The following is a 70,866-nucleotide window of genomic DNA, read 5'->3' on the forward strand; positions in this document are numbered from 1 at the left end:
CGAGCTGAGTGGATACAAGAAGTATCCGGTGCTTCATGTGGTTTTTAACATGCAGCTGGAGGCTGGTTATCCGTGCTAGCTACATGGATGTAGGAGTAAATGTGTGGCTAGGGGTACGTGAACTGGGCAGATCTTTGCCCAGCTCTCTGCTTCCTGATCTTTACCAGGCTTCTGATCTTTATAGATACAGGCGCCTGCTTCTCAGTCACTTTGTTCCTGTATCTGGGGCTTCACGACTCCTTTGTGCTCCTTGTATTCTTGGTCTGGGCTGAGGCCCACCTGGCCTCCCGTATAAATTGGAGTATGAGTTAGAGCAACCTCAAGGCTGCTCCGAGTTGCTCTGATTCCCCGGGGAAGTGGAGGATAGCTACAGCACACTGCACGGTAGCTGTGCCCCTGATCCACCCTCTGTTGTGGGGGCTGGGAGCAGGACCCTCATCAGCTCCACTCTAATTGGGGAGGGCCACTCCATGGGGAGATTCTCAAGGGGCCAGTTCTGGCCCCTTTTGGCATGAAGATGCGTTAGCACAGCTGTGAATCCAGCTCCTGGAGATAAAGCTAACGAGCAAGAGTCCCCTTTAAAATGAAAAGCAAGTCATTCCCTGTGGTTTTGTTATGGATTCCATCTGCTGCCTTTAATGCCTAAAAATAAAACGGAGAGGCGGAACTTTACAGCTGCATTCAAAGAACTGAGCGGCCACCGCGTGCGCGGGCCCGGCTCTCCTCGCCGTCAATCGGGACGTTACCCGCTGCAGAATGCAGGGCTTAAAATGGTGCAGGCATTTGCATCTGGTTCGATGCTTGATTTCAAAGCCTCATGATTCACCACCTTGGCAGGCAGCCCCGGATTCTGACGATCTATTTTGGGGGAATAACATTTCACAGGAATTTTTTGTTTTGTGTTGTTTTGCAGTGTCACCTGATTATTCTTTTTTTTTTTAAGGGACTTTAACACTGAAAGTAACTTGATCAGCGCATTGAGGGAATGAATCAACCCAGAGCCTGGTAACGGTGTAGAACATTGCGTGCGTAACCATCCTCCATGCAGCCCAGGTCCTGATTAGATCTTACAGGGGGGCGTCCCTTTCGTTTTCAAAACTCTTGAGCTGCTTCACAAAGGCTGGGCCGGGCCAGATCCCCAGCTGGTGTAAATAGGCATCGCTCCGTTGGAGTCACTGGGGCCAGATCCCCAGCTTGTGTCAGTCAGCCCCACTCCATTGGCTTGAGCGGGGCAACACTGATCTACATCAGCTGGGCCTCTGGCCACATCTGTGCTCGTGCAGACATACAGGGCTGAAGGGGTGTGTGTTCCCGGCTCAGCACTTCAACCCAATCATGCAATTCTTCTCCTACCTCCTCTACTTTGGGGACAGTGTCGTCTCAAGATTAGAGCAAGGGACTTGGTCGGCCGGACTCCTGGGTTCTAATCAAACCTCTGCTCCTGCCTGCCGTGTGACCTTGGGCAAGTTACTTCTCGGAGTAGCTCAGGTTTCTCCGGTGTAGACCGGGGGCAATGAAAGCCAGCCGACAGTGAGGTGGTGAGTCTGAATGAATTGTCTGTAAAGGGCTTTGAGATGCTTGGCTGGAAGGTGCTGTGTGAACAAAATTAAGTTGCTTGCTTGCCTCGGTGTTAGCGGCTGGTGGGTACTCTCCTTCCTTTGCCATTCCATGACCAGTAGGAGACGGGATCCCACCAGCAGCAGAGTGCTTTCGCCATAAGAGTCATACCATGTCTGCCCTGCAGTTCACACCTGTAAAGTGTGTGTGTGTGTGGGGGGGGGGGGGTTTTCCAGAGAGAGCGTAAAAGGGGGCTCTTGGCACTAGACTCGGCCTCAGGAGATCTGGCTTCAGTTCCGGGCTCTGCCACAGACTCCCTGTGACCTTGGCCAAGTCACTTCCCCTCTCTGTGCCTCTGTTCCCCGTCTGTACAATGGGGAGAACACTCCTTCCCTGCCTCGTATGGGGGCTGGGAGGATAGTCCTCAATCCAGATGCAATGCGGTGCTATAGTAATTTATATTGGTGTAGTGTCGAGAAACCCCTACTGAGACCAGGGCCACAGTGGGCCAGGTGCTGCACAGACACAGGCCCTGCCTCGAAGGGATGGTAACAAAAGATGGGTGGGGAAACTGAGGCACGGAGCAAGGACGTGACTTGCCGAAGGTCATCCAGCAGCTCAGTGGCAGAGCTGGGAACAGAACCCAGGCCTGCTGGGGCGGGGATGCCTGTTTCTTTAATTATGAGGGGCTGGGTTAAGTGGAAGCAGAATGCAGGTCTCCTGAGGCCTGGTCCAGGGCCCTCCCCACTGGACCACACTGCCTCTAGATACCGCAGGAGCCAGAAAAAAACCCGACAATGAATCAAAAACAATGCAAGTGGCTTTAGCCTGTTATCCTTTGGGGGTTTGTTTTTCTTGAAGGGATTGAAATAAAGCCCCAACCCGTAAACCACTTTGAGACGTATTTAAACCAATGTGTTCCCAAGGTTTAGCCTCTCGCTCGCGTGCGCTCGTCCGGATTAAGTTTCCCTGTGATTTGTGACGGGTCAGGCTGTCTGACTGGGTCCTTAATGCAGATAGTCTCCGTTTGGCTCTAACAAGCACCCACGTTCCCACATCCCTGCTTCTCCTGCTAACACACCCCCTGCAACCTGCTCTTCCAACTACGCCCTCTCCCAGCTGCTAAGTGACTCCATGCTCCCAACAGGAGCAAACCTTTACACTGGCAGCAGGGGCGCGTTTCGGGGTTTGGATAATCCCAGCCTCTTTGGACCGTCTGATCACAGACGGGGTGAAACTGCCAACTCCTCGAAGCAGCACCCGGCCCAGTGGGGCCTGATCTCAGCTGGGAGCACGAGGCACTACAGCAAACACCGCTCAACAGTAACGCCACAACGTGCTTGATAACCGTGAATTCCGTCTGTACCGCCCTGCCCACGACCAGCTCTCCCGGCGCTTTGCAGGCAGTAAGAGCGGGACTTTTCAAAGTGCTCCGCCTTGCCCCAACTCAGCTCCTGTCCAAACCGACGGGAGTTTTACCCTGGACCTCTACGGGGCCGAGTCGGGCCATTACCAAGCACTTCAGAAAATCCAACTCTCTGCAACCTGCCAGAGGGGCAGCTTTTATCCCCTGCTGTGCAGTTGGGCAGGTTGAGAGACAGAGGGAGGAAGTCATGGGCCAAGGGCGTGCGCTAGTCAGGGGCAGGAGTAGAACCAGGGCCGGCTCCAGGGTTTTGGCCGCCCCAAGCAGCCAAAAACAAAAAACCCGCGATCGCGATCTGCAGCGGCAATTCGGCAGGAGGTCCTTCGCTCCAAGGCGGAGTGAGGGACCGTCCGCCGAATTGCCGCCGAATACCTGGACATGCCGCCCCTCTCCGGAGCGGCCGCCCCAAGCACCTGCTTGACAAGCTGGTGCCTGGAGCCGGCCCTGAGTAGAACCCAGGAGTCCTGAACTCACGCGCTCAGGGGGAGCTGCCGTCTCCCCAGAAGATTATCATACTAACACGCCACCCCAGCCTTCGCATCGCAAGCTCGTGTCACAGAGATTGCTTGGGGGGCGGGCGGGCCAACCACGTGCGTTTCACAGGAGCTGGCCTCTGGCGGGTAGGTTCTCCAAGGAGGGGGTCACTGATTTGCAGACTCTGCTCCGTGTAATTCTTATACCGTCATCGTGATATCTGGGCACGCAGTAATGAGGGTGCGCGCCCTACGCTTTTTGTTTGGCAGGGTTTGGGGAAAGGCTGAAGGCTGTGTTGGGGTGGGGGGGTGGAAAGGGTTTTGATTTATGGCCGGGTTTGTTAATTACTCATCTGCATGTGATCACTTCATGAGCCTGGCTTAATGGTCCTGAATTCTGGAGGCACTCGGGTGCCGGCTGATGTCTCACTGGCTTCACTGGCACTTCAGCACATGTTTAAAGTTAAGTCTGGGGCTTTTTAACATTGCCTAAGAGATTTAGGCACTCAGCTGCCCTTGAAATCTAAACTCCCTTAAGCTCCCCTGCCAATCCCATCCGTACCCACTAGGGATAAATTTAAGCACGTGCTTAAACCCTTTGCCAAATTGGGGCCTTCTGTCTAACGGGACTTGCAGTTGAATTAATTGTCAGGGCTCCCAAGGAGTCTGGACACGATTTAAATCTAAACCAATGATCTCTCAATTGAACGCATAGACTTGTGAATGCCGGGAAGTAAAGAGACCCTTGCATTGTGTCCAAGTCCGGCCGAGTGGCTGGCAAGGGAGCTGAGAAGCAGTGACTTCTCAGCAGTGAGAAGCCAGAGGGCCCGCCTCGCAGGAACCCCGCCAACCCCTAGCGTGAAATGTCAAGGAAGCATTAGCCGGAGGTTACAACCCTCGCCTCTTCCTGCTCCAGCAGCTGCTCGGGAAAAGCCAGAGCACGTGGCTTCCTGGCTTTTTGAGCGAGTGGATACTGGCAAGGGAGAGCAGGGGCAGAGCCGGGGAGATGAGTAAATGCTGCCCTGATCAGGCGGTGTTGTGGTTCATTGCCTGGGGGAGGAGAGAGACCTGAGCCCTCCTCTGGGAGGAGGAGGAGGTGGAGGGCCCTGCTGCTTAATTCTGAATGGCTGGGCTGAGTGAAAGCATCAGTTGGTTTTGCTCTGCGGGCTGGTCGTCAGGGCAGTCAGTCCCCAGGCCTGGCATGGTACTTGGTGTATGCAAGCAGGTGGGCAGTGCGTGCACCCTCACCCCCACTCTGCACTTCAGTGTTCCCGGGGTTAAATCCCCAAGGCCCATTATAGGAGAGGGAAGAAAGCTGCTATGATCTCCCCCTGCATAACTCCTCTCTGACACCCCCAGAAATCCTAGAGCCAAACCTGTGTCCCTGCAGGCCCCAGGGATGCACGGGTAGCGGAGGTGCTCACAGGCTGGCTTGGCAAGCCCAGACCTGGGTGCACTCCGCCGTGAAGACAAACCTTGAGCAACTGCCAGTGCCCACCCGTTCTCCCCCTTCTGCCCACTGACCCGGCTCTTCTAGGCCTCCCCCTTGGAGAGGAAGCAGCACGTCTGGCGGAAACCTGCTAGTGAGGTGGGGTATTGTCTGGGGGACTGAGCATGACCGTAGGCGCCTGGGACTCCTGGCTTCTATCCCTTGTTCTGCTGCAGACTCCCTTGGGCAGGTCCCGGCTCCTCTCTGTGCCTCAGTTTCTCCAGATGCAAGGTGGAGACATCCCGGGGTACTGAGAGTAGGCACAGAGCTCGGAGCTTGCAGAGCGCTCGTGGCCTGCATGGAAGGCTTGAAACCAGGCGCTGTCTGCCTGGAGAATGAAACACTGGCTCTGGGCTCCACTAACTTTGACTCTCTGCTTGGCAGCTTCCTCGAGGAAATTTCAGCCTCTGGGTTCCGCGGCCGGGGCGCCGAGAGCTCTCAAATTACAGTGAGAGCGAGCAGCAGGCGGTGAACGCGGGGGGCCGCCGCCGCTTCCCATCTGGAGCTCCCACAGACTGACCAGGCGGTGGCAGAGCAGTGTTGGGCGCTCCCGCGGTCCATCCTGCTGTCCTGCTGCTGGACGACACGCAAGATGGCCTCTGCCGCGCCGTGCCATGCCCGAAATCCCAGCATCCTCGGCGTTACCTTCCTGCTCGGCTCTCTAATGGGGCGCGGTGGAAGAACCGCAGGGAGGTGGCGGAATCGTAGATCCCAGGAAAACATTACCTGTGGGTGCCCGGCGCCTTTGAACACCCAGCTCCTTCTGTGTCTCTTCATAACCACAACTGGCCTGCCCAGAATCCCCAGTTTCCTGCGTGTGTTGGTCTCTCCAAGGTAAAGGCTGGATGGGCTCTCGCAGCCTCTGGCTCTATCTGTTTGTCTGCAGCCCAGCTCCTCACCGGTAACTTTCAGGGTCTGGGCCTGTATGTTTGGAAGTTCATTAAACATCCCACTCTGACCAGCTCTTATATTTTAAATGATTCCAGATATTTGTCCGCCCCCCACCCCCTTTTTATAATGTCCATGAAACTAGCTACTTTCCTGACAGGCCCCGTTCTCGAGCCCCTGCGTCCATGGGGGAGAGAGCAGCACGGGCCCCTGTACTCCTTCCCCCTTTCTGTTCCCGTGTTGTGATCGGGAAAAGTTCGTGTGACACTAATAAAAATAAAATTCAGTTTTCTGGCAAAAACGATGGGTTTGGTTTTGTGATGGTTTGGGAAGCTTAGCCTGAATTATAACCCCAGGGCAGGGGGGAGGAGGAACATGCCAGAGTCCTGATCATAGGGCTAGCAGGCAGGCTATAGCGAGTGCTAACTGTGGTCCCGACACTGGCTCTGTGATCCCAAATGAGGAGTTGCTTCTGTGCCTCAGTTTCCCTATTTGTAGAAGTGTGTGATGACTCCATTCTGGCCAGTGGATCACTAGCAGCCTGACCCTGTGAGTTTGACAGGTGGGCAGTGGGGCCTATGCTGGGACAGGACTGCCACCTTCCTGGTTACGCCTGGCTTATGCTGGAAGATGCCAAAAGCTCCATCCGTTCTTCTCCGGGCCGCATCCTGCAGCCTTAGGCTGGGCTCAGGGGAAGAAACCGAACTCTGAGTGGGTTGGGAACAGAGTTCCAAGGCTCCAACTCCAGGAGCCTTGGAACCTCCAGACACCCAGGCCAGAATCCTTAACGCTGTGAGTGCCGTGGCGGGGCTGGGGCTAGCCCGTGGGATGGGAAATTGAGGCCCTGGGTCCTACATGCCTGCAGCCAGGCCTTGCAGTCCTGCCTCCTTTCATAGGAGCGAGCCTCTGAGATCCTTCTAAGTTAAACTGAGACTTTCCAGTGACTCAGCCACTGTGTGAAGCCCACGGTAAGGGACCGTCTGCACAGGAAACGTAGCTGCTTTGTCATGACCATCCTGCCCAGCAAAAACCTGCCCTCCCTTGTCCCCTCAGGCTGTGACCTCTTTAGATCTCTTGGTCTTGAGGGGGTAGCGGGGAGGGTTGGAACGTGCTAACTTCAGGCCCCTGCTCTGGTTCCGGTACGTGGGTCCTAAAGACAGCTCCAGCTGTGAGGTTGAGATGCCAGCTCAAGCATGTTGCATTCTGGGGAGAAGCTAATGCACCGTGTTGGAACCAGAAAGGAGCCCACCGGCAGCTCGCGCCAAAGGAGATCCCATGACAATGTCCCTTGCTCTTCCGTCTGCCGTCAGTTCAGGAGCTGCCAGACCGTCCATGGCCCTGGCCTAGCCGAGGTTGTCCGCTGTAATCCAGCCGCGGTATCTGTTTTCCAACAGCTTCCCTTGGATGGTCCGATTTCTCCTCTGCAGCCAGTGGAAGGTAGAGTCCAGCTGATGCAAGCTTGGATCTGCCCCTGTCCACAGGGGAATCCTGGGGAAGTTGCTGGAAATCTCTGTGCAGAGCAGTGTGATCTAGGGCTTGGAAGAGGGGACTGGAGTTCAGGACTCCTGAGTTCTGTTCCCAGCTCTAGGAGGGGAATGAGATAGAGGCTAGAACTGGGAAGCTGGACTCCTGGGGGCTGGGGAATGGTCTAGCAGTTAGACCAGGGAAGCAGGAGTCCGGGTTCTGTTCCCAGCTGTGGGAGGGGCGTGGGTTAGGGACCGGAAGTGGGAACCTGAGTTCTATTCCCAGCTCTGTTATCGAGCTGCTGCGTGACCTCAAGCGTGTCTTTCTGTAGCTCACTGTCCCCACCTTGTAAAACAGAGAGAACGTCGCTTAGCTACTGCACAGAGTGTCTGAGGCCTGGTCTACAATGGGGGGGGGGGGTCAACCTAAGATACGCAACTTCAGCTACGCGAATAGCGTAGCTGAAGTCGGCATTCTTAGGTCGATTTACCTGGCCGTGAGGATGGCGGCGAGTCGACCACTGCCACTCCCCCGTCGACTCCACTTCTGCCTCTCGCCGCGGTGGAGTTCCGGAGTCAACGGCAGAGCGATCGGGAATCGATTTTATCGCGTCAACGCTAGACGCGATAAATCGATCCCCGATAGATCGATCACTACCCGCCGATCCGGCGGGTAGTCTAGACGTACCCTGTGGAGTTATTAACTTCTTATCATGGCACATTGAGGGTGTTAAGAGGGTTAACAGGGAAGTGGCAAAATTTGCAGACCATACAAAACGACTCAAGATAAGTCCAAAGCTGACTGCAGAGTGTTACAAAGGGATCCCACTAAACTGGGGGCCTGGGCAACAATTGGCAGATAAAATTTAGCATTGCTAAGTACAAAGTAACGCACATTTGGAAAACATAATCGCAGCTCTACATACAAAGTGATGGGATCTAAATGAGCAGTTACCGCTCAAGAGGGAGATGGTGGAGTCATTATGGATACTTCTCTGAAAACATCCACTCAGTGTGCAGCAGCAGGGGAAAAAGCAAACACTGTTAGGAACCATTAGGAAAGGGATAGATAAGAAGACAGAAAAATATCCTCATGCCACTATATAAGTCCACTGTACACCCACACCTTGAATACTGCGGGCTTTCTGGTCGTCCCATCTCAAAAAAATCTATATTAGAATTGGAAAAGGTTCAGAGAAGGGAAACAAAATGACTAGGGGTATGGGACAGCTTCCATCTGAGAGATGAAAAAGACTGGGACTGTTCAGCTTAGAAATGAGATGAGTAAGAGAGGATATGATAGAGGTTTATAAAATCAAATAGTGTGAAGAAAAAGTGTTATTTACCCTTCACATAACACAAGAACCAGGGGTCACCCAATGAAATGAATAGGCATCAGATTTAAAAATAAACCTAAGGAAGTATTTCTTCACACAATGCACAGTCAACCTGTGGAACTCCTTGCCATGGGGATGTTGTAAAGGCCTAAAGTATAACTGGGTTAAAAAAAATAAATAGGTAAGTTCCTGGAGGGCAGATCCATCAATGGCTATTAGCCAAGATGGTCAGGGATGCAACCTCCAACTTCCAAAAGCTGGGACTGGATGACAAGGGATGGATCACTTGATAATTGCCCTGTTCTGATCATTCCCTCTGAAGCATCTAGCACAGGCTACTGTCAGAAGAGAGGATATAGGGCTGGATGGGCCACTGGTCTGACCCGCTATGGCCATTCTTATGGTGTTTGAATTCATAACTGTCTGGTTTAATTCCCCAAAGCAAGGACATTCGGATCCCGGACTTTCTCCACCCGCCTAAGAACCTATTGGGCGGACGTACGTATGTTGTGAAACGGCTCCAGGACACACATGAGAGCAGCGGCACTGGAAGAGGTTCGAGCTCCCACACCATCACCCGACTAAGGATATCCTCCCTGTTCAACTTCTGGGTTACGATCGCCGCCTTTCTGCCATATCACCGTTTTAGTGGCAACGGGCACGATTTTTGTCTCCCGGCCTTGTTGAGGGTATTGCATCTAGGAAGTCTATGCTGCTTACTAAGCCATTCCGTACAGCAAGAACACCCGGTGTTATCAGCCCATGGAGCTCAAAGGCAGGGGGTACCAGTGTTGTTGGAGCCAGTAGCGAGACAGACAGCCGTAATGAAGCAAGAGGTCCTGGCTAGATTAGATTCAGCCAGGAGGCCACAACCGGAGTGGGCAGCTCCACGCCGTAGCAAAGAGCTGCATTGCCTGAAGCGACCGCAGAGGATTTGGGAGTCACTGGGGTTGCTCTAGGCAGCTTCCTTCCCCTGTATTTGGGTATGCAATCTCCTTCCCAGGGGTTGGCAACTGCAGGCTTTTGGGGGTTAAACAAGCCTGTTGGGAAATCTGCCAGACCCATCCCCCACACATATATTTGATCCAAGTTGTCCCGCCTTTCCCCGCTGAAGAGTAATAACAGCCCGTGGGATCAGAACGCCCCCCTCCCACAAGCTGAGATTAGAGTAATACATGTAAGGTGGCCTCCTTTCTGATTGAAGTGTCATGGTAAACAAACAGCTCAGTTTAATCCGAAGCAGACCTGGGCCATTCAAGCCTTGGCTCTCCGGCTGTCTCACCTGGAAACCCTCCCCCCCCCGGGAATCCGGCCCCTTCCCCTAGGCCTCAGGCAGTCAGCCCGGCGCGCCACGGCATAGCCTTCCCCTGCGGGGAAAAACAAATCGCTGTTCAAAACCAGGTGAACGGCAACGACAGAGACTGGGCTTGTGCTGGGCCGGCGCCAGCGGAGGCCCCTGCACAGCTGGGAGCGTAATTTCTCTTTCTAAGGACAGGATACTTTGCGTTTGTCTCCAGGCGGCGAGCTGTGATCGACTCCTTCCCGCCCTCTTCCTCTCCCGCTGAGCGTGCTCGCTGTTGTTCCTGGTACGGAAACTGAGGCACAGGGAGAGCCTAGAAAGGTGGCTAGCAGCTAGACTGACTTCATGATGGGGCGAGTCCTCTCTTGGTTTGGCCAACAAACCGAGCACTGAACTGGGGACCTCCACAGCTAAAAGCATCAGCTGCTCCCGCGTGAGCTGAAGAGTGAAGGCTGCCTGGCTGGCACCAGAACAGGCTCATCTCCCAGGCAGCGAGGGGGGGACCTCCCCCATACACACCAGTGGGTTACTCTGCCTGGGCCAGCTCTAGGGCCAAGCGAGCAATTCAGTCCCCATTCTCTCCTAGGGCTGTTGGGTCTCAGTCCATCTCCCAGCAGACAATCACCCATCAAAGCCAGGCTCCTAAAAGGCACCTTTGGCCAGTTCCAACCTGGTCTAGTCTACAAGCCGTTCGCTGGAGCAGAAAGACGCATGTCCCAGTCCCAGTCCCCCTCTTTTGCCAGGATTAAGCTGATGGGAATTGGGGAAAAAAAATCAATCTGGGTTGCAGCAGCTAGTAACGAAGTCGCAGAGGGACCCCCCCCCTTCTATAGAAAACAAAACAATAGACGCCACCTGCTTCTGCCTCTGGTGGGCTCTCCTCATGAACAATTCCCAGGCTGCGAAGTGCAGGGCTGCTCGAGCTGGGGGCTAGTTGCACCATGCAAACCCCATCGCTGCTCCACAGTCGATGCCGCTTGCTCCAGCGCTGAGCACTTTTTGCAGCCCGTCAACATGAACGGGCGCAGTTCTCCACGGGGCAGACGTTCGCAGCAGTGCGCAGGCGGGCGTACAGCGCTGCTGGTTGCACTTCTGCACTCGCATTGGTGTAGGACGACTGCACAACGGGCAGGCCAGGCGAAGGGTCGGGCCGTCCAGGATCACACACCCAGTGCGAAATAAATAAATAAACCCCCTCCAGCACAGCTAAATGCAAGGACGCCATAGGACGACCTCCTCGACCCCTGGCAGTCAATGGGAGTTTTGCCATTGACTTCAAAGAGGCCAGAAATGTCACCATCAGATTTTTAAAGGACCATGGTGATCCTCTAGTCTGACCTCCTACCTAGCCCAGGCCCGAGCATCACGCTCAGTGATTCCTGCATCAAGCCCCTCGCTTCTGCTTGAGCCAGCGTGTATCTTTTAGAAAGAGACACCCAGCCTTGAGCGACAGACTCTATGCAATGGAGAATCCCCCATCTCCCTGGGTGAGTTGTTCCGATCATTAATCCCCCTCACCCCTTAAAGGTTTGTCCTGCATTTCCAGCCTGAATTTGTCTAGTTTCAATTTCCAGACACCAGATCTCACTCTCCCTTTGTCTGCTGGATTGCAGAGCCCTCCGCTCTAAACGTCCTCCCAGGAAGGTACCTACAGACCGGGATCCAGTCAGTTTCAGCCTGCGGCACAGCCACCTACAAGCCTCCTCGCTTACAGGGGAAGGCAGAGGAGAACAAAGTCCGGGAGGGCCCTGTTGGGACCGCTTTTAGGAGAATTTCGTTCTCCCTGCCGGACGGAGGAGCGTGTGACTGTCTGGTGTAGGGCATCCTGAACCGAATCCCCTGCACTGAAGCACCCGCTTCCCAGGGTAGTTTCTCAGGGAAAGCTCTAGGCTGGAGAGGAACCAGTAGGGCCGTTGCTGAGAGGGGGGAAGAATGCCCGCTAGGCTGGTTCCCTTTGTCAATCCGCGGGTCTGTGGCTCGGCCGGCATTGTTCTGTGCTCAGAAAGGCAGCACAGGAGCGGAGTCGCTGCCATTCAGACTCTCACTCCTTTCCCTGGCATGGGTGATTAATCCTGCCACAGATCTGGATTTATTGGTTCGTCGCAGGCATTCGCTGCCAAACAGGAAGGGCCTTGTAATTCATCCTTCCAGGCTGCAGTTGTGATCCACAGGGACTGCGGGCTGAATAATCTCTCGAGAGCCTTTCGTCCCCAACCGCCGGATGCGCGCAGTGGACACTGCCACTGACATGATGCACCCACCTCTGGGGTGGAATGTGGCAGCTGTTTGACACAGCAGCACTTGTGGGCAGGAAGTGAAGTAAATATATATATATATGTAGCGTAGACGATGCTGGGGGGATGCACTGATGGAGAACGGACAAGATTCTGCCCGGCAGGGAGCAGCAGCATGAGGCCAATACACCACTTATGAGCCTAGTTTTGAGGACTGAGGCTTGAGACTGGCCCAGGCCCTGAGTGGCCCAGGCTGGACTAACAGGTGGGGCTGCAGCTCAGGATTGAAGTGCACTGGGGTGGGAAGGGAGAGCCCAGGGATGGGATAAGGGTGTGTGTGTGGGGGGGGGCTGTGAGTCAAGACGCAGGGGCATCAACACGACCAGGGGAGGAGCCCAGGGCTGCAGATTGGTATTGAGGGGCACCAGCAGAGCTGGGTGGGAGCCCAGGGCTGGGCTAGCAGGCAGGCTGTGGGTCAGTACAGATGTTTTCAGAGCCTGAAGGAACACGCTTGCCCAGGGTCTGGCACTAGGGCTGTTAAATCACTTTCCTAAGTGCCAGATTCTCTCACAAAATCTTTCCCAACCCTGCGCAGGGGGAGCCGGCGGAGCCAATGAGAGAAACCAGGCAGCCCAAGAGGACTTTCCAGACTAGGCCAGGCGAAGCCATGCAGGGAGGAGCAATCCCAGGAGATGGACACGGCTCCGGGGGGGTTTGTTCAGCTCTAGCTACCAGCGGGTACGATAGCGGGTAGCCGGGTACGATACTTGCAGAGTAAAGAGAGGAGTTGGGAACAGGCTCCCCGCCCACAGTACCACATCCTCTGCTGGATCCCTGATCCCCCCCTTAATACCTCTTCAAATGGTCCCCTATTCCCCCCTCCGCCACAGAGCAGCCCCCTGCCAAGCTGCGATTGGCCCGTGGGGTAAAGCAACCGGCGTCAGCTGCAAACCCTGGATTCTCCAGCAGCTGCAGCCAGACGCCGCGTCCCCTTCTAATTAACAGCAGCTGGGGGCCGGCTGGGCCACTCACAGACTTGCGACAAAGATGCTGTGAGTTCCCAGCTCTCGGAAACGCTGCCGTCCTTCGGGGTAAGGGCCGGGAGAGGAAGCCTGGCGGGAGGTGTCTCTGGGTCCCTTGTTTCCTTAATAAGGCAGCAGCCAGAGGCGTGTGGCGTGATTTATGGCCTCTCCAGCAACTGTCACTGGGCCACCTCTTTGCTGCTGGGGTGTGCACGTGAGATGAGTTGCAACCTCCCTTCCCCCAATTCATTGGCATGAATTCGCCCCCCCCCCACCCCTGCTCTGCAGTCGGCCCTCCGGCGCCTGCATCGCCACCACTTTCCTCGCCTCCTTTTCCCCCCAGTCTCAGGCCGCTGAGCGACAGCCGCCAAGGAAGACGCCCATATTGCAGACCCCCGCCCAGGGCAGCGATTTCAGTGGAGTTACTGGGTGAAGCTGGGGCTGTGCGTTATTCCGACAGGAAGGTTTCCATAGGGCCCTTCGCTGTCGCGTGGTTTGTTAGGGAGCGAAGCCCTGTGTAATGGCCCCGTCCAACGATCCTCCCGCTTTAAAGCGCGAAAGAGGCCGCAAATCAGCGGCAGAACCCGGGAATCCTGACTTCCCAGCCCCTGCTTTATCCACTAGAGCCCGTGCCCCGCGACACGCCCATAACGCTACAGCCCGCCCGTGTCCTCTCGGCAACTCGAACCACAGCTGCTGCCTTCAAAGGCCCAACCAGCCCTCGCTAATTGTCATCCCGGGGCGGTTACTAGACCCAGGCTTGCATCTGGATGCTTATAAGGCGCTGTCAAACTGTGGCATTATTAGCAAAGATGGCGCGGCCTCGGATCGGCGATACAGCTGGGAATTAACGAGTCAGATCGGGTGAACGAACTCCTCGGTCCCTGCTCATTATCTCGGCATCACCCACAAATTCTGTGCAGGGGAAGCAGAACGGGGGCCAGAGGACAGCAAGGCAGCGGCTGTGCCAGCCCCGCAGCTCCCTGCCCCAACAGGAGGCTTTGAACCACCAGCATTTTCCTTTTGCCATCTGAGCTTCCAAAGTTTCTTGGCTTTTGTTGCCTTGAAGTTCAGATTCAAGCCGTTTTCATGCAGTTCGGCCGGCTCCTGCATGCATGTGACTATGCACGGGTGTGAGAGGGTCTGCGTGAGGCTGGGCAGATAGTGCATAAACTCCTGCGACAGCAGGCGCCGGGAGGGCTGTCAAATGGACCCCCCCAAAAAGTGATTTGAATTCCACGCTGAAGCCAAGCACCCGCCCGGCACCTGCGCTGATGCCGTGCTGCAATAGGCAGCAGATCTGAGTTAAACACCTGGGCGTGGCCCCCAGGGGATGCCGTAGGGGACGGGCGTGGGATACCCACAGAGCAACACTTTCCAGAGCCCCCAACTCAACCCAGACCCTAGCAGGGCAGCCAGAGCCCCTGGTGAGTTGGGGGCAGCATTGCCACCCTGCAGAGGCCCCGTCCCTGCAATCCACCAGGCAGATGCACCCGGCCTCGTGCCCTGGAAAGAGGAACCAAGCCAAGCTTCAGCTGCTACTTAGAATCTGGTCAGCACTGGCATCTGCCTAGGGCGTTACCCGCTGAAAGTGCATCCTCGCTGGCCCTTTGCCTGACCCCGGAACAGCTACGTAGTCAACAGAGAGACCCCGTTCACTCTGCTGGGCAAGCAGGGCAGCTGCTGCTGCGTTTTCATCTGCACCATGGCTGCTGGGCCCTGGCACACAGCGTCCCAGCAAAGCCATCCAGGAGGCCGGGCCATAGGCCCAAGGGCATCCTGTGGCCCCTTCACAGCCACCCCTGGCCCCCTTCACATCATCTCCCCGTCCTGAGCCGAGTTTGCAGCACCTCCCAGTTCAGTACTTCTCTACCCCTTTCATTAGCATACTGGCTGACTCCCCCTTTCAGCTCGTTACATTCGACCTCTCCACTCACGCTGGACCTGCGGGAGGGGGAGGAAAAGGTATTGCAGCAGGGACCTTTAGCAGATGGAAGAAGCAGCATTTCATTTAGCAGAAAACAAACTCTCCAAAACTAGTCTCTAAATTACAGTCAATTGCTGAGAAACACGGGCCTGATTCTCATTTACTCCACGGCCCCTTCAGACCAGTTTCGGGTTGCCAATTTTGGCTGGACATATTCCTGGAGGTTTCACAATCTTTAATTAAAGAATAATCTTTAATTCCTGGAGACTCCGGGACCATCCTGGAGGGTTGGCAACCTGGATAGTTGGTTAAGGCCGTGGCACCTAGGCAGAGTGTGTCATTTACATGCAGTTTACGGCCCCCCTGGCATGCCAGGGTAAAAGGGCCTGGGAAGCAATGAGAATCGGACCCCCAGGCTGCTCTAGACACAGTGTTTGTGCCAGAATAACGAGAGAGATGTCTGAACCTCGAGCTGGGGCTGTGACTGCCAGCTTGTAGTGTGCACACACCCTGTGTCTTAGAGGTGTGATTATTTTTAATGGGTCTGGTTTTGCCAGTACAACCCCTCATGTGGACGCAGTTATGCGGGAGCCTGATAAGGTGCCGGAATAGCTTGTGTCCCGTCCCTAATATTCCCAGAGGGGAGAGCACTGGACTAGAACTCAGCAGACCTGGGTTTAGTTCCTGGCTCTGCCACCGGCCTGCTGGGGGACCCCGGGAAAGTCACTGTCCCTCTCTATGCCTCTGTTTCCCCATCTGTACAATGGGATTAATAATTCCTCCTTCGTCTGCCCGGTTGATTTAGATTGTAAACTCTTCGGGTCAAGGCCCGTCTTCTGATGTGTACATGCAATGCCTACCACAAGGGGCTCCTGGTCTTGGGTAAGGACTCTAGGTGGTACTGGAAAGTAGATAACCATGTCACCAGAGTAGCCAGGCCCAAAAAGACTTTGGGTGAAATTTACCCTGTGCAGATGGGGGTGTGTGTGTGAATTTCACCCCTTCGATGGGATTTCAGTGGCACAGTTGCCTTGCCCAGGAGTATATTTTCCCCTTTCCCTGTGCTTCCGGTCATGCAGCGATTATCTTCAGAAGCCAGAAAATCCATCTGCCCTAATTAAACTCATTTCATGTTGGAAGCAGCAGCCAGCGCAGTTACACGCTCGCTGTCCTGAGGCGAAATTCTGCAAAAAGGAAGAGGGGGAGAAGAAAAAATACAAACAACCCAGAGCGTTTGTTCCTCTGATTGTGCTGCGAGAAGATATTTTGGTAACTGTTTAGTATGAATCAGCGCATCATGGGGAATGAAATTGCAACATCCGAGCCCAAGTGAATGAATAGGAGGTTCGAGGACAGTAAGCCAAGAGATAATTTCTTTAGGAAGAAGACCTCCTTTCATTCTGCCTGATGTTTTCAAGGTCTTCCCCCCCGCCTCCCTTCTAAACAAGGCCAGTTTTGTGCCTCGTGTAACAAAACGCATGATTACCAATGACTTCCTACTAATCCACCATCCCTTAAAAATAAAATCCGATTGTGCTGCTAAACATGGCCTGGGAACTCCACTCCAGCTCGGAAGCCACACGTTCCTTTTCCCTTTTCATTCCTCTCTCCAAGGTTGCTCCTTGGTAAAAATCCAAAGAGCCTATCACCCTGGTATTATTAAAACTGCAGGACCCCCGCTCATGGGTCAGGCTCCCCGGGTGCTAGGTAGGGTGAGCAGATAGCAAGTGTGAAAAAGTGGGACCCTTTTTTTCATGGGGTGGGGGTATAGTTGTGTATATTAGACAAAGCCCCTAATATCGGGACGGTCCTGATACTATTAGGATGTCTGGTCACCCTAGTGCTCGGAGCTGTACCAGGGCCGGTTCTAGCATTTTTGCCGCCCCAAGCAGTGGGGGGGGGGGAAGCCACGATCGGTGGCAATTTGGCGGCAGCTCTAGTGCCGCTTCATTCTACGGTGGCAATTCGGCGGGAGGTCCTTTGCTCCCAGAGGGAGTGAGGGCCCCGCCGCCGAATTGATGCCAGACGTGCCGTCCCCCTCTTCATTGGCCGCCCCAGGCACCTGCTTGCTATGCTGGTGCCTGGAGCCGGCCCTGAGCTGTAAGAACACAGCCACCCCACCGCCTTGATCTTGTGCTGTCAATGCAAGGCGAGTGACCACCCCAGCCTGAGTTCTTGGTTCCACTCAGGGCCTTTTGTGCTGCTCCGGTGATGTGGAGCGGCCTTAATGGGCATGTCCACACAGCCCTCAGCAGCACGCCTCCGCGCCTGGGTCACCAACTCGGGCTGGTGCTACAAACAGCTGTGTAGACGTTGCGGCTTGGACTCTGTAGACAGCCTCCATCTCTGGGCTTCAGAGCCAGAGCATCTACACAGCAATTTTCTACCGATGGAAAAACCCCTTCCATTAGCGTACGCCGCGTCGACACTGCGGGGTTATGCCAGCACGGCGACGGCACCGTAGCTGTACCGATGGAGTCTCCGTAGCGTGGACATGGCCTTAGTGAGAGCGAGAATTCGGACCTCAGGGCGACAGTTGCATTTGACTTTGCGCTGGGGCAAGCGACTGCACGAGGGGCAACGCGGTGGAGAATCAGGCCCTAGCGTGGGAATGGGGCAAGTCCCAGCCTCTAATCTTGTCATCTCCCATTAGGAGAGGCTGAGGCGTCCACTGGGGGTCGTTATGCTTGGCCACATCAGGAGCAGGCTTCTGGAGATGGAGTCAGACTCCGGCCTGCACAAATAGGCAAGGACGAGGCACCGCTAAATTCCACTCAGGACCCTTAACATGTGACTTAAAACGGTGTCTAGGCCTCGTGCTGCCCCCCTGCCCGGGGGAACGGATTACTTATATATATATATATGGAGATATACCTATCTCATAGAGCTGGAAGGGACCCTGAAAGGTCATCGAGCCCAGCGCCCTGCCTTCGCTAGCAGGACCAAGTACTGATTTTGCCCCAGATCCCTAAGTGGCCCCCTCAAGGACTGAACTCACAACCCTGGGTTTAGCAGGCCAATGCTCAAACCACTGAGCTATCCCTCCCCCCACAAAACCTGCAAAACCACTGAGCTAACCCTCCCCAGCAAAACCTAGCTGAGACCGGGTTGTGCGAGGTGCTGGTGAAGGCAGTCCCTGCCCCAAAGAGCTTACCATCGACATAGACAAGACAAAGGGCACGAAGATAAAACATAGGCACCGAGAGGGGAAATTCCTGTGTCACACAGCAGAGTGAGGAACAGAACCCAGGTGTCCTAGGTCAGTGCGCTCCCCGCTGGGCCATGCTGCTTCACAGCTAGAGGAGCTTTGCGTTTCAGCTCAGCTCTTTGTATAGTCTGTACAGTACCTAGCACAGTGAGGCCAGTGTCCAGGATTGGAGCTCCTAGGCCCTCCCACGTACAGGTAATAAGAACATAAGAATGGCCCTATTGGTTCAGACCAAAGCTCCATCAAGCCGAGTATCCTGTCTTCCAACAGTGGCCAGTGACAGGTGCCCCAGAGGGAATGAACAGAACAAGTGATCATCGAGTGATCCATCCCCTGTCGCTCATTCCCAGCGTCTGGCAAACAGAGGCTAGGGACACCATCCCTGCCCATCCTGGCTAGTAGCCATTGATGGACCTATCCTCCATGAATTTATCTAGTTCTTTTTTGAACCCTGCTATGGTCTTGGCCTTCACAACACCCTCTGGCAAAGAGTACCACAGGTTGACTGTGCGTTGTGTGAAGAAATACTTCCTTTTATTTGTTTTAAACCTGCTGCCTATTAATTTCATTTGGTGACCCCTAGTTCTTGTGTTATGAGAAGTCGTAAACAACACTTCCTTATCTACTTTCTCTACACCAGTCATGATGTTATAGACCTCAATCATATTTCCCCTTAGCCACCTCTTTTCCAAGCTGAAAAGTCCCAGTCTTATTAATCTCTCCTCATACAAAAGCCTTTCCATGCCCCTAATTATTTTTGTTGCCTTTTTCCGAACCTTTTCCAATTCCAATATATCTTTTTTGAGATGGGGCGACCACATCTGCACACATTCAAGATGTGGGCGTACCATGGATTTACATAGAGGCAACATGATATTTTCTAAAACAACAAGGAGTCCGGCGGCACCTTAAAGACTAACAGATTTATTTGGGCATAAGCTTTCGTGGGTAAAAAACCCACTTCTTCAGATGCATGGTGTGAAAGTTACAGATGCAGGCATTATATGACACATGAAGAAGTACTCCCTTCTCTTCATGTGTCATTATATAATGCCTGCATCTGTAACTTTCACACCATGCATCTGAAGAAGTGGGTTTTTTACCCACGAAAGCTTATGCCCAAATAAATCTGTTAGTCTTTAAGGTGCCGCCGGACTCCTTGTTGTTTTTGTGGATACAGACTAACACAGCTACTCCCTGATACATGATATTTTCTGTCCTATTATCTATCCCTTTCTTAATTATTCCCAGCATTCTGTTCACTTTTTTGACTGCCGCTGCACATTGAGTGGATGTTTTCAGAGAACTATCCACAATGACTCCAAGATCTCTTTCTTGAGTGGAAACAGCTAATTTAGACCCCATCATTTTATATGTATAGTTGGGATTATGCTTTCCAATGTGCATTACTTTGCACTTATCAACATTCAATTTCATCTGCCATTTTGTTGCCCAGTCACCCAGTTTTGAGAGATCCTTTTGTTGCTCTTCGCAGTCTTCCTGGATCTTAACTATCTGCAAATTTTGCCACCTCACTGTTTACCCCTTTTTCCAGATCATTTATGAATATGTTGAATAGGACTGGTCCCAGAACAGACCCCTAGGGGACACCACTATTTACCTCTCTCCATTCTGAAAACTGACCATTTATACCTACCCTTTGTTTCCTATCTTTTAACCAGTTACCAATCCATGAGAGCACCTTCCCTCTCATCCCGTGGCAGCTTACTTTGCGTAAGAGCTTTTGGTGAGGGACCTTGTCAAAGGCTTTCTGAAAAATCTAAGTACACTATAGCCACTGGATCCCCTTGGTCCACATGCTTGTTGACCCCCTCAAAGAATTCTAGGAGATTGGTGAGGCATATTTCCCTTTACTAAAGCCATGTTGACTCTTCCTCAACAAATTATGTTCATCTGTGTGTCTGACAATATTGTTCTTTATTATAGTTTCAACCAATTTGCCCGGTACTGAAGTCAGGCTTACAGGCCTGTAATTGCCAGGATCACCTCTGGAGCCCTTTTTAAAAATTGGCATCACATTAGCTAACCTCCAGTCATCTGGTACAGAAGCTGATTTAAATGATAGGTTGAAGACTACAGTTAGTAGTTCTGCAATTTCATATTTGAGTTCCTTCAGAACTCAATAATAATAAATAATAATAGTTTTGGATTCCTATAGTTTAAATATTTGTGCCTCCCTCTGCCTGGCTAATGCACATGCCTTTGTTCAGCCCTCTGTGTCTTATGTCAATATTAATTTAAATGTGATTTATGGTTATGTTTCGCAGCATACAAACAGAAGTTAGATAACAGATCCTTTTGGTGGAAGGTTGCAACGTAACATAACTTTATTGCTTTGCCTTCAGAACAATAACCAAAAAAGAGACAAAACAGGCTGCTCCCCAACACAGAGCAGCCCAGCTCACCCCACCTTACTATAGTCCATCTGCACACTGAGTGCTGTGAGGCCCAGATTGCACATGTCCCTACAGAGCCTTTTAGCCTGCAAGCAGGACTAGGAACGCCCCCACCTCCCCCCAAAGCGATTGTGTTGCAATTGCAACACAGTCCTCACTACACCACAATTATTACTTTTTAATCTTTCCTGCAACCGCAATAAAGGGAGACTGGAAATATAAATACCCTGAGAACACAATCTACACAAAAGACACGATGCTGCGGATCAAGGTAATTAGTAGCTACGATGGGGCTAAATTCTCCCATTAGATATACAGTCATGCAATGTCAACTGATTTCCGTGAGAGTGGTTTATGTGCGTCCATGGGACAAGCATATTTATCAGGGTAAATGCTAATGCAATGGAGTAAGGGATAAGGCCACTAACTCAGTGGTTCTCAACCTGGGGTACGCGTATCCCTGGGGGCGTGCAGAGGTCTTCCAGGCGGTACATCAATTCATCTAGCTATTTGCCTAGTTTTACAACAGGCTACATAAAAAGCACTAGTGAAGTTGGTACAAATAAAATTTCATACCGACAATGACTTGTTTATACTGCTCTGTAGACTATACACTGAAATGTAAGTACAAGATTTATATTTCAATCGATTTATTCTATAATGATATGGTAAAAATGAGAAAGTCAGCCATTTTTCTGTAATAGTGCGCTGTGACGCTTTTGCATTTTTAGGTCTGATTTTGGAAGCAAGTAGTTTTTAAGTGAGGTGAAACTTGGGGGTACACAAGACAAAACAGACTCCTGAAAGGGGGACAGTCGTCTGGAACGGTTGAGAACCACGGCACTAGCTGGTAGGTTACTGATCACTTAGAGCAAGGGAACAGAGAGTGTGGAATGAAGTTGCATTTCCTCTGGTTCCCCTCCCCCTGCACATTGACCCCTGAAGACCTGAATTGTAAGCCCCTAAATCTCTATAGCCCCACTGGCTTCATTAGAGCCAAGCCCATATAACCCCACCAAGGATCTGAGCCAACATTTTCTCGAAGTAGCCCAGTGGGAGCATATTCAAGCGGAGCTCCTAGCCCAACCGCATGGCTTTCCTAAAGCACCCCCTAGATATGCTGACCACTCGTCCGGCTTTGAGCTGCACCGTCCTCTTTTTCTATGGTTTTGTCCTGTCTGGTACTGAGACCAAGCCGGACGTGGTTTTGTCCGGTATCCTGGAGGGACTGGGGGAGGCCATTCCAAAGAGTGCCCCACTTCGCCCCCACCAGTGTGACCTCACCTGCACTGTGGGTGCGGGGTCACACCATGCCCAGAAGTACCAGAAAGTCAGGTATTCTGGGGAGGTGACAGTGGCCACCCTAGATTTATCTAAGCCAGTTATAGAGAGACTCCCTGGGGGGCTGCGGGGGGATGTTCTTGCTCAGTAGAATCGTCAGGAAGTTTTTCAGGGTGAGTGAACATTTGCACCCACTTTAAGGCAGGTGGTGCAAAGGGTCCTTGGCACCAGTGAGAATTCACGCGGTTGTTTTTGGAACACTCGTCCTTTCTTTGGCAGTCCCGTGTCTAACCCCCTGGGTTTGCCGTTCAGTTTCATTGTCGCCTACATTTTACGTTGGAAGTAGATTGGGCATTAAAGCTGTAAAAGCATTGTACGAGAACCCAAATAGAACAGACTTAATTGCACTGCAGAGACGTGGCTGAAGCTTTCCCAAAGCGAGGGCCGCTTCTTTTTTAGCTCCTTTCATTGCACATTGTCTGGAGAAATTGATTACCTGCCTATCGGGGGCCATTGGAGGAGTGCTCATTGGGAGCCAGCCATTGAATAAAGTTTATTCAGAAGAAGATCAGAAGAAGCCTTTGGGAGCGACCTACTGACCTTTTCTTTGATCTCTGCTAGATGAGCAGGGAGTAGCAAAGCTGGAGCCAAAATGATAACACAAAGCATGCTGGGAGTATCAGTCCAATTTTAAATGCAACCAACAGGGGGCCCTCTCCTAGCCCCTCAGCTATCAATTGCAACCGATTTCTGTCTCCATCACTAAAAAACTCAAGAGTGGCTACTGTCTGTCTGTCCCGGCACCCAGCCAGGGAAAATGACGCTACCCCAGGTCTTCTATTTAGAAGCGCCGCTGACTTAAATCTACAAAACCTGTTTCATGTCAATGATGTCAGCCTCATAGCAACACTACACGCCACAGCCATGGGATTTTCAGGCACTTAAGAAAAGCACAACATGGGTCTTTTATTAAGGCCCCTTCACGCCTAGAGATCTCCTGTCTGTTTGCATATTTAAGGGCAAGGGGTTAAAGCAGCGGTGTGACTTTTAAAAAGAGCCTAAGTGACTGGGGCACCTAAATACCTTTGGTGATCTAGCCCCAGGAGCCTAAGTCCCCTTGACTTTCAGGGGCACGTAGGCTCCTAGAAGCTGGATCTTCACTGGTATTTAGGTGCCTTCATGCGCAGAGAGGTGCCTTGAGAGATCTTCAAAAGTGCTGGGCCCCTACCTCCCATTTGAAAACCTCACTTGGCATCTATCTGCCCCTTGAGGTGCTTAAATAACGTTACAAATCTGGCCCCAAGTGCCTGAGACACTTAGGAGAACGTTGCCCAAGACAAAATACACAGAGCCAAGTATCGCTCTCAGACCAGTCAAGTTGCTGAACAACTGCATCGACTTCAAATTGACTCAGTATTTAGGCAATTGTCTTTGAGAGCAGAATTTGGCCCCTAGTTGTGTGATTCAAGGTGCATTACAAACCTATACTGCTCTGCAGGGATCCCTCCAACTGGCACTGAAATGCAGCCACCGCCAGGGTGTTCAGCAGCTCAGAACAGGTGAAAAACAGTTTTTCCAACTGAGGAATTGTAGGGAAGTAAAATGTTGTTAACCCTGTTGGAATTGGGTGATTAACTCCCCGTCTCATGTGATGAGGCCAAGGGATCTTTAATAACCACAAGTGCTGAGAACCTAGATTTCATGTCTCCTTTGAAAGATGGAGAAGCACCAGTGCCACAACAGGATTTGAAGACAAGGGATGAGCTTTTCAAAAACAACAGGGGGGTTTTAGACACACGACTCCCATTACAATTGCGTCTCTAAATCTACCGATCCCCCTATGCATTCATCTAATTATAACGGAGTAGACTTACCACTGGCACCCCCTTGTGGCAGGCCTGGTGTAGCAGGCTCTCCTCATTTGGCGCCACCTGCTCTGGGCCCGCGGCGGTCTGCCTCTTCTTGTGACTCGGCCCCAGGCCAGGTCACATTCAGTCTCACCCTTCCAGGGTAACAGAGAAGCCAATAAACGAAACGCAAACAAACGGAACTCTTCCCGCCAGACCCGGGCTCACTCCTCCATGGATTCTTCACCCCTTCCTGGGCTCTGCAGGGTCATCCTCCCGTCCCAGGGCTTTTTCCCTGGAGGCCCAGCTCCAAACTCAACAATCCCTCTTCGCCGTGTGTCAGGGGGTTTCTGCACCACCTTTCCCGGTGGCTGGGAGGGGAGCCCAGACAGGGACCCTGTGGTGAGCAGCGAAGGTCTCCTATTAGCAAGTGGGCCATGGGCAGTCAGGCCTAGTGATCAGAGCAGGAGCCAGGCGGGGGAACCAGGCTGGAGCAGGGTGGGACTATGGCTGGAGCAGCAGCAGGCACAGGGAGGATGGCAGCTGCCGGCAGCAACACAGTCAGCAGCCAGAGAGCTGCTGCTGGGCTAAAAGCCAGCCAGCTGCCCTTCCTGACCACTCAGTCAATCAGGGAGCCTGCTACAGGCCAGCTGGGCTGGTTGGGTTGCCAGGCGATGGACTCTGCTGCAGGCCCTGAGCCCCGCCAGCTCCCTTACGCCCCTCACTGCCTCCCTGGACTCCTTCCTACCTTGGCCCTTTCCCCGAGTCCCTCTTGGGCTTCCCGTTCATCTGCCTCTCTCTAGGTCTTTCTTCCTCACCCCAGCACCCAGGGCAGGAGTGCAGGGTCCGTCCCCCACTCTCCCTACAGCCCCCTCCTCAGCTGGGCTTCATCTTCAACTGGGCCTGGCCCACCCTCCAGGTGCGCTCATTGCTCAGTCGCCAGTTAACTCTTTCATTACCACGGGCGGAGGCGGGGGGAACCTGCTCCATCACAGTAAGATACGTACTGGGTCCCCTATCTTCGTAGGAACTGAGCACATATTCTAAGATCGAAGGGCACTGTCAGATAAAACCCCACCATCTCCTTTATTCAGCACGAGGCTCCAGCTACTCACAGAGAAAACCCAACCGTGCCCTGTTGGTTAGCTTTACCGCTACACATCGTAGGACACAAAATAAGCGGCTCACCGGGACCCTGGATGGCTGAAGTTTTGGTGCTGGGCAAACGTGGTTTTTTTTCTTCAATCTGGTGATTTTTAAGACCATCTCCTGATTTTGGGGGGGGGGGGCTGACTCGTGATTTTTTTTCTGGGCGTGGGGCTGGCCTACATCATAGTCTCTCCCCTGTCCCTTGAGAATGGTCCTCTGAGACCCAAGTTATGGCAGGGGGAGGGGAAGCTGGCACATTTGCTGCTCAGGGATGTCCCTGTTCCATGGATGGAGGCTATCAGCCTCGGGGGCTGCCCATCTTGGCCTTTAGAACAGCGGGTGCTGCCCAGGATTCTCTGCTGTCTCGCTGTCGAAAGGGAGGCGATGTGGCTAGTGCACTAGACCGGGACGGGGAAGACCTGGGTTTTATTCCCAGCTCTACCACTGGCCTGCTGGGTGACCTCTGACAAGTCACTTCCCCGCTCCGTGCCTCAGTTTCCCCATCTGTGAAATGGCGATAATAACACTCACCTGCTTTGAGAGCTAGAGATTATGATTATTGTCTCTTTTACCTCACTTTCATCCCAGCACCTTTCATTTGGCTTCTGTATGTAGCTACTTCCCTCTTCATAATGGGGAAGCTGCTGGTAGGTCTGTGCTGAGCCCCTCAGAAACCCACTCCTGCAGGAGTCAAATAGACCAGCACCTTCCACCAGCACTGGACTCACTTTGGAAAGTAAAGGTAATCAGAATAATAAATATACAGTAACAGCCTATTCAGAGCCATTTTCAACTGTAGAGCGTAACACTAAACATCAAAGCATTATTATCCCTATTTTACAGGTGGGGAAACTGAGGCACGGAGAGGGCAACTGACTTGCCCAAGATCACCCCAGTGGAGTGGGAGAAGAACCCAGGTCTCCTGAGTCCTAGTCTAGGGGCCTAGCCACTGGTAACTCATGCTATAATGCTCTGTGAATGCCGATTGAAAGTATATCTAAGGCCCTGCTTAATTTGCAGAAAATGCAGATCCTGCAATATTAGGCTTCCACCACATTTTTATTTTAATTAGCTTACTTTGCACAGTCCACAATTTTGCACACTTTTTGAGGTTCACAACACACACTTTTTACCCCATTAGTACAGTAGTTCCCCATTTATCCGAGCTGACAGCCGCTGGGGCTTGGCCTGTCAGCCTCACACATCAATGACTGAAATATAATTGCAGCAAAATGTCTGGTTATCAAAAAAATTAGCAGGCATAACTTAATACTTGAGTGTTTATATTGTTCCAAACAAATAGGTCTTCTCCGGCTTTTCCAAATTACCACAATTAATAAAAAGTAATCCATTATTACTTTTCTGTGATTATCCATATCTTGTTCACAACTCAACTGCAATTATTTGACAGTCATCCCGTGATTCAAGTAGGGCCTTAAGTAGAGCATTATTGTTATTATTTGTTTTGTCTCACTGTATTGTAGATTGTGGTTACTGTATATGCATTGTTCTATATTGTATTGTTCTATGCTATTATTTTTAGTGATTGGCGTTGCAGTAGCACCAAGGAGCCCCAGTCACGGTCCAGGACCCCCGGGTGCTAGGAGCTGTACAAACGCAGTACTAATGGACAGTCTCTGCCCCAAAGAGGGAGCTGACAATCTGCATAGGGCTCTATCTTAGTTAGCAGTCCGTGATGTTCTTGCACATAGTCTGTGTATCCCACAGCACATGAGACGGGGGCAGTGGTCTACAGCACATGAGATGGGGTTAGTGGTCTATGGCGGTGTAACTCCGTCAGTCAGGAGTGTGGAAAATCCAACGCAGTTATACCAACCTCACCCGCGGCGCAGACAGAACTATGTCGGCAGGAGAGCTTCTCCTGTGGCCATAGCTACCGCCTCTCGGGGAGGTGGTGTCCCCACGCCGACGGGAGAAGTGCTCTCGTCTTCACTAAATGCTACAGCACGCGGTACAAGTGTCACTGTACTGCGTGCCCCCCTCTGCCTTGGTTTGCTCTGCAGTAGCCTCCCTTCGGTAACTTGGCCATTCAGCCCGCCCGGTCCAGGGTTACGAAGTCCAGCAGGACCACTGTCTAAATGCCCTCTCTGGACGGTTGTCAGCCCCAGCGCGGGGCTCTCTGCCACTATACTGCTGGCTAGCAGGGGAAGGCAGCCTCACCCCTACAGCAGGGTCCAGCCCAGGGATCCTATAACCAGTGCCCATCGCTGTCACTCCTTCTACCAAGCCGCTCCATCTCCTCGTGCCTGGTTCTGGGTTTACCGTGGGCATGTACTCTGCTCCCTGTGGCTACCCTTCTAGCTCCTTACCAGACTCCCTAGTCCAGGGCAGGCTCTCAGGGGTGACTCTCCCCCTAGATTTCCCCTTGCCCCCTAATGAGCCCGGCCTCCCAGAGCATGCCCACAAACTTCTCCTCTGACGTCCGCCTGCAGCTTCCTGTCTTTCAAGTGCTGTCCCAGCCTTTCCCCAGCTGGGCTTCACTTTCAATTAACCCTGGTCCGCCCTCTCCCAGGCAATGCCCAGTAACCTAACTGGCCTCTCTGGCCCTCCTTAATCCCACCAGGGCTGGCATGGGGTGCACACCCCAGCCCCGAGGGTCTCCACAGACATACTAGCCACTGAAAAGGGGGCGAAAGACCCATCGCTCCCTCCGCAAATGGCCTTGAAATACTTTATATTCTAAGTGCTCAACGTCAATTTTTGCTTCCAGCACATAATGTATTAAGAGGATGCTAACAGCACAACACAAGTACATCATCAGTATTCTCATGGCATTACTTCCAAAGTACTTGTGTTCAGATATAGTCGGCAATCAGCAAAGGGTGGGTGTGTGCCAGACTAAAGAATCAGGTTGAACATTTCCACTGTAAGGCTATCTATCTATCTATCTATCTATCTATCTATCTATCTATCTATCTCCATACACCCCCTCTATCTATCTATCTATCTATCTATCTATCCCCATACACCCCATCTATCTATCTATCTATCTATCTATCTATCTCCATACACCCCATCTATCTCCATACACCCCATCTATCTATCTATCTATCTATCTACCCTGTTTCCCCGAAAGTAAGACATCCCCCGAAAATAAGACCTACCTCCAGTTTTGCCTCTCGCTGTAATATAAGGCATCCCCCGAAAATAAGACCTCCCCGATAATAAGGCCACCCCGGAATATAAGGCCCCGAAGCTCCAGGAAAAATAAGACCTCCCCTGAAAATAAGACCTAGCGCATCTTTGGGAGCAAAAATTAATATAAGACACTGTCTTATTTTCGGGGAAACATGGTATCTATCTATCTATCTATCTATCTATCTATCTATCTCCAAACACCCCCTCTATCTATCCCCATACATCCCATCTATCTATCTATCTATCTATCTATCTATCTATCTCCATACACCCCCTCTATCTATCTAGCTCCATAAACCCCCTCTATCTATCTATCTATCTATCAGCAAGGTATGTGAGCCCCAAAGATACCATGACACCAGCCCTGCACTGTGATGGTTCGGGTATGATAGAACCCGATGTAGGACCCCCAAAATGAGCAAACCACCAACCCCAGGCAACACCCCCCAAGCCAAGCCCCCTTTTCTGCGAGTTTGACAACTGACCTCGGAATTGTTGCCGTGTGAGCCCGTCTTTACCAGGCACTAGCCCTGGCGACAATGCCCCCTCCCGTCCCCGAGGTCTCCCTCGCACCCACCCACCCTTCAAACCAACAGGAGGGAGGGACTTGCCCCCTTTGCTTAGACTTCAGCGACTGGCTGCAGCAGCCCCACCCCCGGGCGCCAGCCCCCGAGCCGGCGTGGGGTGCTCCTGGCTCCCACGTTTAGCGGTGCCCTGTGACCAGGCAAAGCGTCTCGCTCGCCTGGGACATCTGACAATTCCCAGCCCTGCCCAAAGCTCCCCCCCTCCAAGCCAGCAGTGAGTCAGAAACAAAGAAGAAACCCCTTTGTGGGCTGTGATTCGCCCTTTATTCTGAACCCGGGGACGTCACACTCGCCTGGCTATAGATGGAGCTGTGGGGTCCGAATCAGCCCTTTAGTGCAAACCCATGTGCCTGGCCATGGAGGTGTGTGTGTGCTGCCCTGGAGTGTAACGGGAGAGCGCCTGTGAGCTACAAAGGGCGAGGAGAGAGAGAGGGAGGAGGTACCCTGTGCATCTCCCATATACCCTCCCCCCACCACCCAAGAACAGACACATCCAATCCAGCCTCATTGCTGTCAGGAGCTCCTCTCTGATCCCCCCCCACCCCAAACCCCTCCCCCTCTCCCCTCCAGCCTGATCACACTAAGGAATGATGAAAAAAAATAATTCTGCAAAAAGGGTGAGTTGAAACGGCTTCTTCTTCGGGGTGAGGGGTTGTGGGGTATTGGGGAGGGGGTGTTTCTTTATTGTTCTGTTGAGACTTCCTCCCACCCCTCTTTGCAAAAAGAAAACTAAACAACAACAACAAAACCCCGACCCACACCCCTTCTTTCTTTCTCTCTCTCCAGTTTCTCAGTCTCTTCCTCGACTTGAATTTGCCAGGAAATCCAGTCCTGTTGTGCAGTGTAAAAAAGGATGTAGGATCATGCGGTTTTCATTTTGATTGCAAGGAAGGCATGAAACACACATAACAGACATTGTGTACCTCTCTGTGTCCCCTATATGGACAGTCTCTGTGTAGTGTACCTATGGATTTATCTGAGTGCCTTTCCAGAGATGGCAAATAAAAACCTGCGCTTGCATTTCGCCCCCAGGAATAAATTCTTAATCAAAGGCTCAAATATGCAATTTGCACTGCAGTAAAAAATCAATTAGTTGGAATTCCTCCCTCCCTGGGAGCAAATGCATGTTGGTTGAGATGGATGCAACATCACAGCCGTTCTTGTCTCATGCACAGAATGAGATAGAGCTTGTGATTTTCGCTCCATGCCTTGGGTATTATTATTATTTTTGCTTCGTGTCTGCAGTGGGGGAATCTCTGCAGAGTGAAACTGGCAAAGTACCTAAGTCTCAGCATTGGTGGAGAGTGGGCAAGGTGGGGGCGAGGGGGGGACAAACTTGGAGAAAAAGGCAGGGTGAAGGATAGGGGAATAAACCCTCTAATAATCCCTTTTCTCTCTCTTCCTTCCCCTCCCTTTGTGTCAGGGGCCACAGGATGGAAACCAGCAATCCATGCAGCCAGAGAAGGTCGGCTGGGTTCGGAAATTTTGCGGGAAAGGCATTTTTAGGGAAATCTGGAAAAACCGTTATGTGGTTTTGAAGGGAGATCAGCTTTATATCTCAGAGAAAGAGGTAGGATTTGTTTAATTTGCCTCTCCTCCCCCACCCCCCATCCTCCCTTTGCCTTTCAAAAGCAAATTGAGCAGCCAAAGTGTTTATCCAACACCTCTTTGAAACCCGGGAGTCTCCATCCATGGTGTTTATTAACCATCTTGTAATTTGCTAGCTGGAAAGTTTCTATGGGGAATTCTCTTTTCACTGTCTGGCTCTGCATTGTCAGTTCAGACGAGACCTGGGCTGGGTTTGTGTGTCAATTCTAACAACAACAACCCCCACAACGGTGCCCCGGAGTCTCCCACAGAGGACTGGCGGGGAGACATTTTTCCAGCGCCGATACATGAAACGATTTGCTTGGCAAATGCTAAGCTGTTCATCTCTCCTTTCCCCATAGTCACGTATTTCCTTATGTCTGCCCTCCGTTATCGAGTTCCACAATGGCCTGGTTTGCAGCCTCACGCCCTGATCGTTTTCCAAATGGAAAAAACAGCGGGGCTAGGATGCCAGACTGACCAATTTACAAGTTGGGGTTTTAGGTTCCAAGCCCAGTCCCTTATCGCTCAGTTGTTTTTCCAAAGCAAGGGGCACAAGGAAAGTTTAACCACTGCTTTGACATCCTGTTAGCGCAGAGGGTGGACAAAGCACCCCTATCTCAGTTGCAACAGTCTGAGGGTTTGGGGTTTAATGTATTGGATTGAATCGGATGTGGCTTTCTGAGCACAGGCATTGCAGTCTGTGACTGTCCTGGTCTAGCAGGGGGTGGCTTGTCCCTTCCCTGTTTCACAGATGTTGGGATCGGTAAATCCACCCAATTGGGGTTTTTGTTTGTTTGTTTTAAAGCAGATGGATCTTGCACAACAAAATCTTGGTGTTAATTGGTGCAACGTGTACAAGAAGCGAGGAGGGTGTCGGTGTCCGGACTGGGGTTACAGGTGTGAATGAAGATGGAGAGATAGGCCAGGATGTACATAAACAACCAAATCCCTCGGCTAGGGGTGCTGGAACAATTTGTATAGTGGGGGCGTTGAGAGCCATTGAACAAAACTGTAAACCCGGTATAGGATGGAATCCACTTCAAGCCAGGGGTGCAAAAGCATCCCCTGCACCCCTAGTTCCAGTCCCTATGCCCTCGGCCCCATCCCGCAGCACGGCTCACACCAGCAGCCCTTACTCATGCGGGTACGGCCAAGGGAAGGTCCCACTGCCTGCATGTCAGGTAACATTACCCAGGTTATCGAATAAAGAGCAAGAGAAACAACGGGGCCCAGAGGGAGAAGGATCCTTTGGCAAAGAGGCTAATGACATCATTGAGCATGGCAGAGCATGTGTGGATCCGAGTTTATTGCAATGGAGAGATGATTGCAGAACAAACTGGGGTGAGCCTGGTCTGGGCTTCCCATCTATCAGCTTTTCACAACTCCCTCCAAACGTGCTCTCAGTGGCCACAGAAACAGGGCATGGCTGGGGCCTATTCCTTAGAAACTAAATTATGCCTGGGAACTAGGGGATCAGCACATTAGAAATGCATAGACAGTGAGAAAATAAACAGAGAGGTAGATTAGCTACTGTAGCAAGATACTCCAGATGGAAAGACTGATACTGATCATATGATGTACGGACAGACAGATAGATATGCAGATATGGAGACGTAGATAGATCATTGCATTAAATGGTTGGGAGAATGTTTCCTTATTCACTGCCCAGTATTCTACCATTGCATGTTAACTGCTCTTCTGCACGGGGGCCCTGGTTCAGGAACGCACATAACCACACGCTTAACTTTTATCAACTTCTTCAACTCCAGTTGACTTGGATGGAATTTAAGCACGTGCTTCCGTGTTTTCCTGAATCAGGGCCTAGACGAGAAATTCATTTTGCTGCCCATAGGCCAAGGGGCGCTGTTTGCTCCACCCGAATACCGTGAGCCATCCCATCGGTGCAGGTAGGCAGGGGCTGGGAATAGCTTGTATTATTGGCAGACAATAATAACGGTAAATTTACAGCGGGCTGCAGGGATTATGCGGAAACACCCAGGCAGATGTTTAATGGCGCTGGCAGGACGCTTTATGATTCTCCGAGCAGCTGCGGTAACATCACCGGGCCTGCTCACGAAGATCCTCATTTGTAGCCGTCTGTGGTGGAGCCGAGTTTGTGCATTTCCAGGCAAGAGGGCAGAAAGCCATGATTCAGGGGCGAGGACGGGGAGCTGGGGAGGGCTTGCCCATCGGGTTGTGCAGGATCAGAAATGTCTGGTGAAATCCTGGCTCTTTCGAAACTAATGGCAAGCCCCCCATGGCCTTCCTCGGGGCCAGGGTTTCACCCTAGCATGCTAGCCCTGGTGTGGGAGGAAGAAGCCTCCCCAGGGGTGACCTGAATGTAACCCATATTGCATAACCTTCCTGAGTCTGCAGCGGGAGACTGAAATAGCCAGGAGCTGAGAGGCCCCAGTGCACAGCCTTGTTCTTGTGAGCTTTGTGGCAGCTGTCCTGCCTGTGAGCCCACTGTGTGGGAGAGGGATCCCCCTTCCCCACGCCCATTGATTGCAATGGGGTCTGGGTTTTGCCCTGTGTCTAGATCTTCCAGGGCAGGCAGCGTTCCCCGCTTCCAACTTCCCCCATCCCGTGCATGCCCCTGAGCACTGGGGGCAAATAGACGGACCTTCTGGTTAGCGACCTACTTCCGGATTGGTCAAGGATTAATGTAAAGGCCCTGCCCGGCCTCTGGCATCGACACCTGAGTCGCCCGGGCCCAGGAATAGTAGCACTGGATGGGACTGGGTTTAGAATGACTGACACTCGGAGCTACTTTCCTCTTCTTTGAGGAGCTAAGGGGCAGGCTCTAAGAAGGGGATGAGGAGCTGCTGGCGGGCGGCTCCCGTCCGTGTCTTTGTGTGGTAGACAGGCCCAAGACTCTGCCACGGGGGCCATGCAAAGTCCCTGAGCATAGCGGAGTAACTTGCGCGTCTGTCTGAGAACTCACATGTTTGTGTCAATGTCTCAGTGAATAGCACGTGTGTCCGTGTCAGCGAACATGTATGTAAGGAGAAGTAAAACATCTATTCATCGCCCATCACCATAGTATTGGTGTGTCCTGAGCAGGTGTTTAAATGAGCAATATGCCTGCATGTGAACAGTCATGTGAGTGCCAGTTTCTAAATGAGTAATGTGTATCCGTGTCGGTGACCAGGCATGTATCCAATGGTAGGGAACAACAAGGCGTGTGTCACAAGAAGCAATGTGTGTGAACGAACATGTGCATGGAAGACTATGTGCATTTGGGTATGAATAATGCACGTTAAAGAACATGTATGTGTCTACCTGGAAGAATAACGTGTTTGTGGATATATGTGTCTTAAAGGGGTAACATCTGCTGTGTATGTCAGCATCAAAATGAATAATTTGTCTCTGTGAATGTGTGTGTGTTTGCATGAATGAAGAATGGGCACATGTGCAGGTGGGATATGTCTCTGTGAGTCTCAACATATGAATGAACATGTGTGGGGTGGAGCATTTCTCCCTCATGTGACATTCTGCGGACAAACAAACAACATCTTTGTGTTCTGCCTGTGTGCATGTGGTGCATTTGTGCATGGTGCGTTGCATGTGCGTAAAATGGTTTCTCTCTGCACTTCTAGGTATAACACTCTTTTTAAACCAGATCTTGTGCCGTTTAGGATCTGACCCCGCTGTTTGCTCTCTTTTGGCCGCGGTTGGCCTTTGGATCTCTGGACATTCATGAGCACAAATGCGAACTCACAAGAACGGATGGGAGGACGTTTATAGCTAGCATTTCCTCCCCCTCCAAGCAGCAGGCCCGTAGCCAGTTCCCCATTCATCTCCTCCCTGGCCATCCTGTGCAAGCTCGCTTTCATGGAAGCAGGCGCTTGCAGCACCTACAAATAGGTTAATAAATCTGCGTTGGTCGAGCAGAACAGAACGCAGCCTCTTTTGTTTTTTTCACACACCAGATTACGCCCAATGGAGGAAATGGAGCCAGTGCTGTGCTTTCCTGCTGAGTTGAGATAGCTTTCCACTGACAACACTCCTGGTGAGGGGAAGGGGGATGATGCAGCTGAGGAGGGATCGGAAGAGCAGGCCCCTCAAGGAGATGTGAACAGGGATAGTTTGTGGAGGTTGCCTAGACATTGGGGTAAAATCTCAGTCTCACATCCCTGGGCAGTAGAGAGAGAGCATATGCTGATGAGAGACTAGACTCCAGGGTCTGTTACAGTAACAGCTCCTCAGCCGGTGTAAATTGGCATCGCTCCATCAAAGGCAGCTATGTGGATTTGCACCAGCCGAGGACCTGGGCCTCTTGCTCTTAAATCTCATATTAACTAGGAAATTAACCTTGATGTTGCCTGTCAATTTCTGTAAAATGGGGAGAATGACAATCATCTCCTTTGTAAAGGGCTGTGACATCTCCTGAGGAAAAGTGCTGGGTAAGGACAAGGGATTATTATTTAGGGGCCCACATCAGAGCTGGGCTCTTCTGAAATCCGACCCCCATTGTGGGTTGAAACCCCTGGTCCTAGTGTATTGAGTTCTGTCAATAAGAAATGTGAACAGTCTTAATGTAAGTTTGATCCCCACTCTGGTTTGGAATCTGTGCAAGGCTTCTCCGGCCTGCTCTGCCTCTAGTGCCCCCATTAATAAAGCCACGCGCCTTTTGCTGGTTCATCGGCGCACCAAATACTAGCAGGGGCCGAAGGCTTTGTGTATCCGATTGCCTCGACCTAACACACAAATCTTTAGCCATTGCTGCAAATTGGTCCCATAAACTATGCAAAACCTTTGTTATTTTGCATTTGGTCGGTGGCCAGAAAGTTCCCAATAACAAAACACAGGCTGGTTGGAGTTGATTTCTGGTAAGCAGCAAGGCATTTTGCATTCCTTTCCCCTATCCCCCTCCTCAAACCCACATTTCTGGTCATTGTTCTCTTCTTTCTAGCACTGCTTTGTTATTGATTTACACTCGGGAATAACAGTCAGACTAACACAGCACACAGCTGGGCTCCTACCACTTCCTGCCAGGAAGCCCACGGCCGTCAAGAATGGACTCCGTGCTAACAAGATGTTAATGAGGAAGTGCTTTTCTGGTGGGCTTCCTGAAGCCGCTAATGAAAGCTTCGCCTCAGTGAGCACAAGAGCCCTCGAAAAGTTGGCTGTGCTCTTGGCTAGTGTTTGCTGCAGCAGGTCTGAACGCTGGTGAGCTGCGTGTGCTGCCTGGGAGGTGTGTGTTGTGTTGTTTGTGTGCGTGGTGGTGCTGCTTGTGTGTGTGTTTGGAACAGCACAGGCCACGGAGCTGGGGAGCCCATCCGGGCCAGAGCCCGACCCACTTTGAAGCACTAGGTTGCAACGCTGCTCAGGTTTGGCCCGGCCCACTCAGGACAGTGGGGTGGCCGGGCCAAACCTGAGTGAGTGGTGGTGTGACCTGGCACGTGGGGTTGCAGCTGTGCTCTTTAACTGGCACTCCGCAGCCCCTGTGGTGTAGCGTGTGTTGACTCCGTGCACTGTGTGTGCGTGGTGGCGCTGCTGCTTGTGAGGAGTGGGCTTGTGGCGTGTGTTTGGAGGAATGTGCCCCGTTGTGGGAGTGGTGGCGTGTCTCCTCGAGCGTGGCATGAGTGTGCCTTGTAGCGTGCGTGCGTGCTCACGGGTGTTGGCACGTGCATGGCAGACGTGTCCGTGCACGGCAGACGTGTCCGTGCACGTTGTGCGTTGGAAGGTGTTAGAGGTGGCGCTGTCGTGTGAGTGTGTACGGATGTGACAGTTCTGAATGGCCCACCTTCCACTCCCCCACTAAGTCCTCTGGACCGGCGTGGCTGAGGGCAGCCCTGATAGGTAGTTAGCACAGGGGCTGGGAACTGTTCCCCCCTCCTGGACCATTCCTTATCCAACTCCCTCCCCGCCACCTCTCCATTCTCAGAGTCTAGTCCCTTCCCCTCCATCAGGCCCTCTGCTGTGCCCTCTGCAGCAGATCCCACACTCTATCCTGTCTACACCTCCCACCCTCCCGTCTCCTCCCTAGGGACAGGGCTGGAGAACCCAGGAGAAGCACTGAGATCTCAGCCTATGTACCTAACCTGCTCAGCCTATGTACCTAACCTTTGGGTTTGCTACACTGAAGTCCTGTCTGTGCCCCAATGCTGCTGCTCAAAAAGTCCTCAGAGTGGGAAAACGTATGGGACTTCCCCACAGAGGGGACATGCCAAGAGCGGCCCAGGGTAGAAGTGCATGGCACAGCCTTGTTTGTGCCCTAAGGGATGCCTGATGGGTCATTTTAGGGTCTGATAAGTCGCTTTGCATTAGTTGATGCTGTGTCATGGTGGTCCCAGGCCCCAGTATTGGTGGGGAGGATGCAGGAGACCTGAGTGGCAGATCTGGGAGCGAGGGCTGGCGTAGAATCTCGGGGAGGGGGCACCGTGTCCTATTCGGGGCAGGACTGCAGACAGCGTGGCATCATCCTGGCGGAAGCAGCAGCTGGCGTCCCCGCTCGCGTAGGTTGCATGGAGCAGCAGTCACGGGAGCACGAGTCTGCACAAATATCATTCATTTGCTGGCGAAAGGGACCGGCCCGAAGGCTGCTCTGTTCACAGCCAGTACGGGGTTAGCAAGCCCTCCACGTCTCCTCCTCCCTACAAGAGGGGAGCTCTAAGCTAGGAGGCAGTGCGGCCTCATTGATAAGGGCAGGGCCTCTGGAGACCTGGGTTCCCTTCCAGCCTCTGCTGCTGACCTGCTGGGTGAGCTTAAGCAAACCGCGTCCCTGCTCCATGCCTCAGTTTCCCTCATGTCTGTCTCAAGTGTAAGCTGCATTTGGGCCTTCGTGTAGATGACTGCCAGGCCCTCTAGATTTAGTTCGCTTGATGATAATCAGAATAGTTCCCCCCAGCAGCCTTTGAGAACAGGTTTTTTGCTTCCTTGTCCCAAGTTTCTGCCCAACAAGGCCTGGGCCAGGTAGTTAGATCCCTGTACCCCTGTGCCCAGCTGGGGATATTATCTCCCGCTGCGCTATAGGGCTGACGCTGCAGTGCTCAGGGCGCAGCGGGAGGAAATGAGAAGGGTGTGGAATGCGGGGTGGTGTGTGTGTGTGAAGAATGGGGAGGATCTGACCCGCTGCCGGAGTTTTAATAACGCATGAGTGATGATTTCAGCAAAATACCACCTGCTAGCGGCAAACCGAAGTAGCACGTGTGGACTCACAGCTCTGCTGACAAGGGCCTGATCTGGACTTCAGTGCCCTAAACGCCCCCGATCTGACCGGGCGAGGATTCCACCAGGGCAGGCCCGGCACAGGACTCCATCACACACCCTGGCACGGGGGCGGGGGGGAGGGATGCAGCACCGCGGCTCGTATGGCAGAGCCTGCTGTAACTCAGGCAGGTTCCCAGGGAGTGGGGGGGACTCTCCGATCCCCAGAGCAGCCCAGGGTCAGGGGCCAGCAAAGGCGGCTTGAAGCCCTCGCCTTCCCCTGGAGTGTGAGTGCTGTGCTGTAGAGGGAGGGCACAGAATCTCGCCCTGTGTGGTAGCTGCACCAAGGAGATGCAGATTTGCCTTTAGGGGATGAGGGGGGGACTCTCTCCACCAGATGCCAGTTTAGGGCAGGATGGTATGTGCAGTATCCCATCTATCACAGCTGGGGTGGCAATGCTGCCTGGTGAATAGGGACGCAGTCACTACAGGAGGACTCAGAAGCTCTGGGTTCTATTCCCAGCTCCCTTACTGACCTGGGGCAAGTTATGTCTGTGCCTCACTTTTCCCCTTTGTCAGTCTTGTCTACTTAGATTGTAAACTCTCCCAGACCAGATTTTTAAAGCGATTTAGGCACCTGACTCCATCTTTAGGTGCCTAAATCCCTTTAAGGATCTGGTCCTATGTCTCTGGGCAGCCCCCAGCGCATTGGCGCCTGCGCCTCGGCTGGGCTTTCTAGAAGCTCCGGTAATATAAATCCTCATCCTCATCATTGTAAGTGTCGTTAGTGGATGTTCCATTCATGGAGCACTCCCCCACCCCCAGCCCTCGCTCTTATTTGTGCTTATGAAAGGTGCCAGCTTGATCCCTTGGAGAAGGAATCCCCTTGTATGCACAGAGCAAGGGAGCAAGCTTCCCCATTCGCCCCTTGGACTTTCTGCGGGGACGGCCCGCACAGGGGGGCCCTTGACAGCGATGCATTTGGGCACGTCTGCGCTTCGAGCTGAAGGTGTGATTTCCTGCTGGAGGAGACACCCCCGGGCTAGCCGTGGCGGTGGGAAGAGGTAGCCACCCTGAATCAGTCCCGATCCCAGACGCTAGGCACTTAGCCCGTCCCGCCCCTTCTCCACCACTCTGTTTCTGGTGCGAGTAGGCCTGCTTGAGATGAGAATCACCCCCCCAGCTCGAAGCATAGACATACCCTGTGTGACCTGTGCACTAAGCCGAGACCCACCAACTCATTACACCCAACAGCTATTAGATAGGAGTGATTGCCAGCCCCTCCCAACCAGGACCAGATGGGAACCAGTGACCCCAACCAAAATCCCATTCCCAGTTCCCTGAGCCATTCAGTTTCTGGGCTGCTACAGTGTGGGATGCCACGGGGAACCTTAGCATAGGTGGGTCTGAAAAAATTCCTCTCTCCCTGCTGCTGACATGGGTCTTTGCAAATGCCCTGCTGGGCTGAGTTTGATCTTGGAAACGACCTTGGCTGACAAGGAACGTGCAAGAAAGAAAAATAGCCAAGCCAAGTGAGAAAGCGGGACTGGGAGAGGAGGGGACAGGGAAGGACGCAAGATATTCAGAGCCTCCAACTGCATGATGCTCGCACTTCACAGCCCTAAAACGTGCACCTAGGGACTGCTCTGTCAGCAAAGAGCTCCCAGCTGTTTAGCCTAGCGTAGATGCTGGCCTGTAAGGGCTGATATCAGTGCTTAATTTGTGCCGGGGCTTGCCAGGGCTGGCACCTCTAGGCTTGGCAGTTCATAGCCCGGGCACCTCGTTCATTACAAATTAAGCACTGGCTGATACCACCCCTACAGTCTGTTCAGACCCTTCCCTCAGGGCGCAGTTTGATTTTCCAAAGGGAAAACTCACAAAGTAACAACAAAACAAAGGTATTCCTCCCCCAGCAGAGCACAGCAGGCTGTCCTCAGAACCCCCTTACTCCGTGTGGCTCTCCTCATCTGAGCAGCTTGATCTGTCTCAGCTGGGAGGTAACGGATCAGTCACAGGTGAGGCTGGGCCCTGCAGTGAAGGACCAGCCAGCCCATATTATGTCTCCAACAGTGGCCAGCACCAGCTGCTTCAGAGGAAGGGGCCTATGCCACCTGCAGTGGGCAGTTATGGAATAATGGCCCTTCTGCTCTGGGAAGTTTCTTCCTGCCCCCCTTAAAGGAGTGGCTGGGATCATGCTCTGAAGCAAGAGGGTTTTTTGTAGTGACGGGAGCACCTGAGCACTCCCAAGCGGGAATGGATCCGATGTGGTGATCTGAGGCAAACTGTCTTTCAAGGGGCTGTATCCTGCCTTCCTGAATCCCCTGTGGAGTTTCCACTGGATGCAGCATTGTCTTTCACAGCCCCCTGAGAGGTAGGGCAGTGTCATTCTCCCCATTGTACACATGGGGGAACTGAGGCATGAAGAAATTAAATGACATGCCTAGGGGCACTGTGGCACCATGTACCCAGGAATTCTTGTGCTAATGTAACTCTGGATTTCTCATTAGCAAAGACTTTTTAGAGGCCTACTAAGCTCTTGAACTCACTTATATCATGTGGCTGGGGGTTCCAAAGGAAAATTTTGGATTTTGTTAAAAAAAATTCCTTTGATCAGTTTCCAGCAGGGTTGCCTTTTGGTTGCACTGAGCAGCTCCTCGGTCTTATCAGAAAGGGTCAATTGAAGCATGTGATCTACTTTCTCTGCCTTTATCAGGGATATGTAAATCTAAAGAGGCACTGGGCTTCTTTCAGACCTGCTGTCTTTTGGAAGAGACGTGAAAAACCCTGGGCACGTGGCAACCTAGATCCCTGGGCTCATTGTAGTTACTAGGGCATTTTTCACAAGAGCTGTCCCTCTCTGTGCCTCAGTTTCCCTATCTGATGCTATCACAGATTCCAAGGCCATTGTGATAATCTCGTCTGATCTCATGTATAACACATGCCATAGAACTTCCCCAAAATAAATCCTAGAGCAGATCTTTTATATCAACCTCCTTGGTAAGGCACTTTGAGATCTACTAATGGAAAGTGCCAGATGAGAGCTGTGGACTATAATTATTCACGTAATTTTTTCTGGTTATCCTCTGCTAGCAGGTAGGCGGGTAGCTAAATGCATAGGGTCCTACCAAATTCACCATCCATTTTGGTCAATTTCATGGTCATAGGATTTTAAAAATCATAAATTTCATTATTTCAGATATTTAAATCTGAAATGTCACGGTGTTGTAACTCTAGGGGTCCTGATCCAGCTCTGAAGGCAGCAGTGCAGAAGTAAGGATGGCATGGTATGGTACTGCCACCCTTACTTCTGCACTGCTGCTGGGGGGGTGCTGCCTTCAGAGCTGGGCGCCCGGCCAGCAGCCGCCGCTCTCCGGCTTCCCAGCTCTGAAGGCAGCGCAGAAGTAAGGGTGGTAATACTGCGACCCCACTACAATAACCCTGTGACACCCCCCTCCCGCAACCCTCTTTTTGGTCCCCCAATTTGAAAAACGCTGGTCTCCCCTGTGAAATCGGTATAGTATAGGGTAAAAGTACACAAAAACCAGATTTCACGGTTCATGACAAGTTTTTCACGATTGTGAATTTGATAGGGCCCTATAGATGCATAGTGCATTTGCACGTCAGACAACTGAGGATCAAGCTTACAGGTACTGCAAACTTGGATTAATGGCACAGCTGCTGTAAGGATAACATCGCTCTTCACTAGGTCATTTCATCACCGTATTGTCTACACTGGCTACCTCTCTGTCCACCTAATTGGATCTGCTTGGCAAAGGAAAAGAAAATCCTTAGCTACTTAAGCTGTTTTCCGAAGCTAAAAGGAGAAGCGGGGAAGCCTCTCGCCTTGGTACCAGTGAATTCTATTCTCATCTCTGAGTGGCAGGGGCCGTCTTTTTGTTCTGTGTTTGTACAGGTCCCAGCACCGGGGTCCTGGCCTATGGCTGGGACTCCCAGTGGCTATTATAATAAAATCACCATCATCTCAATGCATTGAGTTTTAGCTTTAAGAACCAGGGACTCCAATCAAGGACCAGGCCCACTCTAATAAGAATCCCGACATCTCATCGAGCACTTTCCATCAGCAGATCTCACAGCACTTTACAAAGGAGAGCTAGTATTATTCTTCCCATGAGACAGATGGGGAAACTGACACACAGAAAGGTAAAGTGACTTGCATCAGGTGACAGAGCATTTACAGCCCAGATGTCAGACCTGTGATGGGTGTGGTAAGATGTTGATAGATGTTTGGCTGCGTGCATGTGTTCCCTCTGTGTGCTGCCCCAGCCCTGCGCAGACAACTAGCACGGCAGACCTTGAGCGAACCACCCAATGACCACAAGATCCGTTAAGGGACAAAGGCACCCAGCCAGGTCTGTTGTCGACAAAGCATGGTACTAGTATCCCACAGACTCAACTGGATCATTACTATGTGTATGCCCGTAACAATGGACCAGCTCAGTGAACGGCAGGACTTTCCATTCCTCCCTTAAGCCAGACAAAGATACTCCCTGTGAGATATATCTTTATACCCCAATACAAACAAGTTAATACTACCCCTTTGACACAACAAGTTACTGCCCCCTGATGTTGCTAAAAGCAGCAAAGAGTCCTGTGGCACCTTATAGACTAACAGACATATAGGAGCATGAGCTTTCGTGGGTGAATACCCACTTCTTCGGATGCATGTGTTTTGGTCGTGCCTAGGAGCCCCAGCCATTAGCCAGGACACCGCTGGGCTCGGTGCTGTACAAACACAGAGCACAAAGACCGTCCCTGCCCCAAAGAGCTACCAGTCGAAGGGAAACCTGTGCAAATCCATTGGCTTCAGTGAAGTGGCATGGATGGCAGTGGATCTTAGTGCGATGAAACATGCCGGATCGATAGCACTGGGGACCTAAGGCCTCAACAGACCAAATATAGCAGCAGGGCAAGCGTCCTCCCCAACCTGCCTTGGTTACGTGTCTACCCCTGCCCGGGAGAGAACCCCCTCTAAGAGGGAGGGGGAAGCTCGATCTCCATTTGCATCCTTGCCTGGAGAGAGTCAGGCTGATTCACATGGTGGCATTACCCCCTAGGACCTGGGCTGAGACCCAACCAAACTCATTTCACATAAGCCAATACACAGGCAAAGATTTCCAGCAACTGAATGGGGCAAAATTCGAAGACAAAATGCTAAAAGGAGAAAGGCTGCATATCCCATTCCCAATCCCCAGGGACAGCCTTCCTTGTTTTACAGCCTTTCAAGGAAGCAGCTCAGATTAGATAGAGAGATTAGATCATGGGTGTTTATCTGGGTACACTATTAGAGTAGTACAAAGAATATAGATTAGAATTATGCTAATCATAAATCACCATGTTTTTTACCTTCTATTTTGTTTCTCGCAAAAGAATTAAGTGGCTAGTGACTTTGGGTGCCCAACTTGAGACACTTTAAATCCATGAGCAATTATGACAGTTTCCAGCAGCTGCACGGCGGCTCAGCACTCTGCAAATCAGGCCCCTTTAAGGGGGTTTCAGGTTAGGCCCCCCAGAAAAGAGGTCCCCAAAATCACTACTCACTTTTGAAAATCTGAGCCTCAAACTCTTTCAACTGAGGGGAAAAAAATCGAACAATCCTAATGCACATTCTGAGTTTGGGGTTTACTCTGGAGAGATTAGCTGGGTTGGGTCATCCCCAAGAGCATTATTCCACTCCTCGCTGTTCTCCTTACAGATCACTCGAGCTGAAGGAGAAATTGCACTTCATTCCCTGGTAGGAATAGCCGCGGTATTTCATTAAGCCTCTTCGGCTGCATCCTTCCTAGGTCCTCTAGGCAGCCTGAAATGTTCTTCCAAATAAATGTATGTTGTTTGACTATCTGAAAAGACACAGGGTCAGGTTCTCTGCTGGGGTCATTGGCGGTCCATCCAAATCAGTGGAACTGCTCCAGTTTACACAAGAAGAGAATTGGGCATATCCCATATAACCCTCTTCATCTGGACGTCTCAGGGAGCACTGGGAATCTGGAGAAACTGAGGGTCGGCCTGAATGGCGGGGCTCGCTGATCACGCCAAAAACACCGTACTGAATGGAATGGTGCAAAGTGGAGAGAGACACATTGGCTCAGAAGAGGCTATATGCCTGGAGCCCCTCTTTAAGGCGATAGATAGCCAGCCTTGTGAACTATTTGGCATTCAAGCGATTGTGCTGGCTGCAGAGTAGCCTCTTTAAAAAAGACCGGGAGGTTCTCAGGCAAAGGCAGTAGCAGCTCTAAGGGACAGAACCAAACTGCAGGCAACTGGGACACTCAGTTCACTGGGATTTGATAACTCGGGCTTTGCTGAGGGTGATTGTTTCAGGTGATTCATTTCAGAGGAGGGTGTATTTGTCAGTGTTCCCTGCTCTGAAATGCGGCTGAGGACTCATGGGCGTGATACATTTCCACCCACTTGCCCCCTTTTTTGTGTCAATCTGACTTTCCCACATGGGGCAGAGGTGGCCGGCTGGTACCTTTGAAATACCTAAGTGGATGGTTCCCTGTCAGCTTCTCTCTTTGGCCTTGCAGTTTGCTCACTGAATCCACATCCAGGTCATTTTGCTTCTCTGCTTATTTCTCTCGCCCCATCTCGAGGCAGCAGGGAGGTGGGAGGGATCAGCTGTTAAGTCCTGTTGTGATCCGAGGCTTTGGGCACCTTTGGCGGCTTGTGAAAACAATGTCACAGGTGTGAAAAGTGCGTCACTGCGAAGGGACCAGATTTCTCAGTGCCACCACATCCCCTTCACACCACTCTGGCAGCACAAAGCCACCTTCACATGGACGTAAATCACAGCTCCACTCAGATTACGTCCCCTTTCCACTGCCAGAGCCTTGTATAAATGAGAACCAAGCCCTGGGTATTTGTAGCGATACAAATTCAAGCTGGGATTTTCAAAGCATCCAGCTCCCCAAAATCCCGTCCCTGCAAATGAAGGATGGGAGCAAGCCCCCTCCCCCTCTGGAAATCAGTGGGAGTGCTTCCGGGGGCATCGAGCTGGAGCAACGGGCGCAAGTAACCAGCAGAAAACAAAATATTGACTTGCTGCTCATTAAGTGAGCCTCCTCCATTCTGTGCACTGACTGAGGCCGGGGTCCTGAGGGAAAACCAGTCAGTGATCATGGAACTGAAGACAGTGATCATGTAATTGAGGACTGTATTATAAAAGGGCAGGGCCGGTGCTACCATTTAGGCAAACTAGGCGGTTGCCTAGGGCGCCAAGATTTGGGGGCGCCAAAAAGCGGTGCCCCCAATTTTTTTTTTACATCGTTCCTACGCCCCCTCCCCGAGTGTCCGGTCACCGCTCCACTTCTCCCGCCTCCTAGGCTTGCATCGCCAATCAGCTATTTGGCACCGCAAGCCTGGGAGGGGAGGAGAATTAGAGCGGGGGCGGTGTGCTCGGGGAGGAGGCGGAGCAGAGGTGAGCTGGGGTGGGGAGCTGCCGCACGGCTCCCCGGGGGGGGGAAGCTGCCGCGGGCGGGGGGGCCTCAGGGCGGGGGGGGGGGGAGCGGCGGCAGGGCGGGGGGGGGGGGGGGGGGGGGGCGCAAGGTGGAAGTTTCGCCTAGGGCACGAAACTTCCTTGCACCGGCCCTGTAAAAGGGAGCCGGATTAAGCCAACCACCACAGTTTGACAATTGCTGCTGTGTATTAGTTATTCATGCCACTGTCTACCCTAGTGATACACTGTGAGGCATTCTCTGTAAAGATTGGCTGAATCTGGATTTCAATGCGCTAAGCTTCAGGGGTGCCCTGATATTGAGGTGTTTGTTCAACTCATCAGCAAGACAGGGGCCATTTGCAAACCGTGAATCCAGTCCCATATTTGACTTTTAACCTCCCCAGAAGGGTGGCTGAATCTAGGTTCTTGGTTTGGGCCTGTTGTGCACTTGAGTTCTCTAGAACTTTGTGGGCGTTAATCCGTGCCAGAAGCCAGCCATTTGAGATGCGCTTTCTCCATCACCCATGACAGGTGGCAAACTTGGCAGCGATGGGGCGAGCTCTTGCATGCATGAAAGGAATTATGGGTCAGTGAAGTCCCATGGGCCTAAATGAGCCGACATCTGGAATTAGAAGTAATTTGTTGGCTGGAGTGTGACAGCAGGGGAGGTCTCTTTGCCCATCGCAAGTGAACAGGGCAGCGATCAACTGGATCCCTCGAAAGAGATGGCGTTTCGGAAGATACTGGCAGTACATAAAACCTCTACGGTGCACAGACTATGAGATCTAGCCCACAGTTGGGTTTTATTTATATACTGCCTTGTTCATGTATGGATAGATAGATAGTTACATGGTTTCCATGACAATCTTTGCTCAAACTCCATTACAAAGCCCCATGACTGCTTGTAGGGCCCAATTCTGCTCCTGCTGACAATCAGTGGGAGCTGGGCGCCTAACTCAAATAGGCTCCTTTGAAATTCCCATCCTATAATGGGGGCAGGCTCAGACTAGATGAAGCCTGGAGGCCCAGGAGCCTGGCCAGGACTCAGGCCCTGTTGTATGCAAGAGGCCAAACCCTTTCCCCGGCCCCCAACCCAATGTATCCACCTGGGTGGTCGGGAATCCCCCGGGGAGGAATGCACAGGCTGATCCACAGCCCCTGCTCCACTCCAGGTGTCCCCTCTTCCATAAAGGCCTTACAGTGGATGTAAATTACAGTTATACCCACATTAAGGGCCCTTTGCACTGGAAGGGTGGCCCAGTCGTTACAGAACTAGCCTAGGCCCTACTCTAGCACATACTTCCTCTGTGACCTTGGGCAAGTCACTCCCTCGCTCTGTGCCTCAGTGTCCCCATCTGTACCATGGGGATAATAGCACCACCTTGCCCCACAGAGGGCTGTGGAGATAAATACATTAGAGTCTGTGATAATGGGGGTCATATAGGTGCATAGGTCAGGTGGATGCTGCATAAAGGGGCCATAGTATAAATGAGAATCAGGCCCTGAAAATGCCTTCTCTTCTGAAGGGGTTGCATAAACATACTGTGGGTTGAAGTGGCCGATGAGCTAGGCTAGCAGTCCTTGTCCACCAGTAATTGTCTGGGTTCCAGGCTGCTGTAGCCTGTGCCCTGAAGTTTTGTGCTTTGATGGTGTTTTCCTGATCATCTCTTCACGATGGATGAGGCTCAGCCACAGGGGATGTGGCTTCTTTGCTGGATCAGAAACCTGGGACTGGCTCCTGAATCAGCTGTCGGTGCATGCTGTAATAATACAGCCAGGTTAAAAATAGAAAGTGCTAATCTTTATCCTCCAGAACTTTTGTTGTGCCATCTTCCAAAAGGCACTGAGAGCTAATGCGATTGCATCTGCTAATCTAGAGACACACGGCCACACGCCCACTCGCTTCCAGATGCTCCGGCGCACGCACGCACGCACACACACACATACACACAAAGGGACACAAGCGCGTGCACAAAGATGGAGCGCCCCTTGCTGATGCTGGTGTGGAGCAGTCTGGCTCGGCAGGGTCAACAGGGGGACACTGGTGTAAAAACGATACGGAAGGTGGAGTGTGCCTGAATTTTAGCTCAGCAGATCGTGTGCAGTGTTTTGGCACCATTTGGAGTTGATTTTCGAGGCAGGGAAACAAGACCAAAGCCACGTTTTTCAACACAGAACTAGATATATTCTTTCCTCCAGCCTATGCCCGCTGTCTGGTCCGATGCACAAGTGGTGGGGAGGGGTGTTAGCCAGGGCAGGGATGTGAACAGTTGTGAGAGTCCAAGGGAGAACTGTAGCTTTTTCTGACACGTTTGTCTGCAGATAATGGCCACCGTGGTGTGTGTGTAACCCGCTGCGTGGCACAGAGCTCTCTGCAAACCCACCCCGCAAGCCAAGCAGTGAGATCTTATTCGTCTCACAAAACAGGGCGAAAGGTTTGGTTCTCTTGGACGGGGAAGAGGGTTCTTGGGACTTATGGTCCGGGAGGGGGCCCTGATTTTGGAGGCCCAGTTTAAGACTCCCGAGGATCTTGATTTTCAGAGCTGAGCAGCTACCTCTGCTGGTGATTTCCATTGGTGTTGTGGAAGCCCTGCCCAAGCTGTCTCACATGGGGATCCCACCGCTGCCAGAAGAAGTCAGGGGGGAGGGATAGCTCAGTGGTTTGCGCATTGGCCTGTTAAACCCAGGGTTGTGAGTTCAAGCCTTGAGGGGGCCATTTAAGGAGCAGGGGCAAAAATCTCTCAGGGGGTTGGACTAGATGATCTTCTGAGATTCCTTGATATTCTATGAAATACTGAGGCACCCCCTACCCATCACCACATTAGGAAACACTGGCCATGAGCACTAAGCCCATGGGGGGGCCATTAACAGCTTCCTTACAGCACATGTTGCAAATTTCATTGTGTGTATGGCTTTTAAAAATTGTAACAGTGCCTAGCGCTCAGGCTGTGATTTTCAGGGGCCTAAGGAAGTTGGGGGCTCTGCCCCCCCCCACCATTGAAATCCCCCAGGAATTAAGGAGGAGATTTTCATAAGGGTCTAAATAGAGGCGCACAAGGCAAATTGACTTTGAAAATCCCAGACTAGGGTAGAAATCAAAGGAGCAGGTTTTCAAAGTTGCAAAGGACGGTTAGATAGAATTTGACCTTCAATGGGAATCAGGTCCCTGAGATAGTTATATGACCCCGCATCACTGTAGTACCTGAGCAGCACTCACAATCTTTAATATAGTGATCCTCACAACCCCCCAACTCCCCGAGATAGAGTGCTATTATACAGAGGAGAAACTGAGGCAGACAAAGTGACTTGCCCAGGGTTACACAGTAAGCCAGCAGCAAATCACAGATTTGAACCCAGGTCTCTTAACTGCCAGGCTAGTGTTCTAACCACATCCTTCCTCTCAAAGGGTAGGTGGACACCTAACTCCAAAGTGTGCCACTGGAAGGTGCCCTCAAAAATAAATGAGTATACTACTCTGACATCAGTACTGGGTGGACTAGACAGTGCTCTAGCATCGGGCGTGGGGCTCTGTAGATATGCAGTGCAGCTCCAACAACAGAAAACAATTATAAGCACACACAGAGAGTTACACCACACATGCTATAAATGTATAAACCCTGAGTGGTTCCAGCAAAGCCATCCTACCGGTAGCCAGTCTGGAGCGGAAGACCTTTGTCGGCTGTGGCCCGCCACTGACAGTTGCTACTTTTTGCTTCGTAGGTCAAAGATGAAAAAAACATCCAGGAAGTGTTTGACCTGAGTGATTATGAGAAATGCGAAGAGCTCAGGAAGTCCAAAAGCAGAAGCAAAAAGAACCACAGCAAGTTCACGCTAGCACACTCCAAACAGCCTGGAAACACGGTATAGCTTCCTACGCAGCTGGTGCTCACCTTCACCAAGAGATCAGGCTGTATTGACTATGGCAGCATGAGTCAACAGCCCGATCCCCTCCTTTGTCTTTCTCCAAGATCTAGTGTGTCTCCCCCTCCCCCCCCCGCCCAATCCCTAAATTATTGGACTGGGCACAGGGATCCCTGGGAGGAATTCTCTGGCCTGTGCCGTGCAGAGGATCAGCCTAGATCATCACAATGGTCCCTTCTGGCTTTAAGACCTATGAACCTCCATCTGTTGGAGGCAGTAGACCCTGCAGTGATGAGTGATGGCCAGGGAGTTTTTGCCATTGACTTGTAATGGCAGCAGAATCAGGCCTCTGGCCTCTATAATTAAATAAGCCAATCATTTAACTCCAGATCCTTGGAGTGAGATGTTGTGAAGGCCAAGACTACAACAGGGTTCAAAAAAGAACTGGATAAATACATGGAGGATAGGTCCAGCCAGGATGGGCAGGGATGGTGTCCGTAGCCTCTGTTTGCCAGAAGCTGGGAATGGGCGACAGGGGATGGATCACTTGATGATTCCCTGTTCTGTTCATTCCCTCTGAAGCACCTGGCATTGGCCACTGTCGGAAGACAGGATACTGGGCTAGATGGACCTTTGGGCTGACCCAGTATGGCCGTTCTTATGTAGTCTAAAGAAGGGACAGGCAAAGCATTTGGGATTGTCTCAACGTGGACCAGAACCTTCACCAATAACTGAACCATTTAGCGCGAGTGGAAACATTTCAGCTGTTAGTGGCAGTCGTGGGTTGGCTGGTTGGGTGTGCGTCTTCCCGAGAAATAAAACAGACCCCCCCCCCCCCCCCCAGTCTGGTTCTCTGCTACCATAAATCGTGTCCTGGGTGGAGCTGCGCTGGTTTGCGTTAGCGGAGAATCCGGGCTTTGTGCATATTCCCACACCCTTTTCTTGGTGGCTTCACTGTGGCCGGGGACCGAGCTCAGGCGCTGCACACAGCACTGACATGAATTCCCTCTCTCCTAGGCACCAAATCTGATCTTCCTGGCCGTCAGTCCGGAGGAGAAAGAGTCCTGGATCAACGCCCTCAACTCCGCCATCACCCGAGCCAAAAACCGCATCTTAGATGAGGTGAGAAGTTCTCTCGGGGCTGGGCCCCAGCTCTGTTGTCTCAGCCTTAATCTTCAGTGAAGCCTTTGGCTTCAGCTCCCCTGCCTAAGGTACGTCTGCACAGCAGCCAGTCTCCCAGCCCGGGCCAGCAGACTGCTAAAAATAGCGGTGTAGAGGTTGTGGCTCGGGCTGTGAAGCCTGGGGTGGGCTTCAGGGCATGAGCCACGACTCAACAGCACAGTCTGCACAACTATTTTTAGCACAGTAGCATGAGCCCTGTGATCCTGACTCTGTCAGCCCCCGGGAGGCTGGCGGCTGCGAGCTGCCGTTGGCTGTGTAGACGAACCTGTTGTGGGAAAGGCCCCCCCGCACGTCCGACCCCAGCGCAAGCACATCCCTCTTTCTCAGCCTCAAAACCAATGGGGCAAAGCCGCTGGGCTTTGGCTCATGGCAATCGGCGCGTGGGGGGATCGGCGATTGCCACGCTGGCTCTGGTGGACACTCTGTGACCATCTAGCTCGTAATAAGCCAGCAGTGATTACATGCCGTGCTGCATGACTTCCATATGCCTCGGGCAACTCCTAGGTTATCTCCAGGGGCTGGCTATCCCGGGAGAACAGCCTCCTGAGGCGTAGCCCCATAAAGCACCCAGAGGGTCACCTGGACAACAGATGAGATGCGAGGCCCATCTTGCCCTCACTAAAGTGCACAGGAATCCACCCTATTGTCTGTCTTGTCTGTTTAGACTGTGAGCTCCTCGGGGCAGGGACTGGCTCTAGATAAGTGTCTGCGCAGGCCCTAGCTAATAGCCAAGGAGGAATCTGGGCCTTGTATTTTTAACTACCCGGAGAGTAGCGACCCCCGCCCCATCCCTCCCACCTCCCCATTTAAGGTCCCTTCCCATGGCAAGTGTGATGCAATGGAGTGAAGATGAGAATGAGGCCCTGAGCAAGGCCTTGCCTGCACCCAGAAGTTGCACCAGGTTAACTCAGGCTGGTTTTTAAGCCAGTGAAAAGCCCTATGTGGATGCATGTCAGAGACTGAGGTGAGGATGGGTCAGGCCTAGAGGTTGGAGCGGTGGCAGTCGGGCCCAGGGGTCAGAGCTGGAATCAGGAGTCAAGAGCAGGGTGGGAACAAGGTAAGAGTAGGGCTGGGAGCTGGGCTGGAGCAGGCTAAGGCCCATGAAGTCTGTCACTTCTCTCCGGCACAGGACGATTCCAAGCCACGAAGCTACGTTGGGCATACTGAGCTGCTCTTTCTCCCGTGAGGCTTATATACCCGCCTTGAGAGTCACCTGACCAGCTCCCAGCTTGGGGATTGGCTGCAGCCTAACACAGGAATGACTCATCCCCCTGTGGAGTTAAGGGGTGACTCATCACCTCACAGTGCACTTGTATCATTTTAAATCTGGCTGTCTCCGATCAGCTTGCGCTTGTAGGCGTGGAGTGCGCACAAGTAACCGGACAGGCCAATCCAGCTGTTCACCAACGCGCTGTGCGATAGCAGCAGGAGGACGAACTGTAGGGACATAGGCCAGCATGGGGATATGGTCTCACTCCTGTTAGAATACGGTCACTTCCAAAGTGGCTGAATTATCGTGAACTAAAGTGCGGGATGAACCCAAACAAGGTTGTTTGTGTGAGGTTGCGAGGGTGTTTCTGCTGGAAAAAGCAAAGATCTATTGGTCCAACTTCCCCATGCAAACAAGGCCTACATTTACCAGCACAAGCAAAACTGATGCAAACCAAATTGATAGGAGTGTCCACACGCAAAGTGGCATCTGTTTAACTACATCAGCATAAAATTGCCCTTTATCTAAACTGGTACAAGCAGCTGTCAGTCTGGGAAAGCAATGCTCTTGCATATGGCTTGCCATGGCAGATATGGGGTCTGCAATTCAAAGGAGGGCCTCGAAATGGTTTAATAGCCTAGCAGGTGGTTTTACACTAGCCTCTCCCTCACCCAGGTGTGATGCCCTGTGATCAATCCAGCCCACATTCACCCGTAATTCCCTATTGTGAATTGTTTTACACGGAAGCTGGTCAGATACTACGGTGATGGGTGGCAGTATAAAAACCTCAGATAGATGGTTAGAGCCTCATAATTCTCTTGCCTTTGGCGCCACCAAAAGCTCTACCAGTTAGCAGTCTGCAAACGCCTTTCAAGAGCAGACAGCACATCACATGAATCCTTGCCAGTGTCTGGAAGGTTCGGATGAGTTACCGCCAGTGGAATTCTTTTGCCCGTCCCAAATAATTGATTCCACTTCAAAGCAATTTTTGATTCAAATGGTGTTCGGCGAACATTGGAGCTCTTGGGTTTCACTGGTGCATGTCATAATGCAAACCTGTTTTTTTTATTAGCTGGCATATTTGCCAGGGGTGACCTGCAAACTGTATGTTTGACTGTCGGATTTGCAGTTTGCAATTCAAACAATCTGCCGGCCGAGAGTTCCTCCCTGAAGCAATGAGCAAATTTTTCAGCTTGTGGACAGATCGCAGATGGAAAGACAAAACTGGTTAAATAAATTATGCACCAGGAATTATCGACCCGGCTCCAGTTGCAGAGGCAGGTAGTGATGGCTTGTGGTTTGCATTTCTCAGGCACTGGGATGCTTGATGACCTTTATTGTCCTTGCAGGTGACTGTTGAGGAGGACAGCTACCTCGCCCATCCGACCCGCGACAGAGCGAAAATCCAGCACTCCAGACGGCCTCCGACACGGGGACACTTGATGGCTGTGGTACGTAGGCTAAACCCCGGGCACAAGTTCAGATAGATCATCTCCGACGTTAGCAATCCCTTATATATTTATTTATTTTGAAATGGATGGAAGAAGATACAGAGTCTTTTATCTCTGGGTTGAAATGCAACCCGGGTTGGTGAGGACTGATGGCTGTTTCCTGGCCTGTGTGAACTGAAATGCATGTCTTATTCTAGTTCCTAGTACAGAAGTGCCTTACTGGTGGGAAACTGAGGCATGGGGTGGATTAAAAGACTTGCCCAAGGTCACAGGAGGAGGATGTGTCTGAGCTGGGAACTGGACCCAGGTGTCCTGTGCCTCAGCCACTAGTCTACCCCCGCCCCCCACACCATTCCTCCTGGTGCCTGTTTCCACGCTGGCAGGGATGGGCTAGATGGGCTCATTAGAAATGCACAGAGAGGTTGATTAGTGCCATTGTTGCTGTGACGCTCAAAGTAATGGGTGGGCGGCCTCTGCATCCATCTGCTCACAGTTCCCGCCTTTCTCTCCACGCTCTGCAGGCATCTACCTCAACGTCGGATGGCATGCTGACACTGGACCTCATCCAAGAGGAAGACGCCTCTCCCGAGGACCACGGGACCTGTGAAGAGAGCTTCCGGGTAGATCTGGATAAGTCCGTGGCGCACCTCGCTGCCGGCCGGCGCCGGTCGGATTCGGAGAACGTCAAGTCCTCGGAGAAAGGCCGGTCGGTGAGCCTGCCGAGACGGGAGGCGATCTCGTGGGACAAAACTGGGAAACGCAATGACGCCTTCGAGAAAGGGACCATGTACACCCCGCAGGTCCCCAAAAAGCTCTCGCACTCGGAAAAGAACAAATGTGCCTCCATGGAGGAGATTTTGTCTCGCCGGGACTCTTCTGCGCACCGGGCAGTGCTGAGGAAGGGGCTGGAGGCTCAGTTTGCTTCGGGGGAGCCCGAGCAGCTGGCCCGGATACAGGAACTGGTTGCACTGAAACTGGAAAAAACTCAGGAACTGCTGGCGGAGGTGAAGGGCTACGGGGAAGGGAAGCGAAAGACAAAAGATTTCGCCGCTGCTGCCACCACCACCTCTTCCTCTTCCAAGTCGGACTCTGAGAGCATCTTGCAGGAGACGCAGAGGTTGCTGGGCGAGGCCTCCTCCACCTGGAGCCAGGCCAAGAAGGTGTTACAGGAGATTAAAGAGCTAAGGGACCTGTACAAACAGTTAGAACTGCAGCCGTCGGACCCTACACCCAAACAGATCTCACAGTCTCAGTACAGGAAGAGCATGATGTGAAGGCACGCTTCAGGGTGGGGCGGTGGTGATTTCTTTTTATTATTATTTACGGTGTTCGAAACAGTACAACGTGCCTGTTCTCATCAAAACTTGCTCCTCGAGCTTGACCCCTTCCCCTCCCCAGATCTCCCCCCGTCCCCAGATGAAACAAAAGGTGTTCCAATAAATCAGTTTGGATTCCTACTTTCTTTCAAAGTATCCTTTCTCTGCGTTCTTGGGCTGCTCGTGTCATGCTTGCAGGATGGAAGATCACCAAGACCTGGAAAGCTCCCGGCATACTTGTGGAGACATACGCACAGCAGCAGAGGTAGATATTCTCTCTCTATAGAAGCCCTGGGTTTGCTGCTCTGAACCCAGAGCTGCGGTTCTGTGTCCGGCGTTACAGCTCCTTGATCAAGAGCATTGGCAACTTGGTTTATGTTTTTCCTCCTCGTTAAAAAAGAGTCAGCACGTGGAGGTCCCCGTTATCCAAAAACTGTTGGGAAGATGCTTGCCAGTGACATCCAAGCCAGGGTTGGAATTCCGCTGTCAGAACGAGGAGATTCACGGCCTGGAATGCAGTCTGACGTGTCATGAGAGGCATCGGGCGCTCCTTCCTGGACTGCAGTTAACAGGGCTCTTCCCTGGCGTTCCTGCACTGATCCCAAACCCTCTTTTGCATACTCCTGTGGCAGGCAGCTGTTAATACATGTGGTACATATACAGCCCTCCCTACGGAGGCAACAGGTATGCAATCTGTGTTAAAACTAACCCTGTCTGTCAGCTGACAGCCGATGCTTCGGAGACACCCCCAGGCCCAGTGCAATGAGATTTAGCAACCACAATGTCTTCCTTCTTGTGCAGATGATCAAAGCCTGGAGTCCAACGGGCAGTCATTATTTGTTTTTCATTGTTCTTTCCTTCATTTAGGCTGGAGTGAAATGGAAAGTCAGGGTTTGGCACAGAGGGCAACAGAAAAGCTGAGAATTGCAGTTGGTTTAATGGGCCTGATTCTGCTCTCACTCACACTCCATTTACACAATCGATCCTCACACCATTGTCTCTTAGCTGACATTGACGTGAGGTCAGTATCAGGCCCACTGAAACTCAAACGGATCCCAAATTAGAGCTCAGATATCCTCGTCTGGCTGATGTCTAGCACTTTTCTAAATAGGTGGCTTAGCTTTCATGCACTTAAGCAGCAGGACAAGAGGGAAATATGCGAAGATTTCTCTCAGGGCTTAAAGTACACTGGCAAATTAACATCAGTTGTTTTTTCCAAGAAATCTAATTTCCTTGCCTATGTTGCAAAGAACCCCTGAGAATATTAAAAACAACGGAGTTTTAAATGACTAATTTCCTTTTCACTGTTTACATTTTGTACCTCTCACATATTTGAAATGAGAGGAGTTATGTTGACGTCTGTGTCTGGTCAGTTTCATTCATATTGCCGGCTAAGGCTGTGATGTTTGGGTTACAAATGCTGCAAGGAAATGTTGATCTGTGTTTTTTAAAAGCTCCCACCAGTTGGAATTAAATAACATTGGTGGAAATATTTCTATTGGCCTGAGCTTCTTTAACAGCTGGTTGTTTGCAAAGCTTAAATTTGGGGCCCAATTTCACCTGACAATGTCCCTTTAAGTTATTCATGTCTCTTTTCAAAACCTATCCTTCAAACGGCAGAAGAATCTCTGGCTCATTTCAGTTCTTATCACAAAGCCACACAGTCATGCTGTCATGATAGAAATGGGGAGATTTGGCTTTTACAGAATTTACAAGAAGTATCCTTTTCTTGATTTTTTTTTTAAACATGTTGGACCACTCAACGGGTGCATTTTTACAGTCAGTGGAATCAAATTTCATCCCTTAAAAAAAAAGGATTTAAAAAAAAAAAACCTGACAAGAAAGCCATTCTGACAGTGCCCTTCTATGTCATCTCTCTTTGATCCAGAAGGAAACAAGAAAAAAAAAACTTCAAATAGTTTTCAGATATAATGTTAAGCATTAAAAATAACCCGGTTCTCAAAATAGAAAAGCTGTTTTAAAATCAGAGGTTCTAATTACACTGGATTAGCCTGGACATGTGTCATGACTGGGGTTGAGATTCTAGGCACTGGAATAATATCAAAATGTATGTATGTAAAAACACTTGATTGGGTTATATAGTTCTAGCAAGATGCCCAAAGTCTCAGGTGCATATGGGGGTCACTGAACACACCCGAGAATCCCACAGTTATGTAGAACCTTGTTCCTTCAAAATCTGTCTTGTGCAACCTGCCAAGATAGTGACAAAAACTGCTTGGTTAACAGGGGTGGTTATCTGACTATAGAAAAAACGAAACAGTCCTAGAGACTTTGCAGGTGTCTTGAATAGTCACCTAAGACAGGGGTGGAGTTGCCCATTGGAAGTGGGGCTTGGTGCAAGTTTCACTCTATGGGAGTAATTACCCAGGGTTCCAGGCAGGTTTGTACAGTAGCTCTGCTACCTTGAAGCTAGCTTGGGCATATCTACAGGAATGGCGGTTACACCCTGTGGCTGCAGTGTAGACATACTCTGTGTATTTACGGAGCTAAGGAGTTCCAGCACCTTGGCAGGAGACCACCTGTCGGTTTGGAAGCAGGTGTGTCCTACAATGAAAACTCACATGTCACCTAGTTGTTAGAGCTGGGCAAAATTTTGCAAAAGGTTCTAAACTTGGGACCAGGTTTTGCCGAGCTTCACTAACCTTCCTGCTAACCTACGGTGGACTTCTGGGCAAACGGGGGCGGGCAGAGTTATGGTTGTGGACGGAACCATTCCGTATGGATTTGCGTGGTTTTGACCCCCAAATTGGGCAGTTGTGGGTTTGGTTCAACCCAAAACTCCTGTGATACAAACCCGGTGAAGTGAATTCAAAAAAGAAACCATCACACTAGTGCCCCTGAAAACCAAACCAGGCAAGTTTCATTCAGCTCTAGCCACGGCATTTATGTCTGGACATCATGATTCTGCATCAGCACAGAATAATGATGTGATGCTGTGAGATCACGGTCGCCTCATCATGCCACAGTGACATTGCTCTTACCCCGGAGCATCCCAAAAGGTAGAGATGCAAAAATTACCCAATCAAAAACTGGGATGAGTGGAGACTCAAAGGAATTGGAATCTTCCCCATCCAATCAAATTCCTAAAGTCCCCCCTGCCCATGACCTCAGAGGGGATGTTGGAGGTGGGAGGAGAAGAGGTATGGAGGGCCATCTCCCACTCCTTGCTTCTGCACCTGGGTCAGGAACATCGCCGTGGTTTTCATGACTCTTCCGCGCCTTGAGCTCCCCCAAAATGCCTATGGCAGCTGCTTCTGGGTGACATTCTGGCCCCACTGACATCAGTGAAGCCAGGATTCCACCTTCTGACTTGAAGCAGAGCTAACTTTACGATTTTGAGGGTCCCAACAAAGGGGTTATTTTTGAGGTGCTCATTCCCCTTCTATCTCCCAACTCCATCTCTCCTTCTCCCTCCCTGATCAATGAGCCTAGAGAGCACTTGGCTTTTACGATCCCATGCTGTGGCACAAAGAGAGGCCCCAAAGCTGGCCAGGCCTGTCCCACTCCTTTGGCCTTTCCCCCACCCAGCAGCGTTGCCAGAGAATTTGGTAAGACGGCACGTTCGCATTATCATTTATTATTTGTAGAGCAAGCTGGACATTTTTCAATGGAATGTTTTTCCTTTGGAAACCAAAACTTCCCATGGGAACATGTCTATTTTGATAAAATTTTGTTTCGGGGGGAAAAAGTGAGGGGGAAAACAAGAGTTTTGATGAGTTCAAAACATTCTGTTTTGACATTTTCAGACTGGAACACGTCAGTATTTAGTTTTGAAATGTATATTATAAAAATGTAAACACATTTTAAAACGCCAACACTGAAACAAGAGAGACAAGGTGGGTGAGGTTGTATCTTTTATTGGACCAACTTCTGTTGGTGAGAGAGAGAAGCTTTCACGCTTACACAGAGCTCTAAAACATTTCAATTGGCCCCAAACCAAAACTTTTTCAGAAATGTCATTTTCTGGAAAATTTTGAAATTCTTTGGTTTTGTTCTAGTTGGTAGCTATGCAAATTTAGAGATCACCGAATTTCCTGCAAAACAGAAATTCCAGTTCCCACGCAGCTCTAGTCAGGTATCAGGACTCACTGTGCAAGGTGCGGTACATTTTTATTGCTGGTAGGTCTATTACAGTAGCGCCTAAGGGTCCCAGTCATGGATCAAGTCCCATGGCGCTAGGTGCTGTACAAACACAGAACAAAGAGACAGACTTTGCCCCCAACATGGGATATAATTCCCTCTCCATTCACTTTTAATCTCTTTTATTTTATTTTAAATTTCACCAAATGTTCCCCATTTGTCAATCCCTTTTGTGGGATTACAGAGAAAAGCCAAATACAAGAGAGAGTGGCATGTGTGGGGAAAATATGCCAATCAGTTTAGCACTGCTGTTACCTTCCTTCCCGAGCACATCTTCCCGAGTTAAAAACAGCATGAGGAGTTGTGGTGGGGAAGGGAGATAATGTGTGGGAGGAATGTTCGTGATGACTGGGGGTCTGCGTAGGGAGGAGGTGGGGTAAAGAGACCAAGGGGTGTGATTCTCCATTCCCTTGCACTTTGTGCAGTCATTTGTGTCAGTGCAAAGTGGGTGCATTTTACACCCATTATGCACTGATACAATTGACTGAACAAGGGGCAGGACAAACAGAGAACCCGGCCCCACATCCTGTGTGTCTTTGATTCATCTGATCTTTCACAGCAAGTTGCAATTTTTGGTTTTAAACCTTCTGTGCATCAAGAAACAAAAAACTGAGCCAGTTTCACTGATGCTCCATAGTCGGATCTTTTCAATCCAGCTGTGCATGTTGGGAAGCAGCGTGGCCTAGTGGATAGAGCCCTGGACTGGGACTCAGGAGATCTGCATCCTACTCCCAGCACTTCTGCTGGGTGAGCTTGGGCAAGTCACTCTCTGCCTCAGTTTCCCCCGCTGTGAAATGGGGAAAAAGATACTGACCTTCTCCGTAAACCACTTGGAGATCTACTGATGAAAAGTGCTCTGTAAGAGCTAGATATTATGATGCTATGACTAGCTGCTCTCTGGTTTATTAGGCATTGCACACTACTGTGGAACGTTTGTATTGGTATTAGGTTTTCTGGTTCTGGAGCGAATGCATGGACATTGTTTTCATTGTATAGCTAAGGGACTGTCTGACCAAGGTTGCCAGTGGCAGCTCTGATGGCCCTCAGAGCAAGCCTGCATGCTCATTTCTCTGTTATATTGTATCCCATGCTCTTGAGGTCAAATTCCAGTCCTGCGCTTCATGCCACATCAATGCCATGGGCAAATTGAGGAACCAAGGGCTACACAGAGCATGGCTGTAGTGAATGGGTTTGCAACTGAAGGATTGTAACTCCCAAAAGACAAACCCAACAATCATCCAGGGAAGGGAATCAGTCTCCTGTTCTCACTGAACTGCCACTGAAATCAGTGCAAACTATTCTGGGGGTATGTTGGGAGAATAGGGGACCTTATAGTTCCCCCCCACCCACCTTCCTCTGTAGCATGGTTCGCCTGCAGGGATCATCCATACATCTCAGCTAATCAATTCCCTGCCATTGCAAGAGCTTGGGGTACTGGGGGCACCTTGGCCCCAGTCATTCTCTGCCTGGGGTGCAGTTTCGTTTCCTGCAGACTGGAATGTTTTGGTCTAACTAAAATCTTCGGGAGCAGCACAAGGGTAACTGGGTGAAATGTGATATACAGGAGGTCAGACCAGATGATCTATCTGATGGTCCCTTCTGGCCTTAAACTCAAGGAGCCTATGAAATAGCAGGGTGAGGAAATACGGCTTAAGCTCCCCTGTGACTCCCCCGACCCAAAATGTTAGGTGAATAACGCGGTGGCCGTGGTGCCCTGATTCTCCATTGCCTGCACCGTGTGTGATTCATCCCTGTGCCAAGTGGGCGTATAATGCTACCGAATCAGAACAACAGTGTTTGCACCCACTTTACAGTGGTCTAAATGGGGTGCAGGATGATGAGGGGGGAATCAAGCTTGGGGGCTTCAAAGCTCGTTTTTCACTCAGCGCGGTACGCCCATCTGTCAGCTCTGCGCTCAGCCGGCTGAGACGAGCTCGTGTTTAGCGTGAGCTAAAAAGACAGAGCAGCGGGCTCAGCTTTAAAATTCCTCTGTGGCTTTATTTAATGAATTAACTTAGTTTAAAAAAATGGGTCCGGAATTGCCCCCGGCACCGGGCAGCCACATAGTCCTGGCTCTAATTGCCAGCAAATTTTCATTAAGCCCGAAAAAAAGGGGTCATGAATAAAGCAGCATGGAAAACGCTCCATGAAGGGGTCTTTTATAGCCTTGCTCCCCACCCACTAAGATCAAATCAAGGGGAGAATATGTCCAGAAGCCAATCATTTTTTTTTTTTTTTGCATGCCTCTTACTTAAATCTTTTGCTGCTGGCTCCTTGATTCTCACTGCACCTGCCAAAACCCAGTCACACTGCAATGAAATCATCGCTATATATGGCAGGCACTGCTGGCTCCCTCGGCTGCGCCTCCTGGGCTTGGCAGGTGGAGGACACCTCGAATGGTACATTCAGGAGCTCAGCAGTCGTGTTCCACCTGTATGTACCTGGGCATTCAGCACAGCGGGTGGGTTCTCTCTGAAAATAGCAAGATGGCTAGGTATAGTCAAAGGGTTAAAAAGAAATGGGTAATCAATATTTTTATTAAGCTTGATTTAAAAAACGAGATCCATTTTGCATAGAGCCCTTCATGCCAAGCCTGAGCTGGCTAAAATGGCATAGCCCAAGAAGGAGAGCACTTGACAGGAACACCACCAAACCACAGCAGATGCCTATGGCTCCCATGAGCACAGCAGTGCAGCGACAGCATGGGCCCTTTGGTTGTCTCTCCAGGGAGTGGAGGCATCTGGAGGGTTGGTCTGGAACTGGGGAAAATGCAGCCCCTGAAAAATTTCACACCCTGAGCACTGCACTTAGGTCAACCTCTCCCCCAGTGTAGAAGCAGCTGGGTTGACAGAAGAATTCTGCCATCTGGTGAAATCCATGTCTTTTTGCGTATGTTTTAAGAAAGAATCGCAGACGCTAAGATTGTTTTCGGCACAAAATTCAAGACGGCTTGTGCCACTGTCTGTCATTGTTCCAGTTTTATGTGGGCCGATGACTTTCCCAACCTCTTCTTTCACTTCTGATCTGGGCATTAAAATCTCCCATAACCAGGACAAGATCGTGGTTTGGTATTTCTTTCATTACATCGTTCAATTCTGCATAGAACCGCTCTTTGTCCTCTTCATCTGCATCGTTTGTTGGAGCATATGCCTGGACTATGGTGCACTTAATGTGCCGAGAGTGGAATCTAGCTGCCAGTAGCTTATCTGATAATTCATAAGTGATTTCTTTGCAGCGCTATTCCTGATGATTCCTACACCTCTCTCATGTTCGGTTCCACCTGAATATAACACTGTTTTTTCTCCAGATGTTATCATACCTTGATCTTTCCATCTAACTTCACAAAGTCCTAGGATGTCAATTTTATATCTATCCATTTCTTTGATTACCTGTGCTAATTTTCCTGCACTGTTCAGAGTTCGTACATTCCAGGTGGCTATGGATGTACTCTTTTTGGCCATCAGAATTTGGACCATCGAGTGGGTGACTTCCCGATGGATTTGATCATCCCACTGTCATAACACTTTCCATCCTCCTCAGGCCGTGATTTTTGGTTTATGTGGTTTACGTGAGTAGTTTCTGTAGCTAGAACTTTTTTTTTTTTACGGTGACGGGAAGCCGCCCCATCAACCAACTCTCCTCCTTTTTGATCCAGGTTTCGGAACCTCCTCCTTTTTGATCTGGGCTTGGGACCGGCACTGGCGGAGTTGTATTATATTATATATAAACAAAAAGTTGCTTCAGACTGAAATATTGAAATTTTTCATTCCAAGCTTGTCAAATCAGGATGTTTTGCTATTGTCAGAACTTTTTCCCACCCTGTTTTTTTCCCCCAAAACGAAATTCCAGAAAAATCAATCCCATTTTGCGGGAACCTCCTATTCCAGTGGAATATGGTTCTATCAGAATTTGTCTGCCCAGCTCTCATGACAAGGAATAGGCCATCTGGCTGTTCCTCTGTTTACATCTCCCCCAGCTCTCTGCAGAACTACTCTATCTCACAGTTCCCCTTTGCAGTGCGGCAGCTACTGGTCACCAAACCACCCGCTCCCCAGCTAGTCTCGTTCTCTGCTCAAAGCTTAAAAAAACAAACCACCAGAGACCACGGTACTCCTCAGCCGTGAAAATCACCAGACCACGGGGCTTTCCTGTGCAGCGCAGCTGGGAAGAGTGTTATGGCAGAACAATGACTCTCAAGCTCTGTTCTGGTGCAGCTCACTTCGAATTCTTACCCCCTAGCCTCCATTCCACCAGCGTGTTTGTCGGGTCACGAGGGAAGGCATTAAGTGGGCAAGGCAGACTTAAACGCTGGGACTGTTGCATGCATCTTGTTGCTACTGTCTAAGGGAATTGGCTTAGTAGCGAGCGGGCTGGGCTAGGAGTCTGAAACCTTAGTTCTATTCCTGGCTCTGCTGCTGCGTGACCTTGGGCCAGTCACGTCACTGCTGTGCCTCCGTTCCCCTCCCCCACCCTGTGCAAAAAGATCATTGTAAACCTGACTCTCCTTGGTAAAGTGTGTTGAGAACTGCTGTGAAGAGCTAGGGATTACTGATGTATACGACCGAGGGCCTAGAGGCCCCAACCCAGATCAGGCCCCCATTGTGCCTGGTGCTGCTCAGACACAGGTAGTTCCTGCTCCAAAGAACCCCCGGTGTGAACAGACAAGGGGTGGGATGGGGAAACTGAGGCACAAAGAGGGGTTGATACCACCTCTGTTCAGTTGAGGTCTAGATGGCATGGAGGTGAAAACACCAGTACACTAGTGCTGGCACCACCACTGCTAGAGCAACAGTGGGAGATTTTTAAAAGGCTAGTGTAGATGAGGCTCTATTGTGGTTTTGTATCTAGTGGGTTTCACTGAGTTTAGCAATAAGTCAGACCTGGGCTTGTCTAAAACTTGTCCCCCAGGCTGGCTTGATACTCTGCCCCGATCTCGCCTGAAACCCAGCCCTGGGCTTGTTCAGAAGGTCTTAACTTCAACAAACCTGACCCAAGTTCAGGGCTCGTAACAAAACCCAGAATCTGGGATGTCCTCACACAGCCATGCCTGTGGTGCCCTCAGAGAACTGCCTGTCCTTAAACCAGTTCCCTAGGAATGGTTCCAGTTTGCCTAAATCTCCGACTCTGTGCTGTCTATCCTTTTATTTCAGAGAATCGCTCCCTGTATTCCTTTTTCAGGGAAATATTTCTCTCCCCTCCCCTCCACACTCCTAAACACTCACATCCCTCCAAAAAAATCCCTCTTAAACCCAGTGGAGTACAGATACATCCCTATTTTGGCCTCTCCAAATGTCTCTGTCTAGTGGGAATGAATAAACCCAAATACCCCACAGCCAGTAAACAAGATGCCAACTTTTCTCCTTCCTCTGCCAGCAGACTGGGCCCCTCTGATTCTTGCAGGGTCCTATTCCTAGCAACCTTGGTGGAGGATTATTTATTTATTTTTGTTTAACTCTCTCAATAGTAGGTTGGACACTGCCAGTCCAGGCAGGCGCCAAACCCCTAAGTGATTAGTTTAGCTTTCTGCTCATATGCGCCTCCTCCCCTGCTAAACTGACATTGAATTTAAATTTGCAAGCTGGGAAATAAGCGATGGTCCCATTCCCCCTCCCAATAAACACTGACTGGCTCTCCAGAGGACTGGGAGATGGTGGTAGCTGAGCTGCAGGAAACCACAGTGGAACAAAAGGCTGCTGGAGGAACAGAACACAGGGACGAGGATGATTATGATACAAATGGGGTGGGGGGGGCACTGGGGGGTGAGAGAGAACAGCTTTTGGAGAAGGCAATAGGACTCTTTAAAAGCAACGAAACGAGAATACAAATAAACTCCAGCGCCAGAGGAGAAGCAGGATAATCTCTTGACGGGAGGCACATGGATCTCTCCCAAGCTGGTTTGAGAAGGGAAGAGAAAGCGAAGGTGTCATAGACCATTTCCGTCATCGCTCTCGTGGTTAGAGAAACAGAGGGAAACTGAGTGCAGTGGGCAAAGCCAGTGCTGGGCTAAGAGTATATTCCAAGCAGTTGAGACACCTGCACGCAGATCTATTAGGGCAGGGCCCAAGGGCTAAGTTTGGTCCCATTTCAGCAGTCCACCCCTGGTCAGCAATTCACTCTCAGGTGCTTGGCTGGACAGGGATGCGCTTAAGCACCTGCTTAAGTATTTTACTGAACCAGGCCCTTCAAATGGACCCTGCAGCTGCTCCTGCCGTATCCCAGGAAAGCCAGTACAATGCTGAATGGCCAGTAGTTCTGTCACAGAGTGTGGGGGCGTCAGGGCCCTGCACTCCCCACTTCCTTTGAGTCACCGTGACTCTCAGCCAGCCAGTAAAACAGAAGGTTTATTAGACAACAGGAACACAGTCCAAAACAGAGCTTGTAGGTACAGGCAACAGGACCCCGCTCGGTCAGGTCCATCTTGGGAGGCAGGGAACTTAGACCCCAGCCCTGGGGCTCCCTCCGTTTCCCCAGCCAGCTCCAAACTGACACTCTCCAGCCCCTCCTCTGGCCTTTTTCTCTTTCCCGGGCCAGGAGGCCACCTGATCTCTTTGTTCTCCAACATCTTCAGTTGGCACCTTTGCAGGGGAGGGGCCCAGGCCATCATTTGCAGGAGACAGGGTGTTGGCCATTCTCTGTGCAGACCCCTGCTCACCCCTACCCTCTAGGGCTCTGCAACAATCACACACCCTTATCCCACCACCTAGATACTTAAGAAATGCAGAGGGGAAACTGAGGCACCCACACAGTATTCAGAGAAAACATTAAGAACATTCCCACTTCGTCACAGGTTCTTATTCCTGCTGAACTCCTCCAATGAGCCATTTCTGTTCATCCGTCAAGTGCGGATGGTGCTCAGGGCCATGTGAGTTTTATTTATTTGTTACAAAAGCAGAGGCAGATTGAGGTCATGACGAATTGCCACCACAGTCCTGAGCACTGCAAATTTCCAGCAGCCCCTCTAACGGGTTGCAAACTCATGATCTGGCTTCACCTGGTAAATAAAGAGACCGATTCTTTTAGTTACGATGTAGCAGCTGCTCTAAAAGCAATGGGCTGGATTCTCATCTGGTGCACCGCGGGCTTCCATGCAGCCATGCCACTTTATATCAGCTGGGGAATCTGGCCCCAGATTGTTTTAAGAGTGGTGCATCCAGATAGAAAACTATTAGCATTCTGAGTGTGTGGGGGGAGAGGAACAGACCCCTCTCTGCAAACATTCCCCTAGTACTGCCACCTAAGCTGAGGTTAGAGACGGACCCGCAGCACGCAGTGTTTCATTAGCTGTGAGGGATGCAGTAGGCAGGCGGAATTGTAGGTAAGATCTTTATTGAGCATACCACAAGGCCAATGTTACATGCATAAAGGCCAGTGTTTGTCCAGTCGTACTCTGGCCACCTGTTTGAACCACCAAATAGGGTCCCTCCTGGAACTGGACCCTCTATCTCCAGTCCCACTCATCATAGGCCACACGGAGAAAATTCTGATCTAAACTAAGTTTGGGGGGGGATATAACTGGGTTTCGGGTCCAGGACTTAGGCTCAGCACATTATAGAAGCAGAGACCAGTTACAAAGCTTAGATCCCATTGGAACTTCTTCACAGTGCAAGAAAACTTGGATATTGGGATTTGGTTCAGACCCATCTCTAATAAAAGTACCACCCGATCTCTCTTTCCTGGGAATAACTTCCATTTTTAGAGTGTTCTGTATTATAAAGAAGCTTTTTCCTTTTTCACTCTACTGTTAACAGACAAGTGTATTTTTGTATATCCAATACTTGAAGGAATCAGATACCACTTTCCACATCTCATCTTTATCCCTGCTATTGTAATTAAAATTCTGCTGACTTCCTTCCCCGATGTATTTCCCATCTCTCATCTGCTGCCCTACACTCACGTGCGTGAGAACTGAGACGGTGAATGAAAATCAGTCCCTCACGATTACGATACCTTGTGCCTAAAGAACCTCATGGTTCTGCCCCCAACTCAAATAGCAAGTCCTGGCTCAGAGAGAAGGGTGGGATTTTCAAAGGAGGCTAACGGGAAATTAAGGAGGGATTTTCCAAACTAAGTGATTTAGGAGCACAAATCCTATTGAAAGTCAAGTCATTGAGGCCCAGATCCTCAAAAGGTATCTAGGTACCTAACTCATTGATTTCAATGGAAGTTAGGTGCCTAAATACCATAAAGGGTCTGGGCCTCAATGACTTAGGAAAATTTCACCACTTACTCCCTTAGTTGTCTTGGAAAACCCCATCTTAAGAGTGCATTGTATCCAGGGGCCTTGAAGGTGCTACAACCTTTTGCTACAGCCACTCAATGAAGTATTTACAAATGTGATACGATTCTATTTGTAGTGTTGCTGTTGCAGTGTAGGTCCCAGGGTATGAGAGAGACAAGTTGAGTAAGGTGCTCTCTGTTATTGGACCAACTTCTGTTGGTGAGAGAGACAAGCTTTTGAGCTTACACAGAGCTCTTCTTCAGGTCTGAAGCTCAAAAGTTTGTCGCTTTCACCAACAGAAGGAGGGTCGGTAACAGATAGTATCTCATCCAAGTTGTGTCTCTCTAACAGGATTATATTGTTGCTTGATTGGTCAATTCTTTTCTTTTCTCCCCATCTGTATTTTGTGTTTAAAGTTCTCCCTCTTCCTCTCCGCTTTTTTTGTGTTCCTTTCGGAAAACAATCTGCACTGATTTTTATGTAAAATAAACCTCCCACGTGTACAGACTCTGGGACATTGCTCCAGTCTGTTGCAGCTCTGTTTACTTTGATTGATTTTAAGGCGGTGACAAAAAAAATAAAATAAAAAGAAAATTTAAAAAAAAAAAAAAAAAAAACGAGAAGAAAGTGTCTTTTTTATGAGTTTTGCTTCACTAGTACAGATGCTTCTTTCCAGGTATAATACTTTGAGCATCTGTAGCATCTTTCCATATGGACGGATCGAATTCTTTCCCAGGAGCATTTCTCAGTTATAGCACTTTGTTTTGGAACAGGTAATTAGACAGAGGGCATTATAACAAAGCAGAATGCACAGTATTGTTTACAAAGGGAGACATGGGCAATGATCTGGAATCTACCTCTGTACAGCCACACGCCCCATATCATGGAGGTTAACCCTTCGGAATCCAGCTTTTCAAAAAAATCAGGCCAAATGGAGCCCTGTGGTAACTCCCTTCTCAGCCTGAAGTCAGAGGCTGTGACACGCTGCAGATCTCGACTAATGGTGAACGCAAGCAATAAGCCATTTCTAGTCACCCATCTGTGCCGATGCAAGTAATGAGGTGTTTATTTGTGGTGTCAGACCAAAAAAATCAGGTGCAGCCCTTTGCAACCCAGAATGTCTCCAACGAGATGTCGGTGTTTGGGTGCCCCTCCAGCAGCTCCTTTTGAGGCACGTTTGCGTGCCAATAACGTAGAGCATGTGAAACAAACTTGATTTCTGCAGTCATAGAATCACAGCATTGTTGGGCTGGAAGGGACCTCGAGAAATCCTCTAGTCCACCCCCTTCACCCCACCCCCCTGCGCTGAGGGAGGACCAAGTAAACCTAGACCATCCCTGGCAGGTGTTTGTCCCACCTGTTCTTAAAAACCTCCAATGACGGGGATTCCGCCACCTCCCTCGGTAACGTATTCCAGTGCTTAACTATCCTTGTAGTTGTACCATGTAGATGGAAAGACATCCAATTACTGAGCAGAGCGAGGAGAAGAACGGCTTGGCAATACAGCCTTATTCAGAAGCGCACATGGTGAATTCCCCAGCCCCTGCTGACCAATTGGTAATAATAAACATGGAGACTGGTTTTCATCTAACAAGCGGTTTGCTGAGCACTGCAGCATGCCCTGCGCTCTTAAAGGGCTCCAGGTCCATTGTTTGTGAACCCATAACTTACCAATTCCCAAAAGCCCTCAGAGAGAACAGAAGAGAGTTCTTTTCACTGGCGGGGGGGCAGATTGAGTCAAGCAGTACCCATACAATAGAGGGAGCTGACTATATCTGAGCCTCCTTCTGAAGCCTGCTGTGAAACTGCTTTGATACCACTTGCCTTTTAGAGGGTCCAGCCTGGCATTGTACAGCAGCCACAGATTTGGGCTTGGACCAAACACTTAGATTGTTCGCTGTTCCTTTCTGTTGTGTTTGTACAGCACCTTGTGTGTGGTCCAGGGCTAGGGCTGCTGGGTGCTACTGCAGGACAAATACATACTCGTGGACTGTAGAGGGGTCAACTCACCACTGGCACATGACCTTGTGGCTAGCTGTGGCATAGCAGACTCCTCCAGCACGCCTGGTGATGGTCATGATGGGCCTGTGGTGGTCCTCCTCATCTTGCAACTCAGCAGATCACAGTTTGGGCCCGCAGCGATCACCATTTTCTGCAACCTTTGCCTTTTAACTGCCCAGGGTTTTCTCTCTCTCCAGTGGCCTTCCCAGGCTTCCTTTCCAGGTCTTCCCCTCCCTCTTCCTCACTCCTTCCTCAGGCCTTCTTGTTGGAGCTCAGCCTAATGCCTGCAAAGTTCGTTCTTGTTCTTATTTCAGAGCAAGGGGTTCCTCCTAGCTCAGGCCCCACTAGCTGTGGCTCCCAGCTTCAGGCCTCTCTCAGCCTTTAGACCAAGGGCTGGTCCACACTGGGGCGGGGGATCGATCTAGGAAACGCAACTTCAGCTACGAGAATAGCGTAGCTGAAGTCGACGTTTCCTAGATCGAACTAAGTTTACTTACTGCGGGTCCACGCGGCGCAGGCAAGCTCCCCCGTCGACAGCGCTTCCTCCTCTCGGCGAGCAGGAGTTCCGCAGTCTACAGGGGAGCACTTTCTGGGATCGATTTATCGCGTCCAGATGAGACGCGATAAATCGATCCCAGAAGATCGATCTCTACCCGCCGAATCGGGCGGGTAGTGTGGACCTAGCCCAAGAGAGGAAACTCCCAGCTAATTCTCACCTGGCCTTTCATAGAATCATAGAATACTAGGGTTGGAAGAGACCTCAGGAGGTCATCTAGTCCAATCCCCTGGACCAACACCAACTAAATCATCCCAGCCAGGGCTTTGTCAAGCCGGGCCTTAAAAACCTCTAAGGAAGGAGATTCCACCACCTCCCTAGGGAACCCATTCCACTGCTTCACCACCCTCCTAGTGAAATAGTGTTTCCTGATATCCAACCTAGACCTCCCCCACTTCCCTGTGCTCCTTCCTTTATGAAGCCCCAACTCCTCCTGAGCTGGGTTTGATTGCCAATTATGTCTTACACCCCTCCACAGGTGCCACGCAGGCTCCAGTTAACCCATGCTTAGCCAGTGTGAGGTTTATACTCCACATCCCGTGGACCAAAATCCAAGACTGAGCACTTCCAAACTCTGGGAAACCTGAGCCATCTCTTTGCAATGGGCTTCACCCAAACCTTGCACCATTGGGCTGCTTGAAATCTGGATCCAACTCTGGTGGCTTGAGCCCATCTCTGCTCAGTAGGTGGCACAGCCTTTGCTGGATGGAGTGGTTGTTTCCATCTCGTAGCTTTCACTACAGCTCACCCACCACCGCCGCTGCTGCTGCTTTCAAAGGAGGCATGAACACAATTAAGGAAAAGAATTTGGGATCTTTAACAGCCACAGAGAGTGCCTATAAGCTGCTGGGTTTGGGGACACGCACACAACCAAATGCGTGGTATCCAAATGCTGGGTCAACTACTGGCATCAAATTCATGGGTTCAGGGAGTGTTCGTATTTCAAAGACAGAGCTGATTCGCTAATGGCTTCTCCATTGGGAAGTCTGCTGGGTTTTTGGCCGGGGGCCCGGAAGGGGTGCAGAAAGGAACACAGAATTTGAATGGAGCAGGCCCCTTTGATGCATGGAAACCCTCAAAATACACCCCGTCACTATTCAGGGACAGAGCAATAATTTCCCTCCACTCGGCCGTGCTGTCCAAGCTCTTAGTGTGTTTATACTTACTGGGGAAAATCCAGCGCAGCAGCGAGAGCAGCAAAAAAAGAAAATCCATCAATAAAAAATAAAAGCCGGTTACAGTGTTGCTATGACTGGAAGCTTTTAAAAACCAGCTCAGTTTCACGCTGGAGATTTGCAAAGCAGCAGGTTGGTAGGCTAGTTGCTCGCTCATTGCTGCATGGAAGGTCATCGGCGGCGTCTGGTAATGCTTCTATACCTGCTGAGCCTGAGAGCACCATTGACCAGCCTTTCAGACAGGATTCATTAACTCCACAGAGGAAGGGATTGTGTGTAGGGAGTGTGGGGGGGGGGATAAGAGGGGGGAGGTTACTAGAGGGCAGACAGTAGCTGGGAGCTCAGTTAGGACTTATAGTGTCTATTTCCATCCTTTGCAGCTAATCTCACTCGGGGTTTCGATTGGAAGCACAGCACAGAACCGTTGCAGGGAGCGATACCCACAGGGAGCAATACTCCATTTTCTTCTGTTTTACGAACAAAGCCCCCTTTGACTAGTCCTGCTGGAATCACCAGCAAGGAAGCCGGGCCTTCTTTGCTTTGGGCGGGTTTAGTACTTGTCAAAAGCGCGGGATTGACAGCTCTGGGGGCAGACCTTCTCTGCCCACCCGCGCAATAAGTAGCCTTCAGGCCGCAGCACAAACTCATATGCTGCCCCTTACCGATGGGCCATGGGCCTGGCTCCCACTAATCACCTCTGCTTTTAAGAAGGCTCCATCTCTATCCAGCCCAGTCTCTCTCCAGGCCTTGGCCTCTCTGATAATGCCTCCAGCCAGGAGACA

General features: G+C 51.0%; 2 protein-coding genes across 3 annotated transcripts in view; both read left to right on the forward strand.

Moving 5' to 3' along the window:
* Positions 1-5,504, forward strand: part of VPS45 (vacuolar protein sorting 45 homolog) — a 49,622-nt gene extending 44,118 nt beyond the window's left edge. The window contains exon 15 of the mRNA XM_024199075.3: positions 5,327-5,504. Coding sequence (XP_024054843.2) covers positions 5,327-5,414 — 88 coding nt within the window. The 3' untranslated portion in view covers positions 5,415-5,504. The remainder of the gene's footprint in view (positions 1-5,326) is intronic.
* A 23,841-nt stretch (positions 5,505-29,345) lies between these two features.
* On the forward strand, positions 29,346-54,114 carry PLEKHO1 (pleckstrin homology domain containing O1). Of its 2 annotated transcripts, none has more exons than XM_024199076.2 (6): positions 29,346-29,375; positions 30,182-30,328; positions 48,674-48,814; positions 49,832-49,936; positions 52,556-52,657; positions 53,179-54,114. In XM_024199076.2, exons 1-6 carry the CDS (start codon positions 29,346-29,348, stop codon positions 53,929-53,931), a joined length of 1,278 nt encoding a protein of 425 aa, XP_024054844.1. In that variant the 3' UTR covers positions 53,932-54,114. The 2 variants fall into 2 exon arrangements, with proteins under 2 accessions (XP_024054844.1, XP_024054845.1); XM_024199077.2 differs by lacking the exon at positions 29,346-29,375 and adding an exon at positions 29,566-29,613.
* The last annotated feature ends 16,752 nt before the right edge of the window (positions 54,115-70,866 follow it).

The sequence above is a fragment of the Terrapene carolina genome, unplaced genomic scaffold (assembly GCF_002925995.2).
Source record: "Terrapene carolina triunguis isolate 2854851 unplaced genomic scaffold, T_m_triunguis-2.0 Scaffold227, whole genome shotgun sequence".
NCBI lineage: Eukaryota > Metazoa > Chordata > Testudines > Emydidae > Terrapene > Terrapene triunguis.

What these genes read in the sequence shown, in the direction of transcription:
- PLEKHO1 (XM_024199076.2), top strand. Translation starts at nt 29,346, where the DNA reads ATGATGAAAAAAAATAATTCTGCAAAAAGG. An exon ending in CCAAACAGCCTGGAAACACG is followed by an intron (nt 48,815 to 49,831) that starts GTATAGCTTCCT and finishes CCTCTCTCCTAG; the next exon opens with GCACCAAATCTGATCTTCCT. An exon ending in AAAACCGCATCTTAGATGAG is followed by an intron (nt 49,937 to 52,555) that starts GTGAGAAGTTCT and finishes TTGTCCTTGCAG; the next exon opens with GTGACTGTTGAGGAGGACAG.